Consider the following 72089-nt stretch of genomic DNA (forward strand, 5'->3'; position numbering starts at 1 on the left):
CCTAATATTTTATTTACTCTAACTATATATTTTATTAAGATTGTTTTGGTTCTTTTAAATCTACAAGTAAGTTATTTATCTACTTTATGTTTCGAGGACGAAACTTGTTTTAAGGAGGGTAGATTGTAATACCCTAAACTTTTCTGTTTTAAGTTTCGAGGACGAAACTTGTTTTAAGGAGGGTAGATTGTAATACCCTAAACTTTTCTGTTTTAAGTTTCGAGGACGAAACTTGTTATAAGGAGGGTAGATTGTAATACCCGAATATTTTATGATTTTATATATAGTTTATATTTATTTATTAAATAACTTTCCTATTCTCATATTTTATTTTAGAGTTCGGAAAGTTTTAAAACCCTATTTTAATTTTAATATGACTCTTTATTTTTTTTTAAGCGTATATAAACTATTATAACCCTATTAATATTTGTGCAGCCGTGACTCATATTAAAACTTTATCTTTGCAACTGCTTTCACAGACCTCTTTGTTTCACGCACAACAACTCAAATCGTGGGGATTAAAGTTCTTTTGATGACTTTTGACTTCTTTATTTCGTTTTATATGCAAGTGCATTAGCAAAACTTGAAAAGCAGTATGTGTATGCAAAGAATATTGTTCATGCAAATATGCAATCATGCGTGACCTTAGTTTCATTATTGATAAATCTTGGAGTATTATTTTTCGGAAGGTAATCACACTCGTCATCTTGGAGTTGTTTGGTTATTGATCATTATTGTGTATTGATTGTACTTTGTATTATTGTGTATAAATTTTATGAATTGTTATTTGTTTGACCCATATTTATATATATGTGATTAATGTATTGTATTATAAAATTTAATTGTTGTATTGATTGATCGTGTTCTTTTTCTAGGGTTTTAATGTTGTCTCTATTTGGAGTATTGTTTTATCGAGGTTTTAGGGTTGTTAATGCAGAGTATTATTTTTGGGTTGAGATTTGATTATTTTGGGTGCTAGTATTATTACCCTAAGAGTTGAGATATTTATTAAGCGAATTGTTATGTTATTTGGGAATCTGTGCCATTGTTGAGATATACATTATTAGTTGTGAATCATTATTTGATCAAGTATGAGATCAAAAGGTTGAGAAATTATTATTTTGTTCTTGGTTTGAGGCTCGTCGTTATACACCTTAGTCCTTGGCATGTTGGTAAGGAGATTGTTAATCATGAGTTAAGAATGAGGTACAATCTTTATATTATTTATTTTTCTATGGTCCCCTACAGTGGGAATTGACCCGTATGTGGTCTGGTTCAAGGTGTTTTCTAGTTATTGGGAGTATTCAAGTTTTTATACTTGTTGGTTTGTTATTCGAATTACCCTTGTCCAAGGCTAGGTATAAAACAAAGAGCGTGGCACACTTATTGGTTATGAGTTAATTGAGTGAAGGGTTGTATTATATTATTCGAGGTTGAGTTGATAAAGATTATTTTTCAGAGTACAATGTGTAATGTAGTTTTGAAATACATTATTTAATTGAGCTAGTAATATAGATTATTCAATTATTCTTTGTATTCTGATATGTGGTGATTACTCAGCTTTTGCTGACGTGTGTGTATTTTTTTGTGCTACTTGTGTTTGCGGCCATGTCTTTTTCTTATGGTGGCCCTGCGACGATCTATTTTGGAATTTGTCCTTAATGGTGAGCAGACAAGACTGTTTTAGCAGGTTGATCAAGTAATCGTAGCTAAAGGAGCTCAAGTGATCGATTAGTATGCTATAATAAGTTTATAAAGTTGTATAAATAGTTCACCTAGTTTATTGGGTTGTAATTATTGAGATTTTGTAAGCCTTAACACTTGACAAGTTGTCGAGTGTGGCGGTAATACCTCCGATTTAGGTGTATGCTTCCGCAATTTTATTTAAAGATCGTTAATTTTCCTTTTATTCTTGTGTATTATTAATTAGTAAATCAAAGGTGTTACTAAATGGTATCAGAGCCTAACTGCTCGTGGGATTTACGCAGGGATCTTTATATCCCAGCGTGGTTTGTTTAGGAATGAACTTGTTAATTAAGACTTAGGATTAAAATGAACATAGGTTAAGCCGTTTTGAAGGTGTTTTTCTATATGTTTTTGCTTGTTATGCATTTTGCTTATGTGACCAGCTTGAGTTCGTGGACGAACTCCTTTCTTTTTAAGGGGGATAGTATGTAATACCCCTAATATTTTATTTACTCTAACTATATATTTTATTAAGATTGTTTTGGTTTTTTTAAATCTACAAGTTATTTATCTACGTTATGTTTCGAGGACGAAACTTGTTTTAAGGAGGGTAGATTGTAATACCCTAAACTTTTCTGTTTTAAGTTTCGAGGACGAAACTTGTTATAAGGAGGGTAGATTGTAATACCCGAATATTTTATGATTTTATATATAGTTTATATTTATTTATTAAATAAATTTCCTATTCTCATATTTTTTTTTAGAGTTCGGAAAGTTTTAAAACCCTATTTTAATTTTAATATGACTCTTTATTTTTTTTTAAGCGTATATAAACTATGTTAACCCTATTAATATTTGTGCAGCCGTGACTCTTATTAAAACTTTATCTTTGCAACTGCTTTCACAGACCTCTTTGTTTCACGCACAACAACTCAAATCTTGGGGATTAAAGTTCTTTTGATGACTTTTGACTTCTTTATTTCGTTTTATATGCAAGTGCATTAGCAAAACTTGAAAAGCAGTATGTGTATGCAAAGAATATTGTTCATGTAAATATGCAATCATGCGTGACCTTAGTTTCATTATTGATAAATCTTGGAGTATTATTTTTCGGAAGGTAATCACACTCGTCATCTTGGAGTTGTTTGGTTATTGATCATTATTGTTTGTATTGATTGTACTTTGTATTATTGTGTATAAATTTTATGAATTGTTATTTGTTTGACCCATATTATATATATGTGATTAATGTATTGTATTATAAAATTTTATTGTTGTATTGATTGATCGTGTTCTTATTCTAGGGTTTTAATGTTGTCTCTATTTGGAGTATTGTTTTATCGAGGTTTTAGGGTTGTTAATGCAGAGTATTATTTTTGGGTTGAGATTTAATTATTTTGGGTGCTAGTATTATTACCCTAAGAGTTGAGATATTTATTAAGCGAATTGTTATGTTATTTGGGAATCTGTGCCATTGTTGAGATATACATTATTAGTTGTGAATCATTATTTGATCAAGTATGAGATCAAAAGGTTGAGAAATTATTATTTTGTTCTTGGTTTGAGGCTCGGCGTTATACACCTTAGTCCTTGGCATGTCGGTAAGGAGATTGATAATCATGAGTTAAGAATGAGGTACAATCTTTATATTATTTATTTTTCTATGGTCCCCTACAGTGGGAATTGACCCGTATGTGGTCTGGTTCAAGGTGTTTTCTAGTTATTGGGAGTATTCAAGTTTTTATACTTGTTGGTTTGTTATTCGAATTACCCTTGTCCAAGGCTAGGTATAAAACAAAGAGCGTGACACACTTATTGGTTATGAGTTAATTGAGTGAAGGGTTGTATATATTATTCGAGGTTGAGTTGATAAAGATTATTTTTCAGAGTACAATGTGTAATGTAGTTTCGAAATACATTATTTAATTGAGCTAGTAATATAGATTATTCAATTATTCTTTGTATTCTGATATGTGGTGATTACTCAGCTTCAGCTTTTGCTGACGTGTGTGTATTTTTGTTGTGCTACTTGTGTTTGCGGCCATGTCTTTTTCTTATGGTGGCCCTGCGACGATCTATTTTGGAATTTGTCCTTAATGGTGAGCAGACAAGACTGTTTTAGCAGGTTGATCAAGTAATCGTAGCTAAAGGAGCTCAAGTGATCGATTAATATGCTATAATGAGTTTATAAAGTTGTATAAATAGTTCACCTAGTTTATTGGGTTGTAATTATTGAGATTTTGTAAGCCTTAACACTTGACAAGTTGTCGAGTGTGGCGGTAATACCTCCGATTTAGGTGTATGCTTCCGCAATTTTATTTAAAGATCGTTAATTTTCCTTTTATTCTTGTGTATTATTAATTAGTAAATCGGGGGTGTTACAATAACATTGAACAAGTAACCTCTATAACTTTGAAAAAGTAAGCCCCAAAATAGCATTGCGAAGACACCGACATAAATGAGTAAGACCCTGTTTTTTGAGCTTCTTAGCAAAGCATAGAATATCATAGTTCAGCATAGCTCAGCAAGTGTCAGCACATTATTTATACAATTATTATTAATACTCAGTACAAATTAGGGTTTACTAACTGAGTAACACGAGTAACCCCTATAACGCTGAACGGGTAACCTCTATAACCCCTATAGCACAACAGGTGTCAGCACATTATTAATACGATTATTATTAATACTCAGTACAGCAGAACTAATTAGGGTTCAACGAAACCGACCAGTCCAAAACCGACAATTACAGCTCAAGTCTAAATTACAACATTAAATTCAACTTTCCACATTTTAAATATATTTTTTCTTATATATCCCGTGCATTTTGCACGGGTACACTCTAGTCTTTTATATAATTGCAAAGTGATTTAATCACAACCCTTCAAAAGGCCAATTCTCAAATCTCATGCATTTGAGTCTTTTTTTTTTTTTGGTGGTGGTTGTTATAACCTCCAAGTAAATAACTTCCACTTCATTTTTTTTTTCTAATAATTCGACATCTTATATATCGTGCGTAGCACGGATACAATCTAGTCTATATTATAATTTAAGAGTCATTTTTCCAACTTTTAACCACAACACTTTAATTCGTGAATGAAGCAATTCTATGCATTCTTTTTTTTTTTTTTTTGTTTATTGATAACTTCCTCTCCAACTTCCATTACTTTAACCATATCACTTCAACTTCTCTTATTTTTATATTTTTTTAAGAACAAAAAAATCAATAACAGTATAACTTCCACATAATTCATTTTCTTTTACGTATACATACAAGTACACAACATACGTATATTCCGTGCGCTAGCACGGATACACTCTCATGCATTTTTTTAAATTTTTTTTTTAAAAAAAATAACTACCAATCCCACTACCCATCCACTATGTCGTTTTTGTTTTTTTTTCAAGGGACTACTACTAACATTTCACATTGTGTTTTTATTTTTTTATTTTTTTTATGGTACATAGTATAATAAATGACATGCATTAGCACGAGTCTACAATTCCGTTATCAACAATTCACTATATCACTCAAAATCTCCAACATTTCACTTTTTATTTAAACACTACGTACTAACATTTCACTTTATAATATATGCCATGCATTAGCACGAGTATACAGTTCCTTTATCAACAATTCACTATAGTACTCTAAATTCCCAACCCTTCAATTATATGCATTTTTTAGGGACTACCCTCTGAACAATTTCCACTACTCTTATCATCAAAAACAAAAAAAAAAATGTACAACACGTTTTTGTGCAATAGGTCTCAGCGAATAACTACTTTACTTGCAACATAACAATGTAAATCCTAGAGCAACACACTAACCCACATGACACTAACCGAGTAACACTAGTAACCCCTATAACACTGAACGGGTAACCTCTGTAACTTTGACAAAGTAAACCCCATAATAGCATTGTGTGGCCACCGACTTAGAAGATTTAGACCCTATTTATTGGGCTTCTAAGCAAAGCGTAGAATAACATATTTCAGCAGAGAAGAGCAGGTGTCAGCACAACAGAACGTGTATTAGCACATTATTAATATGATTATCAATACTCAGTACAACAGAGCTAATAAAGGGTTCACCAGAGCCGACCAGTCAAAAACCTAATTAGGGTTCAACACGACCAGTCCTTTCATCTTTTGTCCTTCAATCAAGTGTGTGGCCCCTAGTACACCTAAGAGACCCGTTGAGTGCATAATTAGGTCTTTTATATCTCATATATTCTTAAGTGGTGGGCCCTAGGATATATAAGAGATATGTTATATTAAATATTGGATCTGTTACATCAAATAGACCCGTTCGTTAAATAACGGGTCTTTAATAAGCGGTATGTTTTCCAAGTTTTGTAGTAGTGATAACCCTAAGTAATGAGAAGTTCAATGACATGTTGACTTACCATAACAGATTAGAGATCCAAATTTCTCAATTGGCTAGTGAGTTTAAGGAATTTACAAATCTTTCTTCTTTGACTTCACCAAGCTTAGACCCTAAGAGCCCTATAAATGCGATTGTGCCTAGGAGTGGTAAGGTCCTTGAGAGTGAGGTTTCCAAGAAGAATGATGCTAAAGAGAGTCCTAGTAAGAGTTAAATAGAATTGAGGGAGATGAGAACCCTTTGATTGAGGGAGTTGTTAAGGAACAAGTTGAGAAGGTGAAAGAGAAAGAAAAAGAATTCTACAAGCCCAAGCTCCCTTAACCTCGAAATTTCAATAGGAACAAATTGGATGAGCAATTTGAGAAATTCATAGAGATGCTTAGACAACTTCATCTTACTCTTCCTTTCACTGATGTGATAGAACAAATGAAAAACTAAGCTAATTTCCTTAAGGAGATCTTGAGTTGAAAGAGGACATGTGAGTGGCGGAAATGGTTAGTTTAACCGAGAATTTTAGTGCAATCATAATGAAAAAAATGCCACCCAAGTTGAAGGATCCTGGAAACTTTTCTATCCATTGAGCTATTTTCAAAATGTAAATTGATAATGTCTTGTGTGACTTAGGAGCTAGTGTAAGCATTATGCCATACTCGGTTTATCAAAGACTAGAGAAGGGAGAACATTTACCCACCAACATCACCTTGCAATTGGCTAATAGATCAATTAAAATTCCAAGGGGCAAAGTGGAGGATGTTCCCTTAAGGGCAGGAAAGTTCATCATCCCAGTAGATTTTGTGGTTCTTGATATTGATAAGGATTCTACAATTCTTGTTATTCTTGGTAGACCATTTCTTGCTACTTCGGATGCTCTGATTGATGTCAAGAGTGCTAAGATTTAACTTATAATTGGAGAAGAGGAAGTTAAATTTGATTTGAATGAAAGTATGAAATATCATTATTCGTCTCTTGAGAATTGCATGACAGCTGAAATTTTAGACAATCTTGTACATTCCATGCATGAGCACTTTCTCACAACTAATGATCCTCTTGAGTGTGTTTTGTTGAATAAGGAAAAGATAGGTGCTCCTAGCAAGGAAATGGCTTTGTATAAGAATTTTCTAGATGAGAATGTTGAAGGTAGTGATGAGAAAATATGCATGAAGATCTCAATCCAAGAGGCTTTACAAGCGGCTTCAACCAAGGAAGGTAAAGGTGTTACCATGGTAGAGCTCAAACCTTTACCTTAAGTATGAGTTTTTAGGCCCAAATTCTACTTACCCCGTGATTGTTAGTGCATCTTTAGTAAAAGCCAAGCTCAAGCGTTATGCAGTGTTTTGAGAAGGCACCAAGGTAATTCTAGATATACCATTGATGGCCTCAATGGTATAAGCCCCGCTTTATGTACACACCACATAACCCTTAGGAGGGCGCTCTTCCTTCTATTGAGCAAAAACAGAAACTACATCCCCAAATGGGGGAGGTAGTGAAGAAAGAGATTACTAAGCTTCTGGATGCGGGAATTATATTCCCCATCTCAAGCTCTAGGTGGGTCTCTCCCGTTCATGTCTTTCCAAAGAAGGGGGGCATGACCGTCGTCAAGAATGAAAAAGGTGAGCTTATTCCGACGAGGACGGTCACGGATTGTCGAATGTGTATAGACTATAGACGTCTAAACACATCCACCAAGAAAGATCACTTTCCCCTTCCTTTCATTGGTCAAATGCTTGAAAGACTAAGGAGGCACAAGTACTATTGTTTCCTTGATGGTTACTCGGGGTTCTTCCAAATTCATATCCACCCCGATGACCAAGAGAAAACTACTTTTACTTGCCCCTATGGTACCTTTGCTTGTAGGAGAATGCCATTCGGCCTTTGCAATGAACACGCAACTTTCCAACGGTGTATGATGAGTATCTTTGGAGACATCTTGGAGGAGGAGATGGAGGTGTTTATGGAAGACTTTTCCGTAGGTGGAATTTCCTTTGAGGCGTGCCTTGAAAATCTTGAGAAATGTTTGGCAAGGTGTGAGAAGGTGAACTTGGTGTTGAATTGGGAAAAGTGTCGTTTTATGGTTGAAGAAGGCATAGTCCTTGGGCACAAAATTTCTCACAAAGGCATAGAATTGGACAAGGCAATGATTAAGGTTATTGAAAAGTTGTCACCTCCGATCAATGTGAAGTGTGTGAGATCATTTCTAGGACATGTCGGGTTCTATAGAAGATTCATCAAGGATTTTTCTCTTATAGCAAAGCCTCTCAATGCTCTTCTACAATAATATGTGGAGCTTGTGTTTGATGATAATTGTTTGGAAGCTTTCAACAAGTTGAAGAAATCTTTGATTTCTACTCCCATTGTCCAAGCTCCTAGATGGGATTTACCTTTTGAGTTGATGTGCGATGGTAGTGACACGACCATTAGGGGTGTTTTAGGTCAAAGACTTGACAAAAAGCTTCATGCCATTTATTATATGTCAAAAACTCTTAATAGTGCTCAAAGGAATTACACTACAACGGAGAAAGAGTTCTTGGCTATTGTTCATTCCTTTCAAAAAATTTGTTGCTATTTGCTAGGGTCCAAGACAATTGTGTTCACTGATCACGCGACCCTAAAATATCTTTTTGAGAAAAAGGAATCAAAGCTAAGGCTAATTCGTTGGGTGCTAGAACTTCAAACTTTTGACCATGAGATTAGAGATAAGAAAGGAGCGGGAATGTTGTAGCGGATCATCTATCTAGACTTGAGGATTTTCAAGTTTAAGATGACGGGTCTCCCATTGAAGATAGGATGTTAGATGATTCTTGTATGCTATAGATGTGAAGGAACTTCCATGGTTTGCCGATTTGGTGAACTATCTTGCTTGTGGGGAGTCTCCTCCTTCATTTTCCAAGAATCTAAGAAAGAAGCTCAAAAGGGAGGCTAGGCATTATGTATGGGATGAACCAATTTTGTATAAAAGGGGTGTTGATGGGTTATTGAGGAGATGTGTTCCAAATGAGGAGATATCTAGTGTATTGAAGATGTGCCACTCGGATCCAAGTGGTGGTCACATGGGTGTTTCAAAAACGGCTTCAAAAGTGCTCCAATGCGGATTGTGGTGGCCAAATCTCTTTAAGAATGTTTGGGAATTTGTCAAGAGTTCTGACCGGTGTCAAAAGACCAGGAATATTTCAAAAAGAAATGAGATGCCCCAACAACCTATTCTTGAGTTGCAGATCTTTGATGTGTGGGGAATAGATTTCATGGGTCCTTTCCCTTCCTCATTTGGGAATCAATACATTCTTGTTGCTGTTGATTATGTGTTAAAGTGGGTTGAATCTATTGCCTCTCCAACAAATGATCATAAGGTGTTAAACTGGTAAGTTGATGTGTCAAATTGTCAAATCAAATTGATTCTTGAGAAGACGGTTGCAAGAAATAGGAAAGATTGGTCGAACAAACTTGATGATACATTGTGGGCATATAGACCTCGACCTTTAAGACTCCTATCGGCACTACTCCTTACCGCTTGGTTTATGGAAAGTATTGTCATCTTCTAGTTGAATTTGAGCATCGTACTCATTGGGCTATTAAGAAAATCAATTTTGATTTAGCAAGTGCGGGTGAGCAATGGTGGCTTGATCTCCATGAATTGGAAGAACTTCGTTTGGATGCTTATGATTGTGCTAGTATGTACAAAACCCGAACCAAAGAAGTGCATGATTAGCTTATAGAGAAGGAGTTTAATTTTGGTGACAAGGTGCTTCTTTATAACTCAAGGATGAGATTATTACTCGGAAAGTTGATGTCTCGTTGGACCGGTCCTTTTGTTCTTCAAGAGGATTTTCCGAATGGTGCTATTGAATCTCTCCTTTGGATTTCTCGAGAGCCTTCAAAGTCAATGGTCATAGACTCAAGCATTACTATGATAGAGTTTTTGTTGGAGTCATTCATGATATGACTCTCTATGATCCACCTTGAAGGGTGGAGAACGTCAAGCTAATGACGTTAAACAAGCGCTTTTCGGGAGGCAACCCGAATTTCTAACCTTTTACTCCATTTTTCTTTGATTTTTGTTTCTCTTTTGATGACTTTATTCTTTATTGATTTTCATTCGTAATTGTGTTTTAGGTGGTTTTGATTTGATTTCCAACAAATTTGGTGCTAATTTTGAAGAAGAAATGTTCAAGTTGATGAATTGGAAGCATGTGTAACAGTTAGAGATTGGTGGGTTCATGAAAATCTAGTGTTGAACCCACTATCAAGGTGTTTTGCAACTACCTACTATGGTGTTCATCATGGTCATATACCTTGTGCCCACCGATGTGCGCACAAGGGGATTGCGGAGAAATTCATACCCAGAAGGGCGCGGGCGCGTGCGCCTATCGCGCGGCCGCGGAGCCTTCTGGCGCGGCCGCGCCCCCTTGCTGCTATCTTTTGAGTCGCATCACCTTTCTCTCTTTCTCTCTCTTTTTTATCTTACCCTATTCTCTCACTTCATTTTCTTTAGTTTTGCTCAAGAATCATCATCATCTCCATTGTTATTTTATCATTGCAATTTCATCAAATTTCATTTCATCTAATTGATTATTACTCTTAATCTCAATTTTTGCACTTTCATTGTGATTTTCTCTCTCCTAAAGTTGAGATTTTTGGGTACTTTTTGATTGGGGTTTGAAATTAGCAATTTGATTGTTAGTGTGTGATAGTGCTATTTGTTGCATTTCTTTGTGATTTCTCATCAATTCAAGATATGATTTCTTATTTCCTCTTGATTTTGGTGGTAAATTCTCTACCTTGGTTGCTCATGAGTGATTTGATTTGATTTTGTACTAGCCTTATTATTGTATCCATATTGCTTATTACTTGCCTCATTTGTTGTGTTGATGATGAATTGTTGTTGGCTATTTAAACTTGTGATGGTTGATTTTGTTTGAACTTACTATGATTTTGGCACCACCATTGTTAGATTTGTTGTTTGATTATGATGATTGGAAATGTTGATGTCCATAATAGGGTTTAAATGATGGTATGGAGTGTTGTTGCTCTTGATGCATAATTGTGGTTCATGATTCTTATTTTCTAGTGCATTTTTCACTTAGGTGTGAATATTTGCCTATTACTTTATGAGGTTCTTATTGGATTCGTCATTGTTATGCATTGTCTTTGCACATCATTTCTTCTTGATTTTGAACCTACATATTGTTTGTGGTGTGTAGATGGCTCCCCTCCGTCGAGCTAAAAGGGCAAGATGCTCAAACTATAGCGAGGTGGTTCCTCCTCCACCCAACATCAAGGAGACTTTTGGCATCGAGTTTACCAAGCAAGAACATTGGGACAATTTTGTCAATCTATCGTCTCGGAGGCTTTTGTCTAGTGGACTCTATAATTCATCGGCCACTACTTTGTTGGGTATTGATGATGATGTACGGTTTTTGGCTCGAAATTTGAGGCTAGAAGTGTTCATAGGCCTCAATGCTCCTACTTTTGCTCGAATAACATTTGAGTTCCTCGCTTCACTTGAGGTACATGAGGAGGAGTCCGATGGTGAAACCTCTCAAACCCTCACTTTTCAAGTTTTCAACAACGATCATTCGGTGCCTCTTTCCTATCTCAATGAGGTCTTCAAATTTCCAAAGCCAATGTATGGGGTTCCACACATTTATCCGACTGTTGAACCGTTACAACGAACGTTATCACAAATATAGGGAGGACTCGTGGTGGAGGCATATCTCGCTGGAGGGTTCCTATTGCCCTCAATATTTAAAATCGGCTTCAATCATTCATGCTGCTATGAGATATTTTAGCCGACTTCTCAGTTATGCCTTTTTCTCCAAATAGTCCCTTGGTGCTATCTCTCGAGAGAGTTGAGTTGGTTGTGGCTTGCGGATAACCCACTTGAGGATGAGGTGGAGGTCATCGACTTTGCTTCACACTTGCTTGATCGTTACATTGATATTCGAGACGGTGTCTGAAAGGAATGGTGTCCTTCGAACAAGTGTATTATTCTGATAGCGGGTTCAGAATTATTAGAAAGCTAATATATTCAGCAAGGTCAAGTGATCGGAATGCCTAGGTGGAGGCCGCTTCCGATCAGTAATATTAATATAATTAACATTACAGCTTAATCTTGACTGAACCCTTTGGGTCACACCCAAGCAAAATATACGAACCGACTCGACAAATTAATTCGGAAGAAATTAATTCGTCGCCCGAGTGTTAAATATTTAAACGTCGGTAATTCGAGCTTGGAGCGTCGAAACCGATCGTCGGAAGTCGAGTCAAAAATAATAAAACACGAGACGCGCAAAAATAATAATAAATCGACCATATTCCCAAAATACCCCTAGCATCGGAGTGCCCCGAGGATCCGAATGCTAGGGGCAAAAGTGTCCTAGCATAGGTGGCTAGCAAGCACCAAGCGAGCCTAGCATGGCTGGCTGGTGCGTGCTAGCGCACCATGCTAGCAGCCATGGCTAGCAGCAGCTAGCAGCCGCAGCACATGGTGCGTGCAGCAGCTAGCTACCGTGGCTAGGCTCGCTAGCACAGCAGCACGAGCAGCCGCACCATAGCAACAGCAAGCCCGCACCAAGTGTGTGGCTTGCGCGCACAGCAGCAGCCCGCAGCTTGGTGCGGGGCCGGGCTCGGGTTGGGCTGGTGGCTAGGCTCGGGCCATAGGGTCGTTCATTAGGGGAAGCATGGGAATATGGGAGCAAGTGGGGGAGGACATGTGGCACAAGAAGAGTATTGAGTGGGGAGCAAGTATGGTCCCCTACTCTCCATGTGGTCCTCACCAACCCATCTCACATAGTAATGCCACTTATAGATTTATTATTAGTTTGCAATTTTAATTTAATTTAGCTTTAAATTAATTTGTGGAATTTCATGATCCCACATTGATGGGATAGAAATTCTCACTCATACTTTCCTCTATAAATACCAACCTTGGGATTTGGAGTAAAGTGCTTGAGTGGGAGTTAGAAAGAGCATTCCATATTTTTGGGAAAACTCTTAAACTCTAATAACACTCGGGTTTTGGTCGGACCTTGCTAACTCAAAGGTAGCGGACCTTAAAGTCGTGTTCGTCCTTTGTGGGTGGATACCGTTGGAGGCACGGCGTTGGCGGTGCTCGAGGCTTTCAAGTAAGAGCCCGTTTTGTAAGGGCGAAGCTCGCTTCAAGGGTATGATTCGTTCTTCCTTTCTTGTGATTATTTATTTATGCTTTATGGTTTTATCAATTGCGAGTGGTTCCTTGGGTCGGGGTTGTTCCGCGGTGAGTCGGACTCACCAAACCCCAACAGCGGTATCGGAGCCTGTAGACACCCATTTGTGTCTCCCCAAAACCAAACCCAGTGATGAATGCCTTGTGCGTCGTGTTATTATCGAATTAGGTGAAAGTGATTCGAAGGTCAAGTGTTGCGGTTTAGTTTTAATTAATTTCTTTTCTCTCTGTTTTTGAAAATGAATTTATTTAGTTGAAAATGTCCATTTCAGTTTATTTTGGTCCATGATAAGGGTCAAATAATGGTGTAGTTGGATGGGGCTTTAAAAGACCTTTCCAATGATATATTATAAGCCCAATTCCGATGAATAATGAGGAAGTTATGGCCAAAATACTAAACTGGGTCCGGTGCTTTGTTTTAATACGGCCCAATGATCTAGAGGAGGGCCCAATATTAATTATTATTCCTAAAATTATTAGGATTAACTATAGTTTTCTAGAAGTTTCTAGAAAGTTCTTTTTAATTCTAATATTGATAGGATTAATAATTAATTATCTTTAAAGGTTTTTTATTTGGAATAAAATATTATTTCATTATCTTAAAATATGTATTTTATCTTCTGTACGGATTCCGTAGATCAAGTTGATTAAAGATCGGATTCCGTGTGAAGAAAAACGCGCTTATACAGGCTGTCGCCAGACGACAAGTCTGTCGCCACGCGACAGACTCTGTCGCTGCACGACAGACCCTGTCGCCTCGCGACAGACAGTGTCGCGTCGCGACAGAATTAATTCCTGGCGACAGCGTGGAGTTTTATTCCTTATCAAATTCCGTGATTTTCCGGATTATTTTCATTATAAATAGCGTCCGAACTCCTGTTTTCAGGGGGAGCAATTCCTAGCAATCTCTCATCAATTCTTACTCAATTCTCTCTATCAACTCTCATTAAGAATTACTTAATTCTTATTCTTTCTCTCTCTTTTTCTAAACTACCTTTTTACAAAATAAAATATTCCGCATACACTAGACTTAGAATCACCTATCCAAGTTCGAAGTTGCCTTCGCCCTAGACGTGCAAGGTTAATATTTTCTAAGGGTTTGGTCCAAAACTAGTCAAAACTTTATTTAATTTGATTTCAATTTGATTCTTTAATTGTTGTTCTTGATTTTCATTGAAGTTTACTAACTTGTGTATTTTGTTATTAGAAAGAGGTACGAGGCTTCAAAGTAAGTAGATTAGCTTACTCCCTATTTCTTTCACAATGTAGATTGCATGTTTATTATTGTTTTATAATTCCTAGTATCATGTTAGGATGTTTTTAATGCTTTCTAGTATCATGTTTAGGGTGCCTTTACTCTTTCTAATATCATGTTAGTACCATGTTAGGTTTAAAACTTTGATCTTTATTGCTTAGTGACATGCTAGGATTTGTTATTAATCTTGTTAGTATCATGCCTAGAATCTTGCTATTATTATCAAGCTTTATTATGCCTTATCATGCTATTATCATCATTATTTATTATTATCATTATTGTTTATTATTATGTTGCTTGATTATATTTTGTTATTGCTTGATCACACCTTTTATGATTGTTAAAGGGAATTTGTACTTGAAATCACGCTTAATAAGATAATTAATAATTTTGGTTTAGGCTAATGTGATTTTAACTCAAGTGATCGCCAATAATAGTCTTATTTGTGCATTAATTTCAACCAACATAGATTAAACAGGGTAGGTTTAATATAATGTTTGTATGTTATTCGAAAAGCGCACATGAATACGAGCAGAACAAAGTAGAGGCCTATTTTATAGGGCGGGTCCTTTCTTTTGTAGATTGGATTCGTACCCTCATCCCCGGACCCTGTTTGGTTCAAGACCTTATGGAGTAGTTGATGGTCCTTTTGGATTGTCTTTTGGGTTTACAAGTTCCTTAAAACTTGTTGGCGACTCTTTTTGCTCTTTGTCTTTCCCTTTGGAACGCCACCATGCTTTAGTGTATGATCACAGTGGGGTTCAAGTTTGGGGTTATCATAATGCTTGAAATAATCCCTAAAGTTTTTGGTGACTCCACTGGGGAGGATTTCTATTTATATTCCTGAAATTTATTTAATTTTGGCAATTATTTAGAATGAGCGGATGAGACTCGAAAAATTCTAAGTATTTCATGTGCGTGATTTGATTAACATTATTGTCATATGCATTAAAAGGTCCTCATGGGAGTACCCCATGAGTCAATCCATAGGAATTTTACACGTAATATCTTTCATGACTAGAATCGAAAAGATAATACGAAATCTGGAAAATTCGAAGAACACAGAAACTTGCTAAGGCATGTAGCCATGTAGGAACTAGCGTCTAGAAAACAGGGCTTGTCGCCCGTAAAAAGTTTCTGTCGCCTGGCGACAGGAGCTTTTTTGCGGCGACAGTCCCTGTTGTCTGGCGCCAAGTTCTTCCAATACCGAGCCAGGGGTCTGTCTTCTTGCTTTGACCATTTCTAGTGTTGTTGGCTCGATTTTGCTTATTGATTGAGTCATTTTCTCACATTTCTAAACCCATATGAGTTCTACATATGGATATAACCCTCTGGGGGTTCCTGCTTCGCCTGCCCAATGGAATATTCCACTATCATGTGCAAAGTTCAGATTTGGGGACGTGTTAGTTTTGTGAATCCACCAAACCGTGGCGTCGAGTTCGATTTCATCACGAACTCGCGGAATCCTGTCCATTCGCTCCAACCCTCCCGGTAGGCTTGTGTGCAATGCATATGGATTCTTAACCATGGACCTTTTTTGACTTAACCCATATCCTCGAACTTTAGAGAACTAGAGCCATGGTTAGGTTGCAAACTCATCATATTGTGACTATGTGAACTACTTGTGCACTCTTGCTTGTATATATTATATATGTGTTAACCGTTTGTTTGACTTGTGGTTAAGACTAAATAAAATGACTAATGACTAAAGGACTTTGTTTAATTAAGTATTTAATTAATTGAACTAATGAATAAGCCTAAAATCGAGTCATAGTTCCTTTAAGTCAACCCGGATTTTTATTCCCGTATACTGCACATGCGTGAACTTGTTTTGGTCATAGCCGGAGTTCTAGTAAGAACCATGAGTCGTACAACCTATGGATCTATAGCCCTGGGTTTTATCTTAAATTAGGCGTTGGTTTCGTCTCAATCAGAGTCACAGATTAAAAGTTATGACTAAAACACCACAGCCTGTCCAGTTTAATGCATATATGTGAAGTCTTAACTTAGTCTTTACTTGAGTCTAGTCACATAGTCTAGCCACATGGTCATGACACAAGTGTTAACGTGTCACCTACACTCATTAGTCTTAGCATACACATAACCTGTTTGTCACCATAACCATGTCTTAGGTTCATGCATGAGTCGTTTTTCCGTCATTTGAGTTGGGGGTCCATTCTTTTCCTAATTCTTCCATATTTCTTCATCTACATCTTCTTCCTATTCTCCACATACTTTCTTCCATATTTCTTCATCTACATCATCTTCTCACTCTCCACATACTTTTTCCATACATATCATTCCCTTCATTCTTTCATGATCTTTTCCCCATCTATGCATGTTGTTAAGAGTTTGAGTCTTGTGATTGACAATAAAAAAAGTAATGATGATATAAAATACAAGGCAAGCTTCTCACTAAGATTTCATGCTTTTTTCTTCTTTTTTTTCAAACCTTTCCCCCGTAAGTCTAGCATAGACACCTTGCATTTTCCTTAGATTTACTTTGTAGGTTTTTACTTTTTTCCCTTTTAATAAAATGAGCATTTTAATTTCTTGCATATGATCGTGGCATTGCATTGTCAAAAAAAAAAAAAAAATTAAATAAATAAATAAATAAAAAAATAAATAAAAAAATATAAAATAATATAAAAAAATAAAAAAAATAAAAAATCAAGGTCGAATTAAGCACAAGGTATACCAATGATTTGAGGCACCCCTTGTAGCCATATCATATCTCTCACCCTTTAAATATATAATCCTTTTCTTGATAAACCACTTTGAGCCTCGTCTAACGATAGACCTTTCTTTTTTCAACCTACATTTACCTAACCTTGGGATGGGATGGTGTGTAACTTATGCAAGTTCCAGATATGAAAGCTTGAGTGATCTCAAAATAAAAAAAAATGATACAAAAAAAAATAAAAATAAATAAAAGTGTACAAAAGGGCAAGTGTTCCAATGTCTTGGATATAAAAATATCTTTGATAAGAACATGTCTCAGATTGCGTCTCTTATCGAGTGCTCGGTACCGTGCCTGAGAAACATGAATGCCAAGTGAGTGATAGACCGCATGATCGAGAATTCCCACACTTATAAAAATAAAAAAAATGCAAAAGCAAAAAAAAGAAGAGCAAATAAATAAAAATAATAAAAATAAAAGAGAGCTCAAAAATGAGAAAACTCAAGCATAAAAAATACAAAGATTCAAAAGCAAGGTTGCACACCTTGGGGGCTTATCTAGGGTCTTGAGCCTTTATCCCCTTCTTCTCTAACCTTTAGCCTAGCCACGTTACAACCCTTAAAAAAGACCTTTTTGAGGTATACATACACTTGTGCGAGGTTCGGCTAGAGCTACGTTTGGCCTGATTCCTAACGGATACGTGGGCAACCTCATATTGAGGTGTGGCCATAATAAAAATGCATTCATTTTCACATTCACACACTTACACCATGATCATACCAAGAGATTTCCAATGCTCATCCCTATTTACTTAGAGCTAGACTTGGGGGCTTGATCCTTACATCATTAGCCTGCCTAGCCTAAGAGTCATCATTTTGACTCTTATTAAATAATAATTTTCCATACACTAAGCCTTTGCAGCTTAACTTTAGTGTCACTTTCACACACATCACAGATACATGACTAAATAGACTTCCAATTAGGAACCCTTTGTCATGAAATTTTAACATAACGTTGAAGCATGGTTTGTCATATCACATACCACTCATCACTTATAATCATCATTGTATCAAAGTATGAAGTGCTTAGCCTCTGTGCCTAAGTTACCTAAATACTTTCATAATCGAGTCAACTAAGATAGTTTAGGAGGAATTAATCCTTATACCTTGAGGGATAGTATCAAATGCATATACTTGACTAAGCTCATTCAACATGCACCATCAAACACTTCGATTCTTTTTCGCGTCTTTCTTTTTCGGGAGAAAGTCGGTACCCTCCACAAAAATGACGGAAATTTTTTTCTTTTTTGCATTTTCGAGTCGCACACTGCAGGAGTCATGTACATTGAGTCATGTCGTGTCAATCCACCTTGGGTCAACCTCAAGTCAGTCAGTCACATTGAGTTAACCTCAAGTCAATCATTCACCTTAGGTCAACCCTAAGAAACACATCAAGCCTTAGGTCAACCCTAAGAAAAACACAAGCAAAGTCTTTTGGCAATTCTTTTGATTTTTACAGGATACAACCATTCAGCAAAGCTCCTGTTCGCAGCCAACCGAACGATCGCAACAAACATTCAAGTATCAAGCTCTTTTGTTCAGAGACGCGTGGGCATTCTATCAAGCTCTTTTGTTCAGAGACGCGTGGACATATCACCAAAGCTCTTTTGTTCAGAGACGCGTGGACATATCATCTAAGAACTTTTGTTCAGAGACGCGTGGACATATCATCAAAGCTCTTTTGTTCAGAGACGCGTGGACATATCATCAAAGCTGTTTTGTTCAGAGACGCGTGGACATATCATCAAAGCTCTTTTGTTCAGAGACGCGTGGACATATCATCAAGCTCTATTGTTCAGAGACGCGTGGACATATCATCAAAGCTCTTTTGTTCAGAGACGCGTGGACATATCATCAAGCTCCATTGTTCAGAGACGAGTGAACATTATTCAAGAAAGCTCCATTGTTCAGAGACGAGTGAACAATCCTCAAAAAAGACTCCATTGTTCAGAGACGAGTGAACATCAACAACAGCAAGATGGCGTTCTCTAGCTTGTAGAAGGTCGTCAAAATGCAACAAAACGGTTACCCAAGAGACGTGTGCTCGACGGTGCAAGATACGCGTTTCTTAACTCTTTTATCTGTTTAACGAATGATAAGTTTGCAGGTATCGGCGTTATAAGAATGATTTGGAATCGCAGAACGTTTTGAATCATTCTCCGTCCCTATCGATACTTTGACTCTCGTTTTTCGAAACCTAAGTTTCTCCAAACTCAGTCAAAGTGGGGGCTTCTGTAGACACCCATTTGTGTCTCCCCAAAACCAAACCCAGTGATGAATGCCTTGTGCGTCGTGTTATTATCGAATTAGGTGAAAGTGATTCGAAGGTCAAGTGTTGCGGTTTAGTTTTAATTAATTTCTTTTCTCTCTGTTTTTGAAAATGACTTTATTTAGTTGAAAATGTCCATTTCAGTTTATTTTGGTCCATGATAAGGGTCCAATAATGGTGTAGTTGGATGGGGCTTTAAAAGACCTTTCCAATGATATATTATAAGCCCAATTCCGATGAATAATGAGGAAGTTATGGCCAAAATACTAAACTGGGCCCGGTGCTTTGTTTTAATACGGCCCAATGATCTAGAGGAGGGCCCAATATTAATTATTATTCCTAAAATTATTAGGATTAACTATAGTTTTCTAGAAGTTTCTAGAAAGTTCTTTTTAATTCTAATATTGATAGGATTAATAATTAATTATCTTTAAAGGTTTTTTATTTGGAATAAAATATTATTTCATTATCTTAAAATATGTATTTTATCTTCTGTACGGATTCCGTAGATCAAGTTGATTAAAGATCGGATTCCGTGTGAAGAAAAACGCGCTTATACAGGCTGTCGCCACGCGACAGACTCTGTCGCCGCACGACAGAATTAATTCCTGGCGACAGCGTGGAGTTTTATTCCTTATCAAATTCCGTGATTTTCCGGATTATTTTCATTATAAATAGCGTCCGAACTCCTGTTTTCGGGGGGAGCAATTCCTAGCAATCTCTCATCAATTCTTACTCAATTCTCTCTATCAACTCTCATTAAGAATTACTTAATTCTTATTCTTTCTCTCTCTTTTTCTAAACTACCTTTTTACAAAATAAAATATTCCGCATACACTAGACTTAGAATCACCTATCCAAGTTCGAAGTTGCCTTCGCCCTAGACGTGCAAGGTTAATATTTTCTGAGGGTTTGGTCCAAAACTAGTCAAAACTTTATTTAATTTGATTTCAATTTGATTCTTTAATTGTTGTTCTTGATTTTCATTGAAGTTTACTAATTTGTGTATTTTGTTATTAGAAAGAGGTACGAGGCTTCAAAGTAAGTAGATTAGCTTACTCTCTATTTCTTTCACAATGTAGATTGCATGTTTATTATTGTTTTATAATTCCTAGTATCATGTTAGGATGTTTTTAATGCTTTCTAGTATCATGTTTAGGGTGCCTTTACTCTTTCTAATATCATGTTAGTACCATGTTAGGTTTAAAACTTTGATCTTTATTGCTTAGTGACATGCTAGGATTTGTTATTAATCTTGTTAGTATCATGCCTAGAATCTTGCTATTATTATCAAGCTTTATTATGCCTTATCATGCAATTATCATCATTATTTATTATTATCATTATTGTTTATTATTATGTTGCTTGATTATATTTTGTTATTGCTTGATCACACCTTTTATGATTGTTAAAGGGAATTTGTACTTGAAATCACGCTTAATAAGATAATTAATAATTTTGGTTTAGGCTAATGTGATTTTAACTCAAGTGATCGTCAATAATAGTCTTATTTGTGCATTAATTTCAACCAACATAGATTAAACAGGGTAGGTTTAATATAATGTTTGTATGTTATTCGAAAAGCGCACATAAATACAAGCAGAACAAAGTAGAGGCCTATTCTATAGGGCGGGTCCTTTCTTTTGTAGATTGGATTCGTACCCTCATCCCCGGACCCTGTTTGGTTCAAGACCTTATGGAGTAGTTGATGGTCCTTTTGGATTGTCTTTTGGGTTTACAAGTTCCTTAAAACTTGTTGGCGACTCTTTTTGCTCTTTGTCTTTCCCTTTGGAACGCCACCATGCTTTAGTGTATGATCACAGTGGGGTTCAAGTTTGGGGTTATCATAATGCTTGAAATATTCCCTACAGAGCCCCGCTCGTTTATTTTTATAATCATGTTTTTTAAGGTTTATTTTGACTTAATTTTCTGGTTTAAGTTGCTAATTAGATTCGTAGCTCGATTTTATTTATTTTAATCCCGTTTTTAATGTCAAGTTTGGCCCAAAACCCAGATTTTCGCCCAAGACTAGTGAATTTTGGGTGTAAAACGTGTTCTGGAAAGGTTTTTATCCCAAGGGCAAGGGACTGTGATTTTAGCCAAATTCTGACCAGAAATGCCTTTTTCGAGGGGTTTCCGTTTTTGACGAAAATTTTCAAGTCTTTTCTAACCTTGAAATTAATGGCATAACTTGTTGATTATGTGGTTGATTATTTGCATTATTTTTTGCATTTTTAAATCCCCTTAAAGCACACTTACTTGGTAGTATTTGATGCTTAAAGGTTGATTTATTTTCACATAATGGCAAACTAATTGCTTTTTAGTGTGAAAATTTTATTTTTGAGGCTTCCTAAGTTTTAAAGATTCAATCTTTATCCGTGATAAGTGATTGAAACTTTAAAAACCACTAAATTCCATGTTATTATATGTTAAACTTTGTTGTTTTAATCATTTTGAGTTGATTGGAAACATAAAGTTTCAATTTTTTGTGAAAGAAATTTGGTAATCTTCATGTTGGAAGATATAATTTTCAAGGATTTACAAAATTTAGATGTTGGAATTTTTCATTTGAACATTAAAGTTCATTTTTTTCCAACTTCCCCTTACTTTGTCAAATTCTCAAGTTTAATTTAAATTGATTAAATTGAAAGTGAGAAATTGCCTCAATTTAATTTTGCACCAAGCTAAACCAATTTAATGAAGAATGGTTCTTGGAATTATTTTGGTTATTTGCACTTTGAAAATATTATTAAGTTAGACTTGTTTAAAATTTTTTATTTTGCTCATTAAATTAGTTCTAAAATTAATTTAGAATTAATTAATTTTATCTCGCGAAAAGGGATCAAATCCGGAGGCCATGGCACGCAAAACGAGGCAAAGAACCGCCTTAGCGAGCCGAGCTACACAGCAGCCCGCATGTGGCTGCCTTGCGTGCGACCACACGCGCAGCAGCAGCACACGGGCTGCAGCAGCCACGCGCGGGCGTGCCGTGGCAGCAGCATGTGGCCTCGTGCCGTGGGCCATGTGTGCGGATTTTTGGGTGTGTGCGTATGCTTGGTGCGGGGAGGTGACTAGCCGTAATAGGCTTAATGTTGCTTATTTTGCCGTTTTATTTATTTTAATTAATTTATTAATTTTGTTTATTTTAATTAAAATTTTGGGAGGCTAGGCCTCGGTTTTGAGCGGCATTGGCAAAATTTCATTTTGACAAGTTTGGGTGCTGCCGACTTAATTAAGTAGATTAATTAAGGAAAATGCGGAATTTAGTGGGATTTGATATTCGGTTAAACAACTTTGACTAGTTTTAATTAGGCGTGTTAATCGGATTAACCACCTAGATTAGTTACTAGTGCGCGCGTTGTTTAAATGCATTTTACTTGTTTGTTTTGTAAATTGCATGGGCCATTCACAAATAGTGAAAGGATGAATGGAATGATATTCTCTCTCACAGGTTTTATGAATTGGCAACTAGTGGGACCCGACTAGGATAGAAAATACGGACTACGTGCCGTTATGTATTTTTGTAAATCTATATACGGTCTACGCACCGTTAAGTATTTTTGTACTTTAATATTTAGATTATTTCTAGTCGTAGACACTAGTATATGCATAGTTTGGTTATGTCTTGAAGGCGGCGTATCTTGGAAGACAAAGCCTTGAATTGCAAATGATGACCTTTTGAAGATATGAAGAATTCAAGGGGTCATGCTAGTTGCCAATATGCATCTATAATTTCGCTTTATAATTTATGCTTATATATATGTGAATTATTCGTTAGATGCATGTTTAGGTTTTCTTGATGTTGCGATGATTAGTTAAGTTAACTTAAATCAATCAAAATAGAAATCCTAGGTCCCTAATAATATTGAGTCAAACTTGCCTTTCCAAAACGACACTTATTGACCGGACGAGGATGATGGTAGGCTACGCCAAAGCGAGGTGCCATTACTTCTCCAAGGCGCGTAAGGCTCACCGGGTGTGCACGTTGGTTTTGGTTTAACTCATCGGTATGAGTGAGGAGTCCTCACATACTGTGGCAAAAGAGATACATCGTCAAAGATGGATTAGATGTGACGATTGTCTAACCAAGAGTGGCTTAGAGCCATTAGCAAGGCAATGCTTACTCTAGAAGATTGAGTGTTTAAGACAAGCCAAACACTATCTCATTTATTGTTTTGTTTAGTATTCATGTTTAGATTGTTTGATTTTGATTAGATTTTGATGATTTGATGGTTGATGTTTGATTAGAGTTATTGTTCTTCTTTGATTGTTGATTCTTTGATTGTAGATTGTTGATTTCTTAGTTGTTTGTTGAATTGATGATGTTGCTAGAGTAGTTGTTTGGTTAGGGATTTGGTGAAGCTTGTACTATGTAATGGATTGATGTAGATTGGGGAATTTGATGGAGTTGATGATGTGATTAAATTGGTTAATTGATTATGTGCATGTGTGTGTTTGATTTAGGCATGATCACCCTAGTTATTCACACTAGATTGCATTGTAAGTTCACATTGATACGAACCATTGATTTGTGGCTTGCATTTACACGATTGAGGTGTCTTGTGATGTTTCCTAGCTAGAGTTTATCGTAGTTGACGCTAGTTAGACCTCTAGGAGAATAGCTTGATATGCTCTTTTGGTTGCATGTTTGATCTACTCTCACATTGCTTGACTTAGTCGACTTTCCATTCCAATTTGCTATGTTCGTTGCTATTTTTTGCGGATCCTAATCCCTAGCTCTTACATTTGTTTGGTTTCCTCGTTTAGTAGTTGTTAGAGTCATCTTTTACCCCTTGTCTTCGACCTAGCTTAGGCATATAATTGGAAGCACTTAGACATTACCGTTCCTTTGAGTTCGACCCTTGACTTACCTCTATACTTGTATTTAGGTTTGTTGAGTGTTTATAAATTTTGTTTGGCTTAGGGAAGATTAGCCCAACGACCTAGTTTTCCCCACGTTAGTTTCTTCGAAATTCTCGCAGCATCGTGCGTTCGCTAAGGTCTCATGATTTATGATGATGATGAACACTAGGAGTGGCAGTAGCTAATGCTCTTGATTAGTGGGTACACCACTTCTTAATGGTAGCACGGAATGAGAGCGCAAGAGCCATGACTTGGAATTTCCACTTCCTTGCATTTTGAGCTTTCCAAATGCCATCAGCTTGCTCCAAAAGCTTCCTCTACCTTAGTAGATCACCAATATCAAGACCAGAACCTCGTGTTGGGGTTTGGTGAGTTCGACTCACCGCGGAAACAACCCCACCCGAGGAACCACTCGCAATAATTAAAATCACAAAGCATAAATAAATAATCACAAAGAAAAGATAACGAATCTTACCCTCAAAGCGAGCTTCGCCCAAAACCCGGGGCTCTAACTTGAAAGCTACTAGCACGTCAAGCGTCGCGCCTCCGACGGTATCCACCCACAAATGGGCGAACACAACTTTAAGGTCTACTACCTTGGGGTTAGCAAGGTCCGACCTAAACCCGAGTGTTATATGAGTTTAAGAGTTTTCCCAAAAATTATGGAATGCTCTTTTTAACTCCCACTCAAGCACTTTACTACAAATCCCAAGGTTGCTATTTATAGAGGAAAGTATGAGTGGGAATTTCTATCTCATCAATGTGGGATCATGAAATTCCACAAATTAATTTAAAGCTAAATTAAATTAAAATTGCAAACTAATAATAAATCTACAAGTGGCATTACCATATGAGATGGGTTGGTGAGGACCACATGGAGAGTAGGGGACCATACTTGCTCCACACTCAATACTCTCCTTGTGCCACATGTCCTCTCCCACTTACTCCCATATTCGAAGCTTCCCCTTATTCACGGCCTTATGGCCCGAGCCAAGCCACGAGTCAAGCCCGAGCCCGGCCCGAGCCCAGCCCGCACCCAACCCGCACCTGGCCCGAGCCCAGCCCGCACCAGCTGCTGCTGTGGCTCGGTGCGGCTGCGGCTGCTGCCGTGGCGCGGCGCGGCTGCTGCTGTGCCTAGCCGCGGCTGGCCGCGGCTGCTAGCACGGTGCGCTAGCTCGTCTTGCCCCTAGCATTCGGATGCTCGGGGCACTCCAATGCTAGGGGTATTTTCGGGAATATGGTCAATTTATAATTATTTTGCGCGTCTCGTCTTTTATCATTTAGACTCGACTTCCGACGATCGGTTTCGACGCTCTAACCTCGAATTACCGACTTCTAAATATTTAACACTCGGGTGACGTATTAATTTCTTCCGAATTAATTCGTCGAGTTGGTTCGCATATATTTTCTTGGGTGTGGCCCGAACGGTTCAGTCAAGATTAAGCTGTAATATTAATTATATTAATATTACTGATCGGAAGCGGCCTCAACCCAGGCATTCCGATCACTTGACCTTACTGAATATATTAGCTTTCTAATAATTATGAACCCGCTATCAAAATAATACACTTGTTCGAAGGACACCAGTCCTTTCACCTCGTACAATACCTACAACCACGAAAATAGAGTAAATAATGGAGAAAAGGCTAGAAAACCAACTAAATACACAAAAGCTGCAAAATAAGAGAGGAAAGGTAAACTAAGCAACAAAGCATAAAACTAAGAATTTATTGAGCTAGAAAGCTATGAAAAGAGGATAAAAACAACCTAAATTCTCATCAAATGGGTGCCATTTATGACACCCATCAAATGACCCCAAGCTTATCTTTTGCTCGTCCTCGAGCAAAACATAACCAAAAGAGTGAAAATGACGAGCTTATTCAAACAAACTAAAGAAGAAACGAGATGAGAATATACACTAACTCACTTTCGTAGGAATCACGGTCAATTTTAGCAACTAAAGACAAGCCATTTAAACCCCTAGATCTCCCTAGAGGATGAGTGATGCTCTCGTAAGGGTATCCTAAGATTTTAACCCATAACTCTCATAATAATACAAACAAGGCAAAGCATGAAAAACAAGTCAAAAGGAAAGCGAAACAAACAAATGTTCATGAAAGGACTTTTCCAAATGTAAAAGCACAAATGAATGCAAATCTTTCAAAACAAGTAAGGGAGTGCACGTTCCAAGATACCCAAGGTTGATTGAAACATAAATATGCTAAGCATAGGAACTAGCTTTAACAATCCACTTTCATCCCAAACGATCTTACCACGTTCTTCCTAATAGCTTCAAATCAACCTCTAGTGAGCATTTCAATGATTCCTAGAAGGAACCGGAAAAAGAGAATTTTTAGGCTACTCGACATCTTGACTATGCATCCTTTCTCCTTAGGCTAAAACTCACATTCCTCTCCTCTGATTATTGACTCAACCACTTAGGTCAAAAGGGCTTTCCCAAAGGTAGTAATGCAAGGGCTAGAAAGGGTGTAGGTAGGCTAAAAATTTGAAATTGGTGGTTTTCTTAATCAATGAAGCAAAAGAATGGCCAATTCTTAGGATCACAATTAAGTAGTCACCAAACCAAACAAAAATATGTTCACCTTATACCCCCAAGCTTATTCATATCTATTCTCACAAACGTATACACAAAAAGCGTGAGAACGCTTCCCCGCAAGCTTAAATGGAGCATTGTCCTCAATGCTAAAAAAGGGAGAATACTCACATCAAAATAATTTTGAATTTTTCAATTTTCACTTTTTTTTCTTTTTCTTGTTTAATAGTGCTTTGTCCTCGCCTCTTTTAACTTTGGACGGCTTTTCAACTTTGCACTTGCTTTGTCCTTGCCTTTTTTAACTTTGGACGGCTTTTTTATTTATTCACTTGCCATTATTCACAAAATATACACAAAACACGATCTTGCTTTCATTTTGAACCAATAACCAAACTTATATACCACAATCTCCAAAATATGACCATTTGCTTCACAAAAACCAAAAATTGAACAAAAAGAAACAAAAGGCTCAAGAATCTAAAGATGTGGCTTGAAAAGAAGGGAAGAGGCTCAAATGGTTAGCAAGTAGGCAAATGTAAACCCAAAAACCAAAAATGAAGAATACTATCCTAGAAAAGAAAAATTACCACCCCGAAAAGATGCCTTTTTCCTTCCTAAATGGTTCGGTCTCGGTCTTAAGATATATGAGTCAAGATTCTAGATTAAGTCCGCAGTAGTCAAGGATCAATGCCGCTCATGCAAATATATATTGAAGGCTTGAAAAACAATGAACCTCACACGGATGTAGCAAAAACTCACTATTAGTGTCAAAACGACTATAGAACGCAACTACCAAACATGCTACATACAAGTAGAATCCGGCTTCATGGTCCCACTAGTTCTAACAACCTACCTTAGCATGCTTTATCCTAGAATCAACCTACCACTAGTTCTCAAACCGTGCACACCATTACCATTTAAGAAGATTAGCATTCAATTATACAAGTCCAAATGTTATTATGTCCAAAGCAAGAACAAAACAAAACAAAATGCAAACTTACCTTGATAGAAACAAAAATCTTTTTGGAGTTTTTCAAAATATAAGAAACATGGAAAAGCATATACAAATGTGCATAGCATATATGAATTAACATCCCACCAAACATGATAGAATAACCTCCCCCAAACTTGAATGAGACATTAAACTCAAACACAAATCAAATAATCCATGGGAGGGGAAAGCAAGGAGATCAATCCAACAAACCAACATGTGTCAAACAAGTCACTAGAGAAAGAACAAGGAAGGATATTACCGGATATTAGGTGGGTGTAAATACCTGCAAATGACCCAATTTTAACCTTTCAAAGCTAACAACCTCTAATGTTGAATCTTGCCTTCCATATGCTAGCAATTGTGGTCCCAATCTTCCTTGATTCTTGATCCAAATAAAAGAACCAAAGTATATTAAGTCATGTACCTAGCAAAAGGCACACAAACATTTCCATGAGAGAAAATATATTCTAAAAACAAAGGAAAATCTATTATAAAGCACGGGTTACTTCCCGAGAAAGGCTTGCTTAAGGTCCAAGCTTGACCGCTCTAGTAAATAATATTGCAACGAACGCAAGAGCTTGTCAAATGCACTACTAATCATTTCATATGAAAGCAAGTATGCACATGACAAAATGAAGGCATGCAACAAGCTTAGTGCACGCCTATGAGGTTGAGAAAAGGAATGCGAAGAAAAAGAAGGAGAGAAGGGAAAAACAAGAATATAAGAAAAAGGAAGAGAAATAAAAGAAAAAGAAGAAGGCATACTATTCTCAACAAAATATTTTTGGTTGGATATCCCACCATTATCCTCAAAAGTCATCAAATGAGGCACTTGGGGGACTAAAGGCTCTTCAAGAGGAAGGGATATGAGAAAAGAAGGTAATGACAAGGGATAGGAGGGAACAATCATCAATAGAAGCATTTGAACAACCATGACCACGATTATAACTATCTCGAGCAAACCATATATAAAAGTCCCAAGCATCATCGATTGACAATGCCCGAAATCTACCATGAAACATGCTTTCAACAATGTCTCTAGTTTGCTTAGTCAAACTATAACAAATCCCGCAAGCCTTCCAAAGATCATAACCATGGTAATTAATGAAGTTCTCTAGTCTATTAAAGTACACCCAAAATGGCTCATTCTCAATTGAGGAAACGAGATATTTCCCATTTTTATACAAAGAAAACAAAAATCAAATAAAAGAAAAGTATAAACAAAGACCTAGACGCAAGCAATCAAAAACACTCAAACATAGACACCGTTCCCCAGCAACGACGCCATTTTGACGTGGGGTGAACTAGGTCGTTGTACTAATCCTCCCTAAGTCAAACAAAATTTATAAACACTCAATAAACCTAAATACAAGTATAGAGGTAAGTCAAGGGTCGAACCCAAAGGAACAGTAATGTCTAAGTGCTTCCAATTATGTGCCTAAGCTAGGTCAAAGTCTAAGGATAAAAGAGGACGCTAACAACTACTAAGACAACGAAACCAAAAAAATAAAGTCCTAGGGATTAGGATCGACAAGTAATCATGACAATTATACCAACCCGGAAACATGCGCAAACCAATGGTTGTGAAGACCAACGGCAAGCTCAACAAAAAGAGTCAACAAGCTATTCTCCTAGAGGTCTAACTAGCGTCAACGACAAGAAACTCTAGCTAGGAACGTCACAAGCCAACTCAATCGTTAAATGTAAGCCACAAATCAATTGTCCGTATCAATGTGAACCTACAATGCAATCTAGCATGATTCTCAAGGCCTAATCGAATTACACACATGCAAACTTCCATTAATCACTTTAATCTCAACAATTAATCAACACAATTCCCTCAATTGAGCACAATCAATCAATCATACAAGTTTCACCTTATCCCAAGGCAAACAACTACTCTAGCAAAATCATCAAATCAACTAACAACTATAGCAATCAAGAATCAACAATCTATGAAGAACAATTACACTAATCAAATATCAAACATCAAAATCCAATCAAATCAAATCTAACAAACTTGAATCAACAAATCAAAACAATAAATGAGATAGAGTTAGAAATGCTCATTGATAATAGAGAAGATCTCCAATACAATTGTCACCATTGAATCTTCAATCTCTCAATCACCATTGAAATTCCTCACTTTCTCTCTCTAAAATCCACTCTTAAAAGTAACCCTAAAAACTAGAGAGAGAAGCTCTTAACTAAGCTAAGAATATAATCAAAATGTAATATGAAACTTTCTTCAAAAAATCAGGTTTACAATGGTATTTATAGAGGCGCGAAAACATAAAAAACCGAGCAACAAATACCCACGTAGGTGCGCCCGCGCAGCAGGGGAGGTGCTTCCGCACCATGGACAGGTGCACCCGCGCCATCCAGTGGTGCGCCCACGCCAAGGGGTGGTGCGGCCGCGGCACCTTGAGGTGCGCCCGCACCCGAGCTTTGCGCGCCCGCGCTTATCTGGGCTTCTTCGAAATTCTCGTGGCTTCGTTCGTTTGCTAAGGTCTCATGATTTATGATGATGATGAACACTAGGAGTGGCAGTAGATAATGCTCTTGATTTGCGGGTACACCACTTCTTAATGGTAGCACGGCGTGAAAGCGCAAGAGCCAAGACTTAGAATTTCCACTTCCTTGCATCTTGATCTTTCCGAATGCCATGATCTTGCTCCAAAAGCTTCCTCCACCTCAGTAGATCACCAATATCAAAACTCGAACCTGGTACAATACCTACAACCACGGAAATAGAGCAAATAAAGGAGAAAAGTCTAGAAAACCAACGAAATACACAAAAGCTACAAAATAAGAGAGGAAAGGTAAAATTAAGTAACAAAGCATAAAACTAAGCATTTATTGAGAAAGAAAGCTTTGAAAAGAGGATAAAAACAACCTAAATGCTCATCAAATGGGTGCCATTTATGACACCCATCAAGCGCACTTGCCAAACATCAAATTTACTGATGCAAGTGAAAATGAGGGAATATTTTTGTTGGTTTTCAAGATTAAGAACACCAAATTAAAACTAACACCAAATTAAAACAAAAAAGAAAGTAAGATAAGAAGGATCAAACCAAGGGTAAACAACGCTAGGGGGTACGGGGGTGTCAAACACGATTAAAAAAGGTGAACAACGATGATTATCATAAAGAACATGCCATAGAATACAAAATTCCACCTAAACAACTCACTCTCATGCAATTGTCTAAGCAAATCAATGAATGTGTCTTGACCTAATTGACATCACTTTCGTGCATCCAATTAGACACAAATCAATCGAGAAATTAAGAGTGAACAATACATAAAACTCTACTTCAACAATTCATTTTCATGCAATCATTAAGGTAAAGGCGATCTTATCCTAATTCAAATCATTAACATGCATTTAAATTAGGAAACATCAAACAACGTGCTACTAATAATCTCAAGCCATCAAAATCATACATCTATCAATTTATAGCATGAACTCAATCAAAACATCATCAATATTAATCCATGATTATCACCCCCTTCCCCTAGCTAAAAACTTAGCTTAGGGAAGAGAAACTAACCATCAAACTAAAACAGTAAGAAAACACAATAAAAAGGTTGAACATGAAAATCAAACTAGCAAGAACAAATAAGCAAGTAATAAATCAACAAAACAATAAGCAAACCAAATGAAAGCAATAAACTAGAGTAAAGAGCTAATGAAGAAGAGATTACTCATGGAAAACTTCAATTAACAAAACTAGAAGAAGATCCTAGTGCAACAATGGAGAAAAAAATCACAATCTAACCCTAAGATAGAGAAAATAAGAGAGAGACCAAATTAATCTAATATAGAGTGAATTTAGAGTTAATAGAGTATTTCCCTCAAAAACAAAAAAAATAAAAAATAAAAAACGAGTTAAGAGAGTATTAACCTAAAAAGAGGGTATTTCTATTACAAGCTAAAACAAATAAGAAAAGGGCTATATTAAACGTCACCCTCGTTTAACATACTAATGCCCGCATTTTGTCTTGAACGGACTATTATACCCCTCTCTTTCTCACTCTCATGATCTCATCCATGCCCCTCTCCTTCTCTAAATCGTCCATTGAGGATATACTCTTAATTCTCCATAAAAGTGGCTAACAACTTTCTTCTCCATTGCAGCAGCTTCAGAGCTTTCTCCACCATTAAAGCACCACCATCTCTCCCACCAACCACTAATACCACCGCCATCACCATATCATCACCAGCCACCACCACAAACTCCACCAGCCACTAGGTCACCACCACCAGTAGCAGCTTTAAGAATTTTTTTTAAAAAAAATATAGAAAACGCCCAAATATATCATAACCCGTAGGTGGAAACGCCTGAAATTTTCGTTTCCACCTACGGGTTACGAAATCTTTAGGCGTTTCCAACAAAACGCCTATAGAATTTCGTAGTGAATGCAAATTTTTGGCTTTTCCACTTTCGGGTTTCGACATTTTGAGGCATTTCCCGACCACTTTCCTTCTGTGAACTATTGACTTTTGCTACTCACTAATCCCTCGTGAAGACTTGGTAATTCTAATCCCCAAATTTAATTATTCGTTAATTTTGTTGTAATTAAAGACTTCTTTATAATAAAATTTATGTAGAGTATGTGAAAAAGATCAGCAATTTTAGTTTTTTGTAGATATCAATCATATGAAGTATAATATAAATTTGATACTTGGATTGATTATGGGTTCAATTTTAGGATTTGCAATGTGTTGTGTGTTAGTGTTAGAAATAATGAAGGTTGCTTCAATGGAGGAGAAACCCTTAAGCTAGTTTTAACGAAGAGTTCGGAGTAGGTGCAATCGATGAAAATGAGATGAAGAGGGGCAAAATGGTAATTATATTTGAATTGCGGGCGTTAGTATGTAAAATACGGGCGACGTTTAGCGTTCCACTAAGAAAATAAAAAGAAATAAAAACTAATAACTTTCTTCAAAAAAAAATAACAAAACTAAAACTATAAAGGAAATAAAAAGGAAAATAAAACCAAAGATGCCCCCAAAATCCTATCAGACCACTTCTTCTCCTTTCATGGCTGCTCTAAATCGCATCATCAACTGTTATACTAGATAAGCAATTAAAAAAGATAAATACTTATCTTGATGTTGTGTAAAATCAATGTTGCGTTGGATAAATTGACGATAGCCGTGTCGTGGCAAACCACTGACCTAAAAGACGATTCCACGCTACCTCCCGGTGTAGTAGACGTGAAGCGATCGCCCTCCAGGATAAGCACAGCGCTGGAATTTGTGTGCACTCATAAACCCGACTGGAATTCAAAATACTTGCCAGAAAACAGAAATGACTAAACTCGTGTTTAACAATTTTGAGAAGAGAGATAGTGATTGTTGTGTTTTTTTACGACTGATAAGGGTATTTATAGAGAGAAAACAACTCATGGTAACCATGTGAATGTGTCTAGGTTCATTCGGCCAAATGACTAGATACGTCACAAACACGAAGGTGTCTGGTTCATTTAGCCAAGTGATTGGATACGTAATAAACACAAAGGTGTCTAGGTTCATTCAACAAAGTGTCTAGTTTCCTTTAATGTGGGACATGTACCTCACTTTAATACCACTCTTTTCTTGTTTTTTCATCAAGAATATCCAACAATCCCCCACAGATTCAAAGATGAGGAAAAAGAAAAGAAGAAAAATGATTTCTAGGCAAAACAAAACAATTACATAAGTGTCAATGTCTCGCGACTGTAATTAACACATAGTGGACATCAAGCTATGATCCCTCACCTACCAAATGACCTTCGTCTTGAACTCAATAAGGAGTTAGGGACCCGTCACTTTGAGCCACACAATTGAACATGTATAATATTTTGAAATTCAATAAAGGTGACGCATTATACTGGCCATACGTCCAGCCTGGATGCTCGTAGGTGCTCTAGAGTATTAGCCCACCCAATACTCATAGGAAGCGGCCACACTTCCACACCTAAGTATGTGAATCCTATCAAGCGTGAGCTACATCACACCACCAAAAATATGGATATGGGTCCATTAAGAGCCACTTGCTCATCCTCTTTCCGTTTTTAGCAAGCACACATCAAACATCTAGGGATGGACGAAAACCAAATTTTGTGCTTCCGAATTATTTCATAATGTTCCCCTTTGAACTCATGATGAGTAGGAGTTGATTACTTGTAATTCATACTTTGTGTTTAGGGTATTTTTACCCTAGACACTTGGGCCAATAAGGGGCTGCCACGTGTCAGAGGCTTGCAGGTCACCTCTAACCAATCTCCAGCTGACACGTGGCCTCTCCAGATACTCCTTCAGAATTGCGGCCTTCAAGGCCCAATTCCCCATAAAATTGCTTTGGCGGCGCAGCCCAGCTGTCCTAGGTCAGATGACCTAGGGAAGGGCACATTTCCCCATGACCCTATAAATAGAGAGATATTCCCCCATTTTAGGGCAATTCACAATCATTTATTACATCCATTTTCTCTCTCATCAGAGAACTCCTGAGCTTGGAATCCAAGCAGATCCCCACCTTAAATTCCGCACTTTTTATCCTTCTTCAAGTTACTAACTTGAGCGTTGGAGGCGGAGCACCACCCAACTAGTGTCTCCATTGTTTTTGCAGGTACAGAGCCAGCAGGACTAGTCTTCAAGTTGTAAGTCTCCCAAGGGACAAAAACACCCAAAACATTTGGCGCCGTCTGTGGGGAGAGTACCTCAAGATGGTTCAAGATTCTGTACCAATTTCTAACTCTATTTCTCTGCAACCGGTTACTCAGACGGGTAGTGTAGACACCCATTTGTGTCTCCCCAAAACCAAACCCAGTGATGAATGCCTTTCACGTCGAACCATTATTGAATTAGGTGAAAGTGGTTGAAAGTCAAGTGTTGCGGTTTAGTTTTAATTAAAATTCTCTTCTCTCTGTTTTTGAAAATAACTCTATTTATTTGAAAATAGCCAAACCAGTTTAGATTGGTCCATAATTAAGGTCCAATAATAGTGTAGTTGGATGGTGCTCGAAAAGACCTTTCCAACGATATATTATAAGCCCAATTCCGATGAATATTGAGGAAGTTATGGCCAATATACTAAACTGGGCCCGGTTAATTATTTAAATACGGCCCAATGATCTAGAGGAGGGCCCAATGTTAATTATTATACCTAAAATTATTAGGATTAATTATAATTTTCTGGAAGTTTCTAGAAGATTCTTTTTAATTCTAATATTATTAGATTTAATAATTAATTATTTTAAAATAGACTTTTATTTGGAGTAAAATATTATGTTATTATCTTAAAAATATGTATTTTATCTTCTGTACGGATTCCGTAGATCGAGTTGATTAAAAATCGGATTCCGCGTAAAGAAAACGCGCTAATACAGGCTGTCGCCGCGCGACAGACTCTGTCGCCGCGCGACATACCCTGTCGCCTCGCGATAGACATTGTCGCGTCGCGACAGAGTCGATTCCTGGCGACAACGTGTAGTTTTATTCCTTATCAACTTCTATGTTTTTCTGGACTATTTTAATTATAAATAGGGTTCGAATCCCTGTTTTCAGGATCATCAATTACTATCAACTCTCATCAATTCCCATCTATTCTTCCTTAATTCTCTCTATTCTCCCTCTAGGCAATATAGCTTATTCTTTCTCCCTCTCTTTCTAAACTAGTATTTTACGCACAATATTCCGCCTTCACAAGACTTAGAGTCTCTTAGCCAAGTTCGAAGTTGCCTTCGCCCTAGACGTGCAAGGTTTGATAATTTCTGAGGGTTTGGTCCAAAACTAGTCTAAACTTTATTTAACTTGATTTCAATTTAATTTTTTAATTATTCTTTATTGATTTTCATTGAAGTTTACTAACTTGTGTATTTTGTTATTAGAAAGAGGTACGAGGCTTCAAAGTATGTAATCTTATTACTCTCTTTCATAATGTAGATTGCATGCTTATTATTGTTTATATTCCTAGTATCATGTTAGGATGTTATTTAATGCTTTCTAGTGTCATGTTAAGGATGCCTTTGCCCCTTTCTAATATCATGTTAGTACCATGTTAGGTTTAAAGCTTCGATCTTTATTGCTTAGTGACATGCTAGGATTCGTTATTAATCTTGTTAGTATCATGCCTAGGATCTTGCTATTATATTTAAGCTTTATTATGCCTTATCATGCTATTATCATCATTATTGTTATTTTGATTATTATTATGTTGCTTGATTATATTTTGTTGTTATTGCTTGATCACACCTTTTATGATTGTTAAAGGGAATTTGTACTTGAAATGACTCTTAATAAGATAATTATTAATTTGGTTTAGGCTAATGTGATTTTAATTCAAGTGATCGCAAGTAATAGATTTATTTGTGCATTAATATTCAACCAACATATATAGATAAACAGGTCAAGTTTAATATGATGTTTGTATGTTATTCGAAAAGCGCACATGAATACGAGCAGAACAAAGTAGAGGCCTATTTTATAGGGCGGGTCCTTTCTTTTGTAGATTGGATTCGTACCCTCATCCCCGGACCCTGTTTGGTTCAAGACCTTATGGAGTAGTTGATGGTCCTTTTGGACTGTCTTTTGGGTTTACAAGTTCCTAAAACTTGTTGGCGACTCTTTTTGCTCTTTTTCTTTCCCTTTGGAACGCCACCGTACTTTAGGGTATGATCACAGTGGGGTTCAAGTTTGGGGTTATCATAATGCTTGAAATATTCCCTACAGTTTTTTGCGACTCCACTGGGGAGGATTTCTATTTATATTCCTTAAATTTATTATTAATTTTGGCAATTATTTAGAATGAGCGGATGAGACTCGAAAAATTCTAAGTATTTCATGTGCGTGATTTGATTAACATTATTGTCATATGCATTAAAAGGTCCTCATGGGAGCACCCCATGAGTCAACCCATAGGAATTTTACACGTAGGAAATTTGAGAAATATCTTTCATGACTAGAATCGAAAAGATGATGCGAAATCTGGAAAATTCGAAGAACACAGAAACTTGCCAAGGCATGTAGGAACTAGCATCTAGAAAACAGGGCTTGTCGCCCGTAAAAAGTTTCTGTCGGTTGGCGACATAAGCTTTTTTGCGGCGACAGTCCCTGTAGTCTGGCGCCAAGTTCTTCCAATACCGAGCCAGGGGTCTGCCTTCTTGCTTTGACCATTTCTAGCATTGTTGGCTTGATTTTGCTTATTGATTGAGTCCTTTTCTCACTTTTCTGAACCCATATGTGTTCTACATATGGAAATAACCCTCTGGGGGTTCCTGCTTCACCTGCCCAATGGAATATCCCACTATCATGTGCAAAGTTCAGATTTCGGTACGTGCAAAGTTTGTGAATCCACCAAACCATGGAGTCGAGTTCGATTTCATCACGAACTCGCGGAATCCTGTCCATTCGCTCCAACCCTCCCGGTAGGCTTGTGTGCAATGCATATGGATTCATAACCATGGACCTTTTTTACTTAACCCATATCCTCTAACTTTAGAGAAATAGAGCCATGGTTAGGTTGCAAACTCATCATATTGTGACTATGTGAACTACTTGTGCACCCTTGCTTGTATATATTATATATGTGTTAACCGTTTGTTTGACTTGTGTTAAAAGACTAATAAATTGACTAATGACTAAAAGGACTTTGTCTAATTAATTAATTTTGAATTAATTAAAGGCTAATAAATTAATCAATTCGACTTAGTACGACTTTAGGCATGTTCATTAAGAGTAAAATTACTGGAAACAGTCCAGATTAATGTTCCAGCAATGGCACAGAAATTTGGACTTAGCGCTGCAGTTTAGTGTCTGTCGACTGGCGACAGGCTCTAAACAATGGCGACAGTCCTGTTGTTTTAGCGACAGTCTAGTTTTCTTGCTCGAGCCATCACGACGAATCTAATTCACAGTCTACTAATCGGTTTGTCAATTTATTAATGGTTCAAACCATGTTTAAGTCTTTAATTGAGTTTAGGCACTTAAAGTCCAATGGTCATACACTAAGAGTCAAAGCATGTCACTCACACACACATAAAGCACACACATAACATGTTTGTCACATTATGACCATGTCTAGAGAGTCTTGAATGCGTGTCTTCCGTCATTTTTTTTAGGGGGGTAAGTCGGATATTAATCCTCCAATTTTAAAACTTCATTAAAATTTCCCTTAAAATATATACCCCATTTGTGCCTATTCTTTTTTAATTTTTTTTAAAAAATAAAGTCAAGTCAATTAGAGTCAAGTATTAAAACAAATATGGTTTAACTTACAGCGCGTGGACAAGAAAGGAAGGGCCTTTAATCAAGGACAACACTTTTGTTCAAGTCTTACTTTTTGACAAACCAATCGGTAGGAAAAGGAAAGCTAAGAAGGCAATGGCTAGTCAAGAAGAACTTAATGAGGTCAAAAGACAGGTAGCCAACTTGGCCGAGATGTTACAAAACCTATCGCTGCAAATAAGTAATCCTGAAAAACAGAAACAAATGGACCTAATCCAGGAAAGTTTGGGCAAGCTGTCCAACGACTTTAGATTCAAAGAGATTAGCTCCCAAGGGGTCTCGGTGGATAAGGACCTTCTCCCACAGAAGTTCAATCCCAATGACATCCCTAAATTTAAGGCTATGGATAACCCTTATTTTCATTTAAGAGCTTTTGAAACTGTAATGAACATTAAGGGGATAGATAGAAAAGCATTTCACTCTGTATTTTCATTATCTTTAGAAGCTGTATGTCAACAGTGGTACTTTTCACTTGATAAAGAAAAGACCTCTAGTTGGGAATCTATTGTAAGTGCTTTCATTGAAAGGTATAAATGCAATATACAAATTGAAACCGATCATAGAGAGCTAGAAATGCTAAAGCAAAAAGAAAATGAAGGTTTCACCTTCTTCTTTAATAAATGGAGGGAAACTAATGCAAAAATGGTTGAAGTACCTAGTGAGAAAGAATCTATTAGGATGTTCATTAAGAACCTCCAAGAAAAATATTCTAAACACCTTAGGTACCAAAGCAATCTAAACACCTTTAAGGCTGTCTATGATATTGGAATTAATATTGAAGATGACCTCGCTAAACAAAAAGCTGCTAATAATAACTCAAATAGTGGCTGGAAAAATAAGAAGAACGACAATCCTTCTTCATCCAAATCCACCCACTCAAACAATGTTAGCACCTTTAATCTAAATGAAGTTTTGGCAATGAATAACAATCAAGGACAAAAGAAACCATTTAGAAAGAATTATACTCCTATTGGTATGAGTTATGACACCGCATTTGACCGCTTACATGCAAAAGGTCTTATAACTCCCATTGGACCATTTGGGGACCCACCTGTCGAAAGGAGAACGGCTAGCTGGAACCCAAATGCACATTGCAAATATCACCAAGGTAGGGGTCATCCTACGGAAAATTGTTGGAGGCTAAAAGAAGCTATTCAAGACTTGATCGATAGTAACAAGCTCCCATTGCCCCCTGCAAGCAAGAAGCCAAGTATCAACACCGCACCGCTGTCAGATTCTTTGGCTATTTCCGACGAAGAAAATCAAGTGGATCCATCTAGCCTCATAGAGCCTATCGAGACCATTGAAGAAGAAATCTTCGAAGGTGCTCTCAAATTCCATGGCCAAGAACCTGCAACTTAGCAAGAAGTTTTGGTGTTGACATCAATATTGTCAGAAATGTACAAACTGCTATCACAACTCTTTGAGGCCATAAGAGAGAAAAACGAGTTACTCAAAAGTAGACCTCCACCCAAGCAAAAGAAACCTCTTTCTCTCCAAGTGATTGACACTCCCAAGAAAAATAATTATACTCCAATTGGGACGTCGTATGCTAACATGTTCAAAATGCTCTCCGAGAATGGTAAAATTCAACCTCTCGAACCGAGATCATTTGAGTCATTAAAAAGGATGGACGAATACTATTGTTCATACCATCAATCTGGGGGACATACAATAGAGCACTGCTTCAAGTTGAAGGACTTGGTTCAACGTTTGATTGATGAAAAGAAATTGATTCAACTTCCACAAGATGCCACGATTAATGGAGTATGGGACAGTGATGATGAGGACGTTTACCTTAAGGATATTGAAGAGACTCCTCTATCAACAATATACCCAGTAAGTGAAATTTGGGACGAGGAAGATTCACCCATAGATGTCCTCACCAGGTCTGGGAGAATACAACCTCCCATTTCAACACAACCTATACCTACTATCCAGCAAATTCCCGTGCCTATAATAGAAGACAACGATGTTGTCAAACAACTGAAAAAGACTAAGGTTGAAATGAATGTATGGAAGCTCTTAGCTACATCCCGAGAGCATAGGGTTGCAGTCATGGATGCTTTGGCTAAAGTAGGCTTAGATTCGGACACTACTCCTGAGGGACTTGCTAACTTCCTCACGAGTGATCTCCCAAGTCCAATCAACTTGGTCACCTTTTCAGATAAGGATTTACCACCGAAAGGTGACAAACACAATAAAGCTCTAAATCTCACAGTGATATGCAAGAGGATGAACGTTCCTATGACTCTTGTGGATAATGGTTCAGCCATTAATGTGTGTCCACTTAGAACCGCAAGAATGTTAGGAATAAGAGATGAGGATTTAACCCCATCAACTCAAGGCATAAGAGCTTATGATAACTCATGCCGTCAAGCACTAGGGACAATTACCATGAATATAACGGCGGGTGCAATTGAACATGCCACCATATTCCAAGTAGTGGATATTAAGGCATCTTTTAACTTGCTATTGGGACGCCCTTGGCTTCATGATCTAAAGGCCGTCCCTTCATCTCTTCATCAACAAGTAAAGGTCATAGTTAGAGGAATTCCAATTACCATTGATGCTTCATCCATGAGGTTCAAAACGGTGGAAAATCCACTAATTAATGTGGAACATGATGAAAATGATGAAGATTTGTGGGGCTTTAGCGAAGAGGTCTCCTTAATAGAGGAAGACGAAAGGACCCCTTTTCATTATGACCTCCACTCAAACATGACAACTAATGCTATTCTAAGAAAGCAAGGACATTTTCCTAGAATGACTCTAGGAAAGAAGAAAGGAATAGCTAAACATATGGGACTACCTGGCCTCCTTAAATTGGATACTTTCGGACTTGGTTTTGAACCAACTCGTGAAGACCTTAAGTGAGCCCAGGAAAAATCGAGAGCACGAAGGAATGCTCGCGCACAAAAAAGGGAGATACCCATGGATCAATATCCTCTCACCTTAAATGGACAATTTATAAGAGAAGGAGAGGATTATCCTTGTCATGAATTTCCTGAACCCTTCGTTGTAAATGGCATAAGACAACCCGAGTTCGAGATCTTTTTGGATTGTTTCTTCCTAGACGAGATCCCAACTCCAATTTATAAGGAGAAGGCACCTCCTTGCTTTGACTTTAATGTCATGGGACTCCTCTTTGGAAGAGAAAGGAATGAGCCAAGATACGCGGAAGATGATTCTTTACTCATCCAAACGGTTCTCCAAAGTGAAGGCTTTGATCCCTCGGAATTTATCACTCCAATAGAAGATCAAGAGCGTGGATGGCGCAAGACAGTGAAGATAACCACTACAAATGGAAGGAAGATTTCAGTTACTACAGGACAAGGACCAATGTTCGAAGAATCGTATGAGTCAGAATCTGAGTTAGAGTCTTCCCCTATCGAGTCTTCCAAACCTTTAGTTGTAGCACCCTCGCCTCTATTTCTATTCCTAGGATAGTTAACAATCAAATCCCAACGGACATTTCTTTATTTGATGTAATGATTTCTGAATTCAATAATATGTCTTCTTCCCCGTATTCTTCTTGTTTTTCTTTATCTAAAGATGACAAGCATTGCTTAACTAATGATGAAAATGATAAAGAAATAATTAAAGCAATGGAAACACTTGAAAACAAGACACCAATAATTGAGGATACAGAAACGGTTGATATCTCAAAAGATCCAACCGTTAAAAGAGAAGTTAAAATCGGACTAACACTAAGTAAAGACGAAAGAACCGATTTAATTAATCTACTTAAAGAATTCATTGATGTATTCGCTTGGTCATACGAAGATATGCCTGGCATTAATAGAGAGATAGCTCAACACACAATACCATTAATTCCAGGGAAACCTGTAAAACAAAAGTTACGTCGAATGAAACCCGACGTAGCTCTTAAAATAAAAGAAGAAGTGCAAAAACAAATAACTGGAGGTTTTATCAGGGTATCTAAATACCCCGAATGGGTCGCTAATGTCGTCCCGGTTCCGAAAAAAGATGGTAGAGTTCGAATGTGTGTCGACTATCGAGATCTAAATAAGGCAAGTCCAAAGGACGACTTCCCTTTACCACACATCGATATTTTGGTAGATAATACAGCAAATCATGCGCTTCTCTCGTTTATGGATGGGTACGCAGGATACAATCAAATCCTCATGGCCGAAGAAGACATGGAAAAGACAACGTTCATAACACCTTGGGGTACTTATTGCTACACGGTAATGCCATTCGGGTTGAAAAACGTGGGTGCTACTTACTAACGAGCAGCAACTGCCCTACTCCATGACATGATGCATAAAGAAGTGGAGGTTTATGTGGATGACAAGATCGTAAAATCAAAAGACCGCCAAGGACACCCAATAGCCTTAAAAAATTTCTTTGAAAGGCTAAGAAAATACAACATGAGATTGAACCCCTCCAAATGTACTTTCGGAGTTACCTCAGGAAAACTCTTGGGATATGTCATAAGCTCTAGAGGAATAGAGATAGACCCAACAAAATCAAAGCAATCATGTCCATGCCACCGCCCAAAACCGAAAAGAAAATTCGAGGATTCATTGGCCGGTTGCGATACATAAGTAGGTTCATATCCAAGCTAACCACAATATGCGAACCAATATTAAAAAAGCTTAAGAAAAATGTACCAATTATATGGGACGATGAGTGTCAAAAAGCCTTTGAAAAGATCAAAGCCTATCTCTCGAATCCTCTCGTATTAGCTCCAGCACTCCCTGGAATACCCCTAAGGTTATACTTAAACGTCACAAAGGAAACAATGGGAGCCATGCTTGCACAAGAGGTAGAAAGTAAAGAAAATGCTATTTACTACCTAAGTAAGAAAATGCTCGAGTATGAAACACGCTATACACCATTGGAAAAGTTGTGCCCCGCATTGGTATGGGCCACAAGTAAATTAAGACATTACATGCTCGAGCATACCGTTTACGTAGTCTCACGAATCGACCCCCTTAAATACCTATTCGAAAGATCTACACTTAACGGGCGTATCTCAAGGTGGATAGTGAATTTGGCCCAATTCCATATAAGGTTTATGCCTCAAAAGGCAATTAAAGGATTAGTGGTCTCGGATTTTCTAGCAGATTTCCCAATAGAAGATTCGACACCCTTGGAAGAGAATGAATTCCCAGATGAAAGTTTAATGATGACAGAGGATGATACATGGACTCTATATTTCGATGGAGCCTCAAATCAAAAGGGATGCGGCATAGGAGTCTTACTAGTATCACCTAAAGAAGAACATGTTCCTATATCCATTAAATTAGATTTCGACATCACCAACAACGCAGTCGAATATGAAGCATGCGTGGTAGGCCTCGAAACTGCTTTAGCCTTAGGTGTAAAGAAACTCCGGATATTTGGGGATTCTTCTTTAATCATTAATCAAATCTCAAAGAGATGGAAGGTTAGGAGTGAAAGCTTAGCTCCCTACCAAACATATTTGGAAACTCTCACTGATCAGTTGGAAAAAGTGGAATACACTTACCTACCTAGAGAGGAAAACCAATTCGCCGATGCCTTGGCAAGACTAGCCTCAATGGTTAGAATTCCTAAGGAAATTGAGCAAATGCCTTTAACCATAGAAAAAAGGCATAAACCTGCATATATTCAAGCTATAGAAGACGATGAAGTGATCCAAGAAGAAGAACATGAAGAAGAACCATGGTTTATAGATATACTAAATTATGTCACCAAAGGAGAATATCCTCCTCATGCTGACAAAAGAGCGAAAAGAGCACTAAGACTTTTAGCTTCCCAGTTTGTACTCATAGGAAATGAACTACACAAAAGGGTACCTAAAGGTCGAGCTCTATTATGTGTAGGCAAAAAGGATGCTCAAAGAGCTATGAGAGTAGTCAACGAAGGTATATGTGGAACACATGTTAATGGCAAAATGCTAATCCAAAAGATAATGCGAGAAGGATATTATTGGACTACCATGAATAAAGATTGTCATCAATATGTTAAGAGATGCCCCAAATGTCAAATTTATGCAAATTTGCAACATATCCACCATCTCTCCTCTACACCTACACTTCACTATGGCCCTTCTCTACATGGGGAATAGACATAATTGGAAAGATCACACCTCCCGGAACAGGAAGTCATGAATACATCTTAGTCGCAATAGATTACTTCATAAAGTGGGTGGAAGCACAATCATATGCTAAACTCACTGCCAAACATGTAGCACTCTTTATCGAAAGAAACATAATTTGTCGATACAGAGTCCCACATAAAATGATAAGTGACAATGGAGCTCACTTTCAAGCCGAATGTGAAGAATTGCTACAAAAGTATGGTATTCAACATCACCATTCTTCTCCTTATAGACCTCAAGCAAATGGAGCAGTTGAGGCCGCTAATAATAATTTAAAGACAATCATTGAGAAAATGACTGAAAATTATAAGGATTAGCCTGACAAACTTCACTTCGCACTGTGGGGTTATCGCACGTCAATCCGAACATCAACAGGAAATACACCATTCAACTTAGTATATGGAATGGATGTCGTACAACCTGTAGAATTAGAAATACCTTCGCTACGCATTGCATTAGAAAGTAAACTTGATGAAGTCGAATGGACTAGAGCACGGTATGAAGAGCTAATTTTACTCGAAGAAAAACGATTAGAGGCTCTACATCACATCCAATGTTATCAAACCCGCATGGCTAGACATTTCAATAAGAAGGTCAAGACTAGAAATATCAAGGTTGGGGACTTGGTATTGAAAGCATTAAGGAAAAATGTTTTGGACCCAAGAGGCAAATTTAGGCCTAATTGGTCCGGACCATATATCGTCAAAACAATCCTGTCAGGAGGCGCGGCTAAGTTAACTGACATGGATGGTAATGAATTTTCGAACATGACAAACCTTGACCAACTTAAGAAATACTACCCATAAGTACTTGAGTAAAATACTCAAGAGAGCTACGTTTGGCCTAATTCCTTAAACAAAGGATACGTAGGCAACCCAGACAGGGTGCGGCCACTTTAATTTTTTCAAATTATGTATCCCCGAGGTAAAAAATACATGTCTGCAAAATTTCAAGACTGGCGCCAGAAGATAGCCCTGTCGCCAGAAGACAATTTTGTCGCCAGGCGACAGAGCCAATTTAACAGCGACAGTAAATCAAATAGCAGCGCCAGATTAGATTTCTGCAAGTGTCTGGGCAAGTTTCGTATATTCTGGAAATTTATTCGACTTCCGTACTCAAATTAATTCTCCGAAAAACAAATATTGTAATTGTTTTCATTGCTTTAATTGAAAAGTTAATTAAAATAAAAGCTGAAATTTTATTAATTAATAAAAAATTACATTATTGATGAAATAAAAGCTGAAAACATTAACTAAAACAAATTAACTTTGTCTAATAAATCAAAGGAAAAGTAATGCTCTATTCTTTTTTCTCTTTCTTGATCCTCTTCCAACTTTTGTCCTCATTCTCTTCCTCTTGATCCATAACCTTTGCTAGGAGACATCCATTAGAAGATCTACACTCTATTTTAGTGTAGATAGTTTCCCCCTCCGCTAAGACTCCATGTTTCTTCTCTACTTAAACTTTCTTTTCTGTAGAGTCAACCTTCCTTTTTCCTTTGTCTTTCTTAGAACTTTTCTTCCTTGGCATAATAGGAGTTTTGAATTCGCTCCTTTCCCCTAGGCATTCCTTAGCAGGGACCTTTTTGTCACCTAGACGATTCTTCACATCGGTCTTCTCAATCTTGACTTGAGATTTCTGGAATCTTCCATCAAGCCATTGTTTCACTTTGTTTGACAAACAAGGTGGATCCTTGTGGGTAACCACCTCCCATAAGGGCCTACCACTCCAATACTTGTCAAAGCGCTCAACCTCTTGTGATACAGGAAATTCATAAGGACGGCGGAGATCTCATGTAGAGATGGTTAGTGCGAGACCATATTGTCTCATAACTCTACAAGGAAAATAGAAGGTCAATCTCGACAAGCTCGGGAGACGACAGTATGCTTGGTTATTACAACCAACCATCGCCTCAATCTTCCACCAAGGGACGATCCAGCTTATGGTAAAATCACCGGCAGCAAACACCTTACTCCATTCACGGCGACCTATCTTCAAAAATCGTTTCTTTCGCCGGACTATACAGTTTGGAATATATGTGTGTTTATCGTCAGGAGGATTAATAAGTTTTAACCTCTCCATGAGCCATATCTGTAGAATATGTATTTGATTAGTATTACAGTGTAAAAATATTTTTAGTTCTTTGTAAATTAAGAATAGTATTATTTTATACCTGTAATAAAATTGGAGAACCTCGAAAAGGTGCTCTTGGATTCTTTCTTAATGCATCCAAACATAGCATGGTCTCTCCAACAATTAGCGGCATTAGATTTCTCCCGGATTCAACTTGTTCTATAACAGATATAATCATTGTTTGGCCTTCATTATCCTTACCACTAACTAAAAGGAATTGATTAAACATACAAAAGAGGAAAGCTCTTCTCTTATGGATACGAAAATCAGGATTAGGATTGTCATAAAAATAATGTGCAAATTCTGTCAAATCAACTACATTGCCATGCACTATATTTTTTAAGGCAATACCTCTTAGATAAAAAAAAAGCATTGAAAATCTTTATAATAATATTCACTAACTCTAGGCATTACCGCAAGATCTGTGGAATAATAGCCTATAATGGCTCCAAATTCTTCCGGTAAAGGCATATTTCATCATGGAAAAATCTAAAACAGTGAGTATTAGTGTCCCAATAGTCTATGGCAGAGTAAATAAAGTCCATGTCAAGACTCACCCCCTTTATTCCAAACATAACCCCCATGCGAAAAGTATCTACTGCTTTTTCTCTTTAGAAGTTAAAAGACGACACCACTCATTCATGTATCCACAAAAAGTTCTTTTAGCTAAAGGCATGATTACTAGTTAATTAATTAATTAATAAACTGGTTAAATTATGCAGTGAACAGAGGATTCGGGGGCTATTTATAAGCTTTTTTCACGACAGAATTCAATTTCTGTAGGAAATAGGAAAGTGAGTCTGTCGCCAAGCGACAAAATTGTCGCGTGGCTACAGGTTTAATTACGTGGCGCCAGTATTTTTCTTTGCAGCGACACCTACTACGCGTGGGAAACCGTGTTTTTACTTGCTTGAATTCGACTTTGACTTGACTTATTATTTTCCTTTCCTATCCATACACCCTTATTATTATTATTTTTACTATTATCATTATCTTATATTAAGCTTAATTATTTTTAGGCTTAATTATACTTTTTCCTTCATTTTTTCATTTCTTTTTTTTGGGGGAGAGAGTCGGTACCCTCCACTAAAAATGACGGAAATTTTGCGCAAAAAAAAAAAAAATTAATTACACTTTCTCACACACTCACATGCACAATACAAACTAATAAATAATAAGTCATGTAAATAAAATGCTAATAAATAATAAGTGCACATATATACAAGTGTCTAGTACATAAATCATGTGAATAAAATAGACAAAGTCCTACAAAAGTCAAAATAAATAAAACACAGGTACAACTACGGTGCCGGAGGTCGCAAGTCGCGAAGGATGCCAAATGCATCAAAAAATGTCCTACTCCGTGGAGTATGTCCATCATCGTCCCCTGAACCACCAGGCGGCGCAAAATGCAACTCAGGGCCAGGCCCCCTAACCTCACCCTGAAACCCGACAGAAAGAGGCTGGGGCTGCAAAGACTGCTGCGACGACGAGCCAAACTCGTACATCCCACTACCCATCCCACCTCGAACGGTCGGCCCGGTCGGAGCCTCCTCAGGTGATGACGCCGAGTCCTGTACAGCAGCGGCCTCAGAACGACCACCTCGACCACCGGAAGTAGTCCGGCGACGCCTCGAGTCGGACCTAGTAGTCTCTCTCCTAGGCTCGGGTCTCGACCGAGTGCGTGGAGAAGGAATAGGCTGCCCCTGCAAAAATAAATTAAAGTTAGCAAGTACAAATAAAAATAAAAGTCACAAATAATAAAAGCAAAAAGTAATACCTCCTCAGTATCATTGCTACGACAGGTAGCACGGTTCCGCAACCTCACAAGCTGGCTGCGAAAGGCGTCTATGCACCTAGCCATAGCCGTCACCACCTCGCGAGAAAACTGCCAAAGTAACCAAGTCAGCAACAATTACGAAGCAAATATAAAGATAATATGTGAAAAGTTACTTACTCGAGTCTGGAGACGAGGAATAGACCGCTCCACAAACTGCTCTCCCTCTGGAGCCGGCAAAATAAGCTCCTCGATCGGCCCATACATGCCCTGGTAGCGTATGGACATCCTCGGAGGAATGAACTCCCTAGGGCCAGCCTGTTAAGAATAAAAAGCTAGAAAAATACTTGGGGGCTACCTAAAGAAAGATAAATAAAAAATAAAAGCATACCGCTGCCTCCTCTGAAAGGACAAGAGCCGACGCTAACAACGGTAGCAAGTCCTCCTCATAGCTCTTCTCGAGGAGAACGTAGGACCTCCAAGGAGTACCCCGAGTAGGTCCACCAGCACGATCCCGCTGCAAGGCATCGTGGAACATATGTCGTACGTCCCCAGAAAGTAACGACGCTCAGCTGTGTACTGTGCCGCCAGCGCAGAGATGGGAAAAGTAGCCCAAGGTCGATAGACCGGGCTAGGCTCCTGCAAAAATCACTAAATACGGCACTAATACTAAAATATGATAAAAGAAAAGTATGAGTTATGAAAACCTACCGAGAGGATCATCTCTCGAAGGCGCAGCACCTCCGGTGGACCTCTGCGGCCTCCCCAACTGGCAGCAATGGGGAGCACGCGAGGAGAAGGCCTCGCAGGCGCAAGAGAAGGAAAGTACTCGTAGAACCAAATCTATATGAAAAGACAAAAATCAGTAAAGATTATGCTTCTAAATCTAGAGTTAAAACCTGATAAGTGATATTTATGTCACTCCTAGGGGGAGTGTTTAGGTTATTTTCGTGTTTATTTTCCCTTATTTTACCTTTTATTCTCTTGTTTTCTCTTTAATAAAGCTTCTAGTTATTTTGGTAATTTTGGAGTGTTTTAGTTTATTTTCTTTATTTTATTAGTTTTAGTCTATTTTCCTATTTTATTTTATTTTATTTTATTTATTTCTATTTTATTTATTTTATTTTATTTGTCTTGGTTTTATTTTATTTCGTCCTTTTTCTATTTTCATTTTTATTTATTTCTATTTTATTTATTTTATCTTTGTCCCGATTCTCCCTTGTGTTTATTTGGTTGTGTAGGATCGTGCTCGGAGGTCGGAGGTCGGAGGTTCGAGTCAAAGGTGTCAATCCAAGAAGCTTTAAAGCCCCAAACTTGCTGCTGCCCCTTAACCTTCACCCCACATCCCACCTTATCCTCCACCACACACATCACCACTCAGCAACACCACCAAAACTGCTACCAACAACCCACTACAACACCACAAACCAACCTCCTCTGCTTCTCCCCTGCTCCTCAAACCACCAACAACTACAGCAGCCACCACCATCACGAATCACCCCCGCAACAATCACCAACTCACCACCAACAACCACCAGCAATCACTCACGCAACTATCACCAACTCACCTGCGAACAGCCACCACCATCACCAATCACCCCCGCAACAACCACCAATTACTACCAGCCACCGTCATCCACCATGTTTAACCTTCCCCTGCTCCTCACGCACTCAACAACAACAATAATCACAGCAGCAACCACGCACTCCAACCGTCAACCAACCCGCAACTCACAGCCGCAATTGAGCTGCTCCCTGCTACCACCGTTCCCTCGCATCACCACCAAGCAAAGCCGCCGCACACAGCAGCAGCCCCAAATCAGAGCAGCCCGCAACCGATAGCTCCAATTCATCTCAATTCGCCATACCCTTCAAAGCGGACGCTCACTCCTCTGAAGCGGCCGCTCCATTCTTGGTTCAATTTCACCAATTTGAGGCAGAAGATCAGAGCGGACGCTCCGATGAGTATGAGCGGCCACTCCGAGTTTCGCGTGTGAGATTGTACGGATTAATGAATTTATGCGGATGCGATTCCTTCCATTAATCGAACGGCAGGTGATTGAGTGATAATTGCTTGATTAGCGTTGATTATTGTTATCAATGGTTGATGAACGGTCGAGATGGTGATGCGCATCAATGGAGTTTAGAGCAGCCAAATGCGAAGGAAGGGGGATTAGGGTCTGATGTTTTTGGGAGAATTGTGGGTTTATTTTATTTCTTTCTCTTTTATTTTCTTTGTTCTTTTTATTTTCCTTTTCCTTTTCCTATTCCTTTCTCTTTTATTTTTCTTTTTATTTTCTTTTATTTATTTTTCTTTTTTTTGTTAGCTTAGTATATGTACCCATTTTTGGGGTAATTAGAAAGAATTTTTGAATCATCCATCATTTTTATTCTACTCTCTAATTAGTTTTTAGGAGAGATTCTCTCTTTAGGTTTAGCTTAGGGTTAGGATAGTTTAGAGAGAGAAAGTTAGTGTTTCACCATTTGAACTTGGATTTTGAAGAAGAAGTTGATCATCTTTTCTATTGATTTACATCATCAATCAATGAGAATCTCTAACTCTCTCTCCGTTTCGGGGTTTTTTGTGATTCCCTCGGATACTGGTCACGCTCTGCTGACAAAGACTCTGACACCTGCAAAATAACGAATATTCCGGTGATCGGAATATTCGCCTCCGACGCTCAAGTTAGTGAACGGAAACGGAAAAGGCTAGAGAGAGAAAGTAGAGAGAAGTTGGAGCTCTTTAGTGCTCTTGTATTAATGTCACCTCAAAATCCACCCCTCCCATCATAAATGATTGGGGTATATATAGGGGTGAGAGCATGTGCCCCCTAGGGTTTATGCCCTTAAATCTCGTGACATGATTGGCTGCGCAATCAGAGGTCGCCACGTGTCGTGGGGGGCGCCGTTTTACGGCTTTCAAGGTTTTCTCGGGATTTGGGCCTAAGGTCATCAGGGCCCTTTTCTCTTTCTGATTGCAGTATTGGGGCATTTAGAGATGGCTGACAGGTGTCACCATGACAGGTGGACACGTGTCTCACTCTCATAGGGCCACGTGTCGCCTGTTTATTGGGCCACGTGTCACTATGAGATTGGGCCACGTACCTGGGGTATTTTCACCCTAAACATTTGCCCCTCAGAGGGGGTGGCGCGCACACTTACTGGCCGCCTCCTCTGATCTTGTACTCTGGACGTCCTGGTAATCTGGGTTGGGTTTGCTTCCCATCTGCCCTGGGCGTCCATATACTTTTGATTCAAGGCTCTTTTTGCTACGTGGACGTCCATATATTTTTCCCTGGACGTTCTCGTAGTCTGGAATGAGCTTGGCTTTTTGCTTATCTGGACGTCCATACTTTGTACTGGACGCTCTCGTACTCTAAGAGAGGCTTAACCTCTGAATTCATGTGGTCGTCCACTTATTTCAAGCTGGACGTCCTCATACCCTGGGAGGAGTTGATCTCCTAACTGCCCAGAACGGCCACATCAATGAGACTAGACGTTCTGATACTCTCGGAGGAGTTGATCTCCTAACTGCCCAGAACGGCCACATCAATGAGACTGGACGTTCTGATACTCTGGGAGGAGTTGATCTCCTAATTGCCCAGAACGGCCACATCAATGAGACTGGACGTTCTGAGACTCTAGGAGGAGCTTATCTCCTAACCACCCAGAACAGCCACAGCAATGAGACTGGACGTTCTGATACTCTGGGAGGAGTTGATCTCCTAATTGCCCAGAACGGCCACATCAATGAGACTGGACGTTCTGATACTCTAGGAGGAGTTGATCTCCTAATTGCCCAGAACGGCCACATCAATGAGACTGGACGTTCTGAGACTCTAGGAGGAGCTTATCTCCTAACCACCCAGAACAGCCACAGCAATGAGACTGGACGTTCTGATACTCTGGGAGGAGTTGATCTCCTAATTGCCCAGAACGGCCACATCAATGAGACTGGACGTTCTGAGACTCTGGGAGGAGCTTATCTCCTAACCACCCAGAACGGCCACAACAATGAGACCGGACGTTCTGATACTCTGGGAGGAGCTTATCTCCTAACCACCCAGAACGGCCACATATCTTCTTTGGGGTAATCTGGGCTTCCATGATTTCAGACGTATTTCCTGGCTTTCTAATCATGCTTCGTACGTCTGAATTCCTGTTTTAGACTAAACGTCTGAGAACTGGGCGGACGTTTTTCCTCTTAGATTTTTTCAAGTTTTGGAGACTAAGTGTTGAAGGTGTAAAATTCTTGAATTTTCCACTTATCTTATTTCAATTCACTTTAACGTGCCGTTAATTGTTCGTCTGGTCTTTTTCACAAGTTAACAGATCTTTAACGTTGTCTTGGCCCTTTCTTCGAGTAATTTCTCAAGAAATTACCGTTTGAATGTTTAGGCGGGAAAAATGATTTTACCATTTTACCCCCATGAATTCATTCTATAAATATGGGGAGTGAATTCTCATTTTCACACTTTACCCAATTGTGAATTCTAGAGAGAAGGAAGAGCATTCTAGTGAGAGAAAGTTACTTTTTCCTTAATCTTCAAGAGCGCCGCCGTGAGTTTGAGTTTTCCGGTCAACCTTCAAGAGCTTCACCACCACCTTCAAAGTTTTCAGAACGTACAGAGGTAGGCCGTCTACATTTCCTCTTTTTTTTTTTTTTTTTTTTTTTTACTTCAATTATGGATCCATACTCGGCTTCGTCCGACTCTTCTCATGAGGCCGGCCGTTCGCCTGGGACTGAGGAATCTAGAGTGGACGGAGAAGAGTTGTCTTCTCCTTGGAGTGAGTCTATGTCTGATGCGTACATACTCACCCCCACTTATTCTTCTCTGTCCCAACAGGCAATGGTAAGAACCATGCGTACGAGTGAGTGTCATGCGGCCAGGAACCCAGACGGCAGTCTGGTTCATCCCAGGGTCCCCTATGACCCTAGTAACCCAAGTACTATGGTGGAGACTAACTCCACCACTCAAACTACGACCGCCTTCACTGGCTCCCATCATTTGGCCGTGGAGGTCACTTCTTCTTTCGAGGAACGCCTTCAAGCTGAAGGCGCCTCGTCCGCCCCTGCTCCGGAACTTAGGTTCCCTCATTTCGCCAGCTCGGTCATGGATGGGGCCGAGCTGGTAGCTTGCAAAGACAACCCTTCCGTTCCTGGGGCAGACGCTTCTGGTTCGTATCTAGCCAAGGATAAAGGCAAGCGTCCAATGTTCGAGGAGGACGTTCCTTCTTCAATGGGCGTTCCAAGCTCAAGGGGCCGAAGCTCGGCTGAGGCAGCAAATTTGGACAGAGTGCTGTCTTCGGAGTTTGGGAGTGCCCCTTCTCACCAAGTGGAAGAAGAAGAAGTTGAGAAAGAGGCCGTGGGTGAGACGGCCGAAGGAGAGGCGGCGGCCGAAGAAACTATCGCCAACATAGATTACATCAGGGACCCGTACGCCTGTACAGTTGGGGAGACAGCCCTGAAGTTTTTAAAGAAGGATTTTGAGAAGTACAAGGAGTCCCTCCATTTGGGGGAGGGATTCGAAATTCAAGTCCCCAGGAAGGCCATTGCTGTGGCTACCTGGGATGAGGAGAAGCCGCGCAAACGAGCGTTTTGCGTCTACAGGGCCGCCTTGGATGTGGGGCTCCGCTTCCCTCTTCACCCATTCGTCCGGACTGTCCTGGACGAGTACGACATCGGCCTCTTCCAACTGACGCCAAACAGTTGTTTGAACATTTTTGGGTACTTAGTGACGTGCATCGCTAAGAAATTAACGCCAGACTTTGCGGTCTTTTGTGAGATGCACTCACTCACTCGGCTGGAAAAGGATGTGGATGGTTGGCTCATCTTAAGTGCAACCAGGGATTACATGGTCGTGGTCGACCGTGTCAGTAAGTGGAGGGACTGGAAGCACCGCTTCTACCGTGTCAAAACTCAGGACGCGGAGTTCAACTTCCGCATGAACAGGTGCCGTCCAGAGCCTATTCAACTCGGACGCGGAGACCACAAGCCTGACAAGCCGCCCAACCACCCAAGCCACGAACACCAGCTCGAGTACTTCAAAGTTAATCGAGTCAAGCGGGGCAAAAAAACTGAACGGGCCCCTAGCCATTGGGTTCCTCTTGCCAATTGGCTTAGGGACCCTATCTTCATCTCTGCGTACGGCCTGTACCAGAACATGCCCCAAGGTGGACACTTAGATATATAAACTTTTTGTACGCACATAGAGGTTTTTAGAAAAATATTCTAACACTTTCGCTTTTTGTTTTTGCAGCGGAGGCGTACGCTATGCTTGACTCGGCCCAAAAAGCAGAGGTTGAGATGTCCGAGGTGGACTTGGCCAGATACAAGGCTCGTTTCAAGATGTACGAGCAACTCAAAGAGGTAAACACTTTGTTTATTTTTTGGATTTCTCATTCCTTAATGTGTCCGTTCTGCTATATTGGGAGGAACCTACTTCCTGAGTTTGCACAGACGCTTTATGTCCGTTCAGGTATGCCGGAAGGGAGCTCCTTCCCCAATTTGCACGGACGCAAGCATATACATTGTCTTGTAAAATTTTTCAAACTTTGGTTGTATTTTTGCAGTCCTCCTCCTCTACCCCGAAGGCCAGGCGGAAGCAGCCGGCCCCGTCCACTCCTGATGCGAACGCATCCAAGAGGAGAAAGACGGTTGCTTCCAAGGGGTGAGTTATATCTTGGAGAGCATCTTCTGGGAAGCTTAAATTTCTCAAGGCCGAGAGACTTATGATGTCGGCCGAACTGCCCGTATCAATCAATATCCGTCCCACCTTCAAATTTGTTATTTTCATTACAAAGACCATGGGATCATTGTGCAAAGCTCTGACCTCTCCACGGTCAGCCTCACTTATGATCACTTCAGGAAATGGCTCGGCCTTAACAGCGTCCGTCTGCATCACATTTGACAAATTTCAAGCGTCCTGCTTGATTCCTTTCATGGTAGGGCCGCCTGAAGCAAAGCCTCCTGATATGACGGCCACAAAACCTAAATCAGTGCTATTCCCATCATCTTCCTTGTCATTCTTCTTTTCACTTTGTTGCTTTTTCTCGGACGTGTTGTCTGTCTGCTTGAAGGTGAATTTGGACTTGGTCACATAGGGTTTCAGCAGACCCTTGTCGGCCAACTTATCCAACAGTCTCTTCAAGTTGATACATTCATTCGTGTCATGACCCACATCCTTGTGGTAATGACAATACTTGTTCTTGTTTCTGTACTGGGCCGAGCCTCTCAAAGGCTGAGGCTTCTCAAACTCAAACTTGTCTTTTATCTCCATCAAAATGGAGTAACCATCCTTGTTGAACTCATACTGAGGCTCGTACGTCTTGCTTTTCTTTGACTTGGGTTGCTTGTCATCAGCTACCCAGATTTCTTTTCTTTTGTTTCCTTCTTTCTTTCGACCGGCCGAGTCTTGCTGAGAAGATTGCTTCTTCTCAGCCCCCTTGGCCGGCTGTTCTGATTTGGTGAGCGAACAAAAATCCGCGGCCTCAATATAGGCTTCGGCTTCCCGCAATACACCTGCGTATGACCGAATCTTTTTTCTTACCAAATCAAACTTAAAACCATTATGCCTTAATCCCCGGAGAAATTCTGAGTAAGCCATTTCGTCCAGAAGATTATGAATTTGGGCTTTTTCATGGTTAAACCTTTGGACGTACGAGCGTAGTCCTTCATTCTTTCCTTGGACAATTGTAGCCAAGTTGAGACTTGTCTTTCTTGGTGGGATGTTGTATGAGAAGTTTCCCACAAACAACAAACTGAGGGTGGTAAAGCAATTGATGCATCCGGCTGGAAGGCTGTTAAACCAGTCCTAGGCCACCCCTTTGAGAGTGGCCGGGAAGCATCTACACCATGTAGCATCATCTACACTTTGCAAGTACATCAAGTTCCTGTACGAGGTAACATGCTCTTCTAGGTTGCCCGTACCATCATAGGCACCCACTAGTACACTCTTCACTTTTGCTGGTTGAGGGGATGCTAGGATGTCTTGCGAAAACGGAGGCGGCTTATCTCCCAAATTCAACAAACGCATTTGCCAATCAATAGGCTGAGGCTGAGCGGACGTTCCAGCCAGGTAGGGAGTCTGGCCGAACATCTGACCATACGGCCCATATTGCCCAAAAACTTGGGGAATTGGTTGTATCAACCCATTGAGTAATTGAGGGGGCTGATATTGCAATGGCTGAATTGGAAGGGGAGTAATAGTATGGCTCTTGCTGGAAGCAGCCGTGTTGGTGTATTGGGAGAAAGATTGGTTGGAGACTTCATCCGGCATGGTTGGGGTAGAGGCCGTGTCAGAGTATGCGGCCCTCTCCCGTTGCCTGTGCCGAATGTAATCCCTTGCGTCTTTGAAACGCTATGACGGCTCAGTCTCAACTCTTGTCGGCTGTCTGCCCCTCCCCCCAGCCGACTGTGTTTTCGCCAGCAGGCTAGAGAAGGTGGTCCGTGGGACTCGTGGAGACCTTCCATGCGGACGGCGGAATGGGGTGTTACCAGCATCAGTTGCGTTGGTCTTGTTGTTGGCTTTCTTGGAAGTGCCTCCTCTCCCCTTTTGCTGGGTAGCCGCCAACTCCATGCGGAGCTTAGTCAGCTCGGCCATTAAAGCAGCTGGAGTAACAGGAGGTTGTTCGGCCTCTTCAAATGAGGCAGTCAAAGGATTGCTTGAGTGTATGGTAGTACGTATGTCCTCTACATATCCATCCTCGCCTGGACGAGGTCCAGAATTAGGTGCGCCAAATGTTTCGAGGTTTTTTGTGATTCCCTCGGATACTGGTCACGCTCTGCTGACAAAGACTCGGACACCTGCAAAATAACGAATATTTCGGTGATCGGAATATTCGCCTCCGACACTCAAGTTAGTGAACGGAAACGGAAAAGGCTAGAGAGAGAAAGTAGAGAGAAGTTGGAGCTCTTTAGTGCTCTTGTATTAATGTCACCTCAAAATCCACCCCTCCCATCATAAATGATTGGGGTATATATAGAAGTGAGAGCATGTGCCCCCTAGGGTTTATGCCCTTTAATCTCGTGACATGATTGGCTGCGCAATCAGAGGTCGCCACGTGTCGTGGGGGGCGTCGTTTTACGGCTTTCAAGGTTTTCTCGGGATTTGGGTCTGTGGTCATCAGGGCCCTTTTCTCTTTCTGATTGCAGTATTGGGGCATTTAGAGATGGCTGACAGGTGTCACCATGACAGGTGGTCACGTGTCTCACTCTCATAGGGCCACGTGTCGCCTGTTTATTGGGCCACGTGTCACTATGAGATTGGGCCACGTACCTGGGGTATTTTTACCCTAAACACTCTCTATTTTTATTGCTTTATTTTTATTATTATTTTAGTTGTTGGTATTACTTTTTAATCATGTTGATTCTTGGTTATTTGTTAATTAATCTCGTTATTATCATGATTAGTGAGTAATTTCCCCATTAAGGGGATGGTTGTGGTGTGGTTGGATCTTGAGCATGTTCTAGGTTTAGAGTTGATTTATTTGTGATTAAAGTCTTTATATGCTTGATATTCTTTAATCTTCTTGCAAGTGCACATTGTTGGTTGATTAAAGGCGAATCTTTGCTAACAAGGAACGGAAGTTGACTTAGTTAAGGTTCATTATTATCGATTGTTATTTGATAGTACCTCCTAGTATATGGTTCTAATGTGGAAGCATAGAGGCTATGTTAGGAGAAGCCAATTGACCCCGGAAGGCGGCTAGATTGGATCTTTTATTTCGATATTTGAGCTTGTTTAGTTCATAATTAATTCAACTTCTATGCTTTTGTTTATGTTCAAGTGAATGCTATACCTAAACCATTTTCCTTAATGTTTTATTTCTTGTTTTAGCATATTTAGACTTTAGTTTATTTATCTCCTACTCCGGACTTGCTTAATTGTCGATAACATTTGGTGGTGTTTATCCGTTCTCTGTGCTTCGACCCCTATGCTTGCCTTATACTCGTATTAGGTTTGTTTAGGTTGTATAAATTGTATTTGATCTAGGGATAGACAATTGACGACGCGTTTATTCCCTTGTCAAAAGCTCAAAAAGGAATGGAGATGTACCTCTACGACCCTCCAAAAGCTGGAAAGGGCTACCTCTCCAGACAAGGCCTTGTGACGACAAGAACGCCGCAAGCCCAGTAGAAAGTCCGCGTAGGCCATGCTGGCCCAGTCATACGTCCCGACCAAGTGAAGGTCGCGAACAGCGGACAGGTAGTAAAGAAGTACTCTACTACCTCGATCAGGGGGAAAATGTCCCTGATAGCAGAATCAGCACAAAGATGCGCACCCGCTGCTCTCGGGTGGTAGCATCATCCTCAAAAGCTGCAGCCAGCGTGCACCGACGGATACATTAGGAACTCAGCTGTCCCGACAGAGCCTCAGCCTGAGCTCGAACAACGATCGGCCCCAACAACTCCTGAACCTCCGGCGAATAGACGGTGACACCGGCGTCAAAAGGAATAGGAGTAGACAGGAACTCTAGCCCCGTAATGAGGTTGAAGTCAGCTGAAGTGATTGTCATTTCACCCCAGGGAAAGTGAAAGGTGTTGGTGGTGTCCCAAACGAACTCCACCAAAGCTCGAACGACGAGGTTACCCCCATCGTATGAAAACATGGCCCGGGTGGCCTGCAGGAGAGGAGTCAACCCACATGACTCCCAAAGACGACGAAGCCCCTCATCGCGACTGATGAAGTTGTCGTACAAAGAAATGATGGTAGAATTACCCGAGCCGTGGCTACGGGTCCTCCCACTCGCAAGACCTCGTCGGACTCGCTCCGACAAATGATGAACCAGCGCGTGAAACAGGGTGCGCTCGTCCCAATCCGGCATGAGACCCAGCCTGGAAGTAGAAGGCACGTCCTCGCCCTCACTGGTGGGCTCGTCCTCTCGACGCGTGTCTCTCGACCGAGAACCAGAACCACGTCGTCTAGCCATGCTAAAGTATATAAAAGTAATTAAATTTAAGGCTCTACAGTATCTAAGGTTCGCCTAGGCCGCATGATACTATGTTCGCAAAACAGAGTATGTAGTACTAAAATAGAGCAAAATTTCAATCAAGCATGGAAGCATTTTTTTAAGCAAATAAACAATTTCTTGCAAACATATGATGAATATTGTGACAAATTGTACAAGAAAAAGCAGTAAAAATGCAAAGAACAACCCACATTGTTCTTCACGACCTTAAGAGGTCCAACAATGGTGAATCGCTCGTTTCTTCACCAAATTGAGTCAAACAAGTCTCAAAATACTCCCAAGGTAATATACAAGCATAATTAAACAAATTCAAGGCATAAAATTCAACGAACAAAGCAAATTAAGCAAAAACACTTTCGAAATTTTCGAAAATTCGTGAGCAAGAATGCACAATTCATCAAAAACCGAGTAGAGTTTGAGCAAAACTTACATAGATCGGGAAAATAGATGAGAAAAGCTTCAATTTGCAACAAGTTTGAGCGAATTTGGTTGAGAAATGAGCAAGAACGAGAAATTTGAAGTTTTCGTGAAAATGGTGAAGCAGAGCAGCGAAATGAGAAAGAAGAAAAAGACGGGTTTTAAAACCCCGTTTCCGTCGCCAAACGACAAAATTGTCGCGAGGCGACAGACCATGTCGCGTGGCGACAGAGGCATAACCTCGCGACAGGCGTCTCCGGCCAGCGCTGGAGTGGCGACAGAATGCTGGGCCCCTCCTTATGACTTTGTGGGCCTATTTTAGAAGTTTGGGTTCCTTGGTACGCCAGTTAGCCCCTTTAAGCAAATTGACATGATTTAATCAGCTTGATTGCAGATGCATTAAGTGATCGACTTGCTGAAAGATCGTCTCACTTAGCTTAAAGCGCCTAAGTATTGGCTCATAACAAGGCACCGAAATAATGGTTCAATAGAAGCACCGAAATAGTGGTTTACAAAGACAGAAGCACCGAACCATTGGAACAAACAAAATAACAATAATAACAATACTAAAGGTCAATAAGCAGAATGATTCTTTGGCGATGTCCCAACATAGAGAGGAGTTGTCTAGTGGCAAAGCACGGCCGTGGCGAGGCAATGTCACAAATTTTGGAGATGGTGAAGCAAGGTCAACTTCGACGGTCCCTCAAGGTAAAGAAGAGATTGTCTATAGCGGCGACGCACTGCCGTTGCAACGTACGGCCACAACCTGAAGATGACGACATATAGTTATTTTCGACGATGTTCCCCAAATACTGTGGAGGATTGTCACCAAGAATATTGAAGACGACTACATATGGTTATCTTCAACGATGGCGTTCACGAGGCACTGTGGAGGTTGTCACAAACAACAAAAGCAACAGCAAAACGGTTACGCTCAGAGACGTGTGCTCGACGGTGCAAGATACGCGTTTCTTAACTCTTTTATCTGTTTAAGTAATGATTAGTTTGCAGGTATCGACGTTATAAGAATGATTTGGAATCGCAGAACATTTTGAATCATTCTCCGTCCCTATCGATACTTTGACTCTCGTTTTTCGAAACATAAGTTTCTTCAAACTCAGTCAAAGTGGGGGCTTCTGTAGACACCCATTTGTGTCTCCCCAAAACCAAACCCAGTGATGAATGCCTTTCACGTCGAACCATTATCGAATTAGGTGAAAGTGGTTGAAAGTCAAGTGTTGCGGTTTAGTTTTAATTAAAATTCTCTTCTCTCTATTTTTGAAAATAACTCTATTTATTTGAAAATAGCCAAACCAGTTTAGATTGGTCCATAATTAAGGTCCAATAATAGTGTAGTTGGATGGGGCTCAAAAAGACCTTTCCAACGATATATTATAAGCCCAATTCCGATGAATATTGAGGAAGTTATGGCCAATATACTAAACTGGGCCCGGTTAATTATTTAAATACGGCCCAATGATCTAGAGGAGGGCCCAATGTTAATTATTATTCCTAAAATTATTAGGATTAATTATAATTTTCTGGAAGTTTCTAGAAGATTCTTTTTAATTCTAATATTATTAGATTTAATAATTAATTATTTAAAAATAGACTTTTATTTGGAGTAAAATATTATTTTATTATCTTAAAAATATGTATTTTATCTTCTGTACGGATTCCGTAGATCAAGTTGATTAAAAATCGAATTCCGCGTGAAGAAAACGCGCTAATACAGGCTGTCGCCAAATGACAAGTCTGTCGCCGCGCGACATACCCTGTCGCCTCGCGACAGACGTTGTCGCGTCGCGACAGACGTTGTCCCGTTGTCACGTCGCGACAGAGTCGATTCCTGGCGACAGCGTGTAGTTTTATTCCTTATCAACTTCTATGTTTTTCTGGACTATTTTCATTATAAATAGGGTTCGAATCCCTGTTTTCAGGATCATCAATTACTATCAACTCTCATCAATTCCCATCTATTCTTCCTTAATTCTCTCTATTCTCCCTCTAGGCAATATAGCTTATTCTTTCTCCCTCTCTTTCTAAACTAGTATTTTACGCACAATATTCCGCCTTCACAAGACTTAGAGTCTCTTAGCCAAGTTCGAAGTTGCCTTCGCCCTAGACGTGCAAGGTTTGATAATTTCTGAGGGTTTGGTCCAAAACTAGTCTAAACTTTATTTAACTTGATTTCAATTTAATTCTTTAATTATTCTTTATTGATTTTCATTGAAGTTTACTAACTTGTGTATTTTGTTATTAGAAAGAGGTACGAGGCTTCAAAGTATGTAATCTTATTACTCTCTTTCATAATGTAGATTGCATGCTTATTATTGTTTATATTCCTAGTATCATGTTAGGATGTTATTTAATGCTTTCTAGTGTCATGTTTAGGATGCCTTTGCCCCTTTCTAATATCATGTTAGTACCATGTTAGGTTTAAAGCTTCGATCTTTATTGCTTAGTGCATGCTAGGATTCGTTATTAATCTTGTTAGTATCATGCCTAGGATCTTGCTATTATATTTAAGCTTTATTATGCCTTATCATGCTATTATCATCATTATTGTTATTTTGATTATTATTATGTTGCTTGATTATATTTTGTTGTTATTTCTTGATCACACCTTTTATGATTGTTAAAGGGAATTTGTACTTGAAATCACGCTTAATAAGATAATTATTAATTTGGTTTAGGCTAATGTGATTTTAATTCAAGTGATCGCCAATAATATATTTATTTGTGCATTAATATTCAACCAACATAGATAAACAGGTTAGGTTTAATATGATGTTTGTATGTTATTCGAAAAGCGCACATGAATACGAGCAGAACAAAGTAGAGGCCTATTTTATAGGGCGGGTCCTTTCTTTTGTAGATTAGATTCGTACCTTCATCCCCGGACCCTGTTTGGTTCAAGACCTTATGGAGTAGTTGATGGTCCTTTTGGACTGTCTTTTGGGTTTACAAGTTCCTAAAACTTGATGGCGACTCTTTTTGCTCTTTTTCTTTCCCTTTGGAACGCCACCGTACTTTAGTGTATGATCACAGTGGGGTTCAAGTTTGGGGTTATCATAATGCTTGAAATATTCCCTACAGGTAGCCTGGAAAATATGCAACCGGTTATTCAACAGGTAGGCTTTGAAATTCCTCAGCCTTAGCCTCAGCCGGACTGAGGAGGAAGATGAAGAGGACAATGATATGGAGACCTATACAACCAAAAACGGCTCCCTCATCTCTAAGTCCATACGTTCTAGGGATTAACTGGAACGTAATCAAGACCAGGCGGGTCCAAGCAGGCGGCCCCCTGGAAGGTCAGACGGGGAAACCCGAAAGACCAGAGGAGAAGCTTCGGTCACCAGGAATAAGCTCATAAAATTTATGAACTCCTTTAAGGGTGAAATCAAGGAGATGATCAACAACAACAAGGCTGGCTCTAGCAAGAGTCCGCCGGCTAAAAAGACTTCCAATGATGGGAAGAAGAAGAAGCCGGTCAAGGACAGGCAGCCAACTCCTCATCCCAAGGAGAAGGCAGCCGCAAAGCTTTGACTGGACTAAAATTCTAATGCCCTAGAGACAGCCTCGACAATCCCAGCTGGAGGCCAACAAGACGTCTACCTTCGATGCTCGACATGTCATTAATCAAAGGAGACAGCAACAGTCTGAGTCAGCTTCTACCTCAAGCTTTCCAAACAGCTTCAAAGAAGCTTCTGCAAGGAACTCCATGTCCTTGTGTGAGAGTCAGACAGGCGGTAAAACAGTCAACACCGAACCTCAACTCAGGATAGGGTCTATGCCATACGCACCCCAGGTGCATCATGGGCAATTTGGCCTTCAGTTTAGGTCAGGCGGCATATAACAATGTCCAGCCACTGGACTGGCACCTACGGCTGATGAGGCTTGGCGAACAATTGTCTGCCTTTGCCACAAATATAACCGAGGCGGCCCAGCCGGCCAAGGTTAAGAATGTGTTGGTGGGTACTTATGGTGGTACCACCAACCCGGAAGACCACCTTATGGCATATACCAACCTAATGTGTTTACAAGGTTGGAACGATGCCACCTAGTGCCGTTGTTTCCCGGCTACATTGAAGGGCATTGCCTAACAATGGTTTGGAAAGTTGCTAGCCGGATCTATTGATTGCTTCAATAAGCTAGCCTTCTTGTTTGCCACCAACTTCTCAATGAACATTCCTGCTAAGAAAACAAGTTTAGACTTGAGTACCATTAAGTAGGGAGAGAGAGAAGGGCTACGCTCATATGTCAGACGGTTCAACCTGGTCAGGATTCAGATCCAAGGACTGTCTGACGAGGTAGCATTTACAGACTTCTTTAAGGGTCTGAGAGACGGGTCGACCTTTAAGTTCGACCTTGTCTAAAAAAGGGGCATTTACGCTACAAGCAGCCCTGACGGAGGCGGAAAGCTATATCCAAGCAACTGACCTCTGCACGCCTGGTAGCCAGTCGGACTCCAAAAAAGTCTGACAAGCAAAAAGAGAGCCGGTCTGCTCAGCCGGCAAAGAAAAAAGAAGAGAGCAAGAAAAGAAGAGAAGTCTGGGCGGTCAGTGATTCTAAGCAGCCGTCCGAGATGAAGAAAAAAGAGTTTAAACCGTACGTTCCCCGGTACGAGTTTAACAAAGACTACAACTCTATCCTCATGAATGTAAAGGACCGGCTGTCTATTGAGAAGCCGATTCCAATGAAAAGTTCCGTCCAGTCACGGAACAAGAACAAATACTGCCAGTTCCATGAGGAAGTTGGCCATGACACCAACGACTGCTTCAGTCTTCAGCGGGCGTTGGACTGTCTGGCTGACAAAGGCATGTTTAAGTCCTACATTTCTAAGTCCCCAGTCGTGGAAAAGAAGAAGAATAAGGGTCACTCCCCCAACACTACCCACCAGCCTACTAGTAGCTCGGATACCGACAAGGATCCAGTCTACACCATAGCATGCGGATTCTCTTGTGGTGGCCCTACCATCCGGGGCACCAAAAGCCGTCTTCGAAAGATGGATAAGGATGATGATGAGCAGGCGTCTGCTAGCTCCACCTTCCCGGATGTCCTCATTATTGAGAAGGACAGGGGCAGCGTCCGCCGTTCGCATGATGACCCGGTTGTCATTGAATGTAAGGTCGCCAACCAATTAGTTGGACGCATCCTTATTGACACCGGCAGCTCGTCGGACATCATCAGCCTCCAGTGCTTGCAGAAGCTGAAATACAACACTAGCAGCATGCATCCAGTCACCCACCCCTTGGTTGGTTTTGGGGGTGGGATGGTTTACCCTGCCGGAAGAATTGACTTACCCATCCGGCTGGGAGAAAAAGGCCAGGGACGACATATTGTCGTTAGATTCTTGGTCGTTGAGGAGTTGACCGCCTACAACATTATTCTTGGGAGGCCAACCCTCAACGAGGCCATGGCGGTCAACATCCCGTCTCTTATGCTCATCAAATATGATGGCTCTGTTGGTTCCCTGAACGGGGATCAGAAGACGGCCCGGGAGTGCTATCTCTCAACCGTTAAAGATATTGTGGCCGCAGACGGCCAAGGGAATGAACCAATAGACCTTGACTAAGTCAGGGATGCCAGTCCACCCCCACCAGCAGCTGGAAAGAAAAGTAAAGCTGCAGAGCTGGTGGAGGTGAAAAAAGAAAAGAAATAGCAATCACTGACCGGTGAACGGTCTGAGGAGCTCTGTCCCGAACCAGCTGGTGAAAGTATTGATCTTTCTCTAGATGACAGCTGTCTAGAGCGAACTGTTAAGGTTGGGACGGTTGCTAATGCTGTTCTGGGTGCAGACTTGCACCTTCTGCTGAAAGAATTCAAAGACGTTTTTGCGTTTGAAGTGGAAGAGATGTCAGGCATCAGCCCGGATCTCGTTGTCCACAAACTCGCCGTGGATCCAAAAATGAAGCCCATCAAGCAAAAGAAAAGAAAACACGGCGAGGAAAGAAGTCAGGCGGCAGCTGCCGAAGTAAAAAAGCTGCTAGATGCCAGTTTCATTCGGCCATGTAATTTCCCTGACTAGGTGGCGAATGTTGTGCTTGTAAAAAAGCCGAATGGTACCTGGCGGATGTGTGTAGATTACACAGACCTTAACAATGCATGCCCAAAGGATAGTTATCCACTTCCAAAATTGACAGTTTTGTCGATTCAACAGCCAGTCATGCCTTGATGAGTTTCATGGATGCCTATTCCGGCTTCCATCAGATACCCCTGTGGAAAAAAGATCAAGAACAGATGGCCTTCGTCACTGATCAGGGGTTATTCTGTTATACTGTGATGCCGTTTTGCTTGAAGAATGCGCCGGCTACGTTCCAACAGATGATTAATACAGTCTTCATTAAACAAATTGGGAGGAAATTAGAGGCGTATATTGATGACATGATAGACAAATCCAAGCAGCAGGCGGATCACCTTGCTGATCTCCGAGAAACCTTAACCACACTCAGGCGGCATAAGGTTATGTTAAATCCGAAGAAATGCGTCTTTGGTGTTGAGTATGGGAAGTTTCTCGGATTCTTGATTGATCAAAGGGGGATAGAGGTTAACCTTGAGAAGATACAGGTGTAATTGACATGAAGTCACCCCGCACTGTTAAGGAAGTTCAGAGACTCACTGACAAGGGAATAAACGCGTCGTCAATTGTCTATCCCTAAATCAAATACAATTTATACAACCTAAACAAACCTAATACGAGTATAAGGCAAGCATAGGGGTCGAACCACAAGGAGACATGCATAAACACCACATTCACTACTTAAAACTTCAGCTATCTCGGGACAAGAAGTAAGAATAACTAAAAGAGATCAAACTAAGAATGAAAAGGATTAAAGATCAATATGACTAAACACCAAGGGGAATGGGTAGATGAAGATGCTATTTGAGTATGCAATAACATGAAAGCAAATTGAGAGTGAACTAAGCATACATGAATATCGAAACTAAATCCAATCCAATCTCCTTCCGGAGTTAATCGGTTTCTCCTAACATAGCCTCTATGTTTCCACACTAGAACCATATACTAGGAGGTGCAATCAAGAACAATCGATAGTAATGAACCTAAACTAAGTCAACTTCCGTTTCATGTTAGCAAAGATTCACCTTTAATCAACCAACAATGTGCACTTGCAAGAAGATTAAAGAATATCAAGCATACAAAGGTTTAATCACAAACAACTTAACCATAATATCATAAGCATGAACAAATAGCAACTACACCATCCCCACACCCTTGGCAAGAAGACTACTCACAAATCATGTTAAAAACATTATCAATCATCAAACCAATAAGCATCAACATGATTAATAAGCAAAGAAAAAGAAATCAAAATAGCCAAGCGAAACAAAATGCAAAGGTAAAGAGAAAGAGTAAGAAATTGCTCATTAATTGAAGTTGAAGATCTACAAAGGTTGATCAAATTCCTTCTTCAAAATCCAAGCTCATCAATGGAGAAATCCACACTTTCTCTCTCTACCCAAGGTAAACTAAGAGTGTTTCTCTCTCTACGATTGGGGAAAAGTAGTACAAAGAAAAACGTCACACCCCTTAAAAGGGAAAGAAAAGGGGTTTAAATAACAAATAAAACGAAGAGGGACGGAGGAAGTGGTGCGTGCGCGTAGCAGCCCTCGTGCGCGCACACAGAGGGGTGTGCACGCACGCACCCCTCTAGTGCTGTTGCAAGCACTCCCTCGAGCCAAGGGGGCAAGGCTGCTGGTGCTCTCGAGTGCGCTCTCATGCATCATGCTCGTACGATGGTGATGAACATGGCAGCCCAAAATCCTTCACTCTTGCGCTCTCGAGACTATGGCAGGTGATGATGGTGATGCACGAGAGCGCTAGCCATGAGTGGAAGCTTGCTCCTTGCCTTGAAGTCTAGCCAACCAAACGACACGAGGCCACTTCTCGAGCATCCGAAACACTTAGAGATCCTTCCAAACAAGATCCCGAGCCTCGAACAACACCTACAACAAAAGAGGGAAAAGCGAGTAAAGTGGAAAAGACGAAAATACCCCTAAAATGCAAGAAAACACAAAAATGGACTACAAACCTTACTAGCAAGAAAACAAGAAAATAAAAGGGAAAAACACGAGAAAGAAAGCATAAAAGGACTCTAAACTACTCCCTAGGAGTGACATAAATGTCACTCATCAAATTCCCCCAAGCTAAACCTTTGCTCGTCCTCGAGCAAAGCTAAGGCAAAAGAGAACAAGATGGAATTATTGAAAGCAAAAGAAACAAAATAGAAACAAGGAGAAAGAATATACACTAACTCACTGTCGTAGGAATCACGGTTGTTTTTAGCTACAACAAGCCCTTAAAACCCCAAAGTCGCCTATGAGGACGAGTGAGGTCTCGTGAGGGTTTTCTAAGAGCTTACCCCACAACTCTCGACAAAAGCCAAGGCAAGGCAACAAAAGGAAAAGGAAAAGAAACACGGAGAGAAAAAGCAAAACACAAGCTCATATATGGACAAGAGATGAGGACAAGTACTAATGAATGCAAACCTTTCTAAATGGACAAATGTGTTGACAAGGGAATAAACGTGTCGTCAATTGTCTATTCCTAGATCAAATACAATTTATACAACCTAAACAAACCTAATACGAGTATAAGGCAAGCATAGGGGTCGAACCACAGAGAACGGATAAACACCACCAAATGTTATCGATAATTAAGGTAGTCCGGAATAGGAGATAAATAAACTAAAGTCTAAAAATGCTAAAACAAGAAATAAAACATTAAGGGAAATGGTGTAGGTATAGCATTCACTTGAACATAAACAAAGGCATAGAAATTGAATAAATTATGAACTAAACATGCTCAAATATCGAAATAAAGGGTCCAATCTAGCCGCCTTCCGGGGTCAATTGACTTCTCCTAACATAGCCTCTATGTGTCCACATTAGAACCATATACTAGGAGGTACTATTAAATAACTAAGTCAACTTCCGTTCCTTGTTAGCAAAGATTCACCTTTAATCAACCAACAATGTGCACTTGCAAGAAGATTAAAGAATATCAATTATATAAAGACTTTAATCACAAATAAATCAACTCTAAACCTAGAACATGCTCAAGATCCAACTACACCACAACCATCCCCTTAATGGGGAAATTACTCACTAATCATGATAATAACAAGATTAATTAACAAATAACCAAGAATCAACATGATTAACAAGTAATACCAACAACTAAAACAATAATAAAAATAAAGCAATAAAAATAGAGGAGAGAGAGTTAGAGATTCTCATTGATTGAAGATGTAAATCAATAGAAAAGATGATCAATTTCTTCTTCAAAATCCAAGTTCAACAATGGTGAAACCCTCACTTTCTCTCTCTAAACTACCCTAACCCTAAGCTAAACCTAGAAAGAGAAGCTCTCTTAAAAACTAATTAGAGAGTAGAATAATAGATGGATGATTGAAAAGTTAAGAGAAAATAACCCAAAAAGAGGTATTTATACAAAGCTAATAAAATAAAAGAGAAAAAGAAAAATAAAGAAACAAAGAAAATAAAATAAAAGAAAGAAATAAGAAAAGGAAAGTAAGTAAAAATAAAACTAAAAGAAAAAGAAAATAATAAAAACCCCAAATCCCCCAAAACATATCAGACCCCCGAACCTCCTTCTTCGATCTTCTTGGCTACTCTAAATTCTCATCCTCAACATTCAAGCATGAACCTTCAAATCATCACCATCGATCACCTTCAATCGTGGCCCTTGGATTAGTCGAAGCAATCATGACCGCTGAAGCTCATTAATCCGTACAATTAAGCTCAATAAAGATGGAGCGGTCGCTCATACCCATTGGAGCGTCCGCTCTAAGCTTCTGCCTTAAATTGGTAAAATTGAACCAAGAATGGAGCAGCCGCTTCAGAGGACTGAGTGCCCGCTCCGAAGGGTATCGAAATTGGATGAATTGGAGGAGCGAAATGCGATTTGTTGGCTGCTACTGTTGCGGTTCTTGGTGAGTGAGAACGGTGGTGCACTTGGTGAATTGTGGTTTACGGTGGCTGGGAATTGTAGGGAAGAGGTGCAGGCTGCTCTGGTTTTGGTGGTGCTTCTGTGCGCGAAGGGTAGACGGAGGAGGTTAATTGGTGTGGGTTTTGGTGGTTTGCGTGAGGTTGCAATTGGTGGCTGCTGTAATTGGTTGCGCTGCTAGGTGCGACTGCAGGGGGCTAAAATTGCTGTGGGTTGTGAGGGTGGCAGCAGGTGCGTGGTTATTGTAGTTGTTGGGGTTAGTAGATTGGTGTGGCTGATTGTGGTGGAAGGAGGCAGCAGCGGTGTTGGTGAGGGGCTGCTAGGCTGTTGATAATTGTGAGAAAAGGAGAAGGAAAGCAGGGGGTTTTGATTTCTGGTGTGCGTGAGAACAGGGGGTAGTGGTAAGGTTGGCTGGTAGCTGTGTGGGCTGGTAGGTGCGTGGAGCAGGGGAGTTTGGTGTTTTGGTGTGGTGGAGGATAAGGGGAAAAGAGAGGAGGAGTGTGGTGAAGGATAAGGTGGCAGCTAGAAGCTAGGAAATGTGCACACACTTGTTTCATCCCCGAACTCCGAACTTACTTGACATGAAACCCGAGACCCTACACACAAAACCGAGAAAGGAATTGGGAAAAAGAATAAGAATAAGAATAAAATAAAATGAAAATAAATAAAGGACGAAATAAAATAAAACCAAGACAAATAAAATAAAATACATAAAATAGGAATAAATAAAATAAAATGAAATAAAATAGAAAATAAGAGACATAAAACTAAACTAAAAATAATTAAAACTACGCAAGCAAATAGAATAAAATAAAATACGAAAATAGACTAAAACTAATAAAATAAAGAAAATAAACTAAAACACTCCAAAATTACCAAAATAAACTAGAAACTTTATTAAAGAGAAAACAAGAGAATAAAATGTAGAATAAGGGAAAATAAACACGAAAATAACCTAAACACTACCCCTAGGAGTGACATAAATGTCACTTATCAAATTCCCCCAAGCTAAACCTTTGCTCGTCCTCGAGCAAAGCTAAGACAAAACAGAACAAGAAGGAATTATTGAAAGCAAAAGAAACAAAAATAGAAACGAAGAGAAAGAATGTACACTAACTCACTGTCGTAGGAATCACAGTTGTTTTTAGCTACAACAAGCCCTTAAAACCCCAAAGTCGCCTATGAGGACGAGTGAGGTCTCGTGAGGGTTTCCTAAGAGCTTACCCAACAACTCTCAACAAAAGCCAAGGCAAGGCAACAAAAGGAAAAGGAAAAGAAACACGAAGAGAAAAAGCAAAACACAAGCTCATATATGGACAAGAGATAAGGACAAGTACTTATGAATGCAAACCTTTCTAAATGGACAAATGTATGCACGTTCCAAGATGTTAATGGTTGATTGAAACATAACACATGCTAAGCATAGAGAACTACTTAGGACTCAATCCACCCTAGCCCCAACCAATCGGGCCACGTTCTCTCCACTAGCTTCAAATCAACCCTTATGCTAGCTTCTCAAGATTCAACGAAGGAACCGGAAAAAGAAAATGAAATGAGAAACTTTGAGAAGATAATCCCGACGTCTCAACTATGCATACTCTTTCCATAGGTTTGAAGTCTATCTCCCTCCACCGTTCTTTTGACCTAACCCACTAGAGTCTAAGGGTCTTTTTATTGGTTGTAACGTAAGGCTAAGGGTTAAGGCGGGGTAAAAATTTTAAATTTGGTGATATTTCCTAAGTGAAGCAAAAAGTGCGGCCGACACTCAAAAATAACTCAAGAATTCACTAAATATCAAGCAAAAATACCACTAATGCCATTCCCCAAAGCTTATTCAACACAAACACACAATATTCCCCCCAATCTTGTTAGTATCTTTCCTAGGGTCTTGCTATTATATTTAAGCTTTATTATGCCTTAACATGATTTTGACTATTGTTGTTTTTATTATGCTTGTTATTATGTTGCTTGATATATGATTGTTATTGCTTTATCACACCTTTTATGCTTGTTAAAGGGAATTTGTATTTAAAATCACGCTTAATAAGATAATTAATAATTTGGTTTAGGCTAATATGATTTTAACTCAAGTGATCGCCAATGATAGATTTATTTGTGCATTAATATTCAACCAACATAGATAAACAGGTTTAAGGTTAATATAATGTTTGCATGTTAGTCTAAAAGCGCACCTGAATACGAGCAGAACAAAGTAGAGGCCTATTTTATAGGGCGGGTCCTTTCTTTTGTAGATTGGATTTGTACCCTCATCCCCGAACCCTATTTGGTTCCTGACTTTATGGAGTTGACGATCTCCTGGATCGTTTTGGGTTTACAAGTTCCCAAAACTTGTTGGCGACTCTTTTGCTCTAGCTTTCTTCCCTTTGGAACGCCACCATACTTTAGTGTATGATCACAGTGGGGTTCAAGTTTGGGGTTATGGTGCTTGAAATATTCCCTACAGCTAAAC

Source organism: Chenopodium album, chromosome 19 (assembly GCF_948465745.1).
Source record: "Chenopodium album chromosome 19, dcCheAlbu1.1, whole genome shotgun sequence".
In the NCBI taxonomy this organism is placed as follows: domain Eukaryota; kingdom Viridiplantae; phylum Streptophyta; class Magnoliopsida; order Caryophyllales; family Amaranthaceae; genus Chenopodium; species Chenopodium album.